This window comes from Camellia sinensis, chromosome 10, assembly GCF_055761805.1.
Source record: "Camellia sinensis isolate YWXY chromosome 10, ASM5576180v1, whole genome shotgun sequence".
NCBI lineage: Eukaryota > Viridiplantae > Streptophyta > Magnoliopsida > Ericales > Theaceae > Camellia > Camellia sinensis.
The window spans coordinates 63,767,117-63,839,205 of record NC_138970.1 but is presented as its reverse complement, the minus strand read 5'-3'; the positions used below and the strand labels follow the sequence as shown (position 1 = coordinate 63,839,205).

The 72,089-nt window shown below is 37.7% G+C and overlaps 2 protein-coding genes across 11 annotated transcripts in view; both read left to right on the top strand.

The window, feature by feature from the left end:
* The window catches only part of LOC114309847 (uncharacterized), a 7,017-nt gene extending 5,636 nt beyond the window's left edge, over window positions 1–1,381 (top strand). For 4 of the 9 annotated variants that reach the window (XM_082891538.1, XM_082891542.1, XM_082891541.1 and 1 more), the window contains one exon: window positions 37–365. The gene's annotated coding sequence lies outside the window, so the exon portion shown is untranslated. Of the gene's footprint in view, window positions 366–751 lie in introns of those variants that run through there. The other 5 variants (XM_028255690.2, XM_028255688.2, XM_028255689.2 and 2 more) reach the window with 3 other exon arrangements.
* Window positions 1,382–12,516: 11,135 nt separating this feature from the next.
* On the top strand, window positions 12,517–70,504 carry LOC114309850 (uncharacterized). Of its 2 annotated transcripts, XM_082891537.1 has the most exons (5): window positions 12,517–12,977; window positions 14,507–14,544; window positions 42,630–42,654; window positions 65,683–65,902; window positions 69,977–70,504. In XM_082891537.1, the coding sequence occupies exons 1-4, from the start codon at window positions 12,517–12,519 to the stop codon at window positions 65,693–65,695; spliced, it is 537 nt and encodes a 178-aa protein (XP_082747663.1). In that variant the 3' UTR covers window positions 65,696–65,902; window positions 69,977–70,504. The 2 variants fall into 2 exon arrangements, with proteins under 2 accessions (XP_082747663.1, XP_082747662.1); XM_082891536.1 differs by lacking the exons at window positions 12,517–12,977; window positions 14,507–14,544; window positions 42,630–42,654 and adding an exon at window positions 39,277–41,112.
* Window positions 70,505–72,089: the final 1,585 nt, after the last annotated feature.

Sequence of the window (72,089 nt, the reverse complement as noted above, 5' to 3'; positions counted from 1 at the left end):
GAAACTATAGAAAGATACTGATCTCTTGTCACGCAGGAACAGAAAAGGAGAGCAAGCTCTCAGAATGTAGGTATTGATGTCTTGGAACAGCTGCACCAGTGGTATATCCAAAGTGTAACCCATCAACTAAGCTGTTGCATGGTTGATTTCAATGAAGTGGGAAACCATCTGTCTGCTAAAATGCTGATTGGTGCCTGTGAGTTTTTTATACATCCGCATCCTTGTAATTTACACCAATTCTTCTTACTGGATGTGTAAAATTTTATCCATTTATCTTCTTATCTAACCAATAATAAAACTCAAAATACATATATATATATTTCATCTATTTGTTTAAAATTTTAAATCTAGTTTTTTTGAGACTATATTAAGAGGTCTTATTTTTTAGTAATTTATAGTGCATTCATCCGGAACAATAGAACTTCTGTATGCTAGTTGATTGATAGTATCTGGTTGCCCCTTGTGCTCATAAACATTTATACTGTCCATACATCTTAGTGGTTGGTAGTTTCTAAGTTCTAGCTGTGAAAATCTTCTCAAGATCTGATCAGAATATTGGAGCTTGGACAACACTTTGAATTTCCCCAAGTAGATTATCTATAGCCATTTATGGTGATGTTGTCTGGACTTGCGAGGCTATATAACTGCATATTTGTATATGAATACATGCTCTGAATTTCTGTTTACGACTCCCAGAATAAAATCCATGTATCTAGAAAATTGATCTCTGTGTGTGTGCGCGCGCGCGCAGGCAAGAGCACAGAGAAGAAATTTCAAGAAAAGCAAAGGTGGTTGTCTTTATTTGAAGGATTCTCCCATCTCAACAAATCACTGGTTTTTTTAAGAGATTGTCAATTCTGTTTTATATTGTTTAGCCCTTTAACCTCTGATGCACATGGTGAGAAAACAAATTTCTGGGGCATATCTACCAAGAAAGCTAGAAGCATTTTCAGGAACAAAGTTGGACAAGAATTGATGCTTAATGCAGATGAAGTTCAGGAGTTGCTTTAATTTGAAAGACCAGTTTAACTTGCAGTTGAGAAACAGTACTTAACAGAGTTCCACACCGTGGAAGCTTGTCTTGTCTTGCTGCCTACCCTCAATACACAACCTCCACCCTGCCCTGTGTGATGCTTCCTGAACACTACAAACAGAATATCGTAAAGCTGCACATAATTTTTCAAGTAAATTTTAAATTCAACATGGCTCGTTGACGTGGCTGTTTAGGTTTCCAGTGCTTGTTAATATAGTGCCTAGTTGTCTACACTATAATGTGATTGAACCTATATTTGAAACTTTAGGTTCGAGTCTATACTAGAAACTGTCTGTCGGGCCAGTCTTTTTCCAATTAATTTTCAGTCCACTATACGTTGTTCATCAATTCTTCATTGCTCTTAAACAAGGCCTTGTTGTGATCAAAATTAGTGTTGGTTATAAATTATTACGGTGTTAGTTTTTGGTTATGGGCCACTGTGGTGATGGAGCTAGCAAATCGTCAAATCAAATTGGTTAGAACTTGTGTAGTATTTGGTATATGTTAAACTGATATTAGTTATGATTCATTTGTAGGAGCTTTAGATATGACCAAGTGAAACTTGGATAAATCCAAAGTAATATTGGTCATGACCCAATATGATTATAATCATAATTCATATTATTGTTATTTTTTAAAATTTAAATGGCTGAATGTACATTTTTTTTTTTTTAATCAGCAAAAAAGGAATTTTTATTGATGATGTCAAAGACAAATACATCAACAAAGGAAAGAAGCAAGCTGCTACAATGCATGACAACAGCATGCCTAAGAAACACCCCTAAAGCACCACAAGTGCACCAGCAATAAAAGAAAACAGAGGAATAGCAAGGCACCATCCTGATAACAAAAATCAATCTCTGACAGATGAGCCAAATCACCCATCAAACAAGCCCTCAAGCAAACCCATAAGCAATCCCAATCGTGATTGTCACATGCTACCCCTTATGGAATCAAGTATATAGACAATATCATCAATTGAAAATACCACCCCTTTAGCATTATACTTCACAAAAAAGGCCAATCTTACTTATTATTAGATTACACAACACAACCCAATTAAACTTGGCCCCGTTAAACTTATATTCATTTCTAGCTTTCCAAATCGACCACAACACTGCAAAAAGGAGAGCCTCCCAAGTCCTGTTCTCTAGCTTTTTAAATTTGAAGTCAGCCCACCATTGAAGTAGATCACAAATAGAGGCTGGGCCAACCCACTGCACACCCCATCAATATAATAGACTGGACCAAATTTTCCAAACAGAGGAACAATGAAGAAGAAGATGATCCATAGACTCATCACAAGAATGACGAAATTGGCAAACCATACTTGCGTTAGGGCCAATCACACCGATAGTTTGAAGAAACATAGCTGATTTGACTCTACCCTTCCAAGTAAGCCATCCAAAGAATTGGACCATAAGCGGAGAGACATTATTCCGTAGCAGTTTTGGCACATTAATTTTTACCCCCAAACGAGATTCACACCATTTATACACATAATTAATCATCCAAGTGTGATGATCATGATAATAGAATCTAACTGCTGGTGCAACCTGCAAATAATTGCCAAGACTTCTAACTTCATCAACTTCCTATGAAAATAAATTTCTTTTGAAGTTGAAGTTCCATTTCCCCATCAAAATTTCTATTCTCATAAAAATCTAGCACTGAACCTTCTTTTTGAGCAGACAAATAGAACAACCTAGGGAATTCCTCCTTCAAACTAATGTTGCAGTGCCACTTATCAATCCAGAAGCACACTCTTCTCCTATTTCCAAGCTGAATTTGAGCATTGGAAATAAAGAAATTAAATAGACTTGGATTAATAGGGGCTTCTTGAATGATGTCCGACCATAATCTTGAGGTTCTCATCTCATTGTTGAAATTAGGCAACCGTTTCCCCCCTTGCAATGGTACTTACTGCACAAGATCAATTTCCTAAAGGCCTTTTTCGTCCATCCCAAATTGCCACCACCGTTTTGCTAATGCACATGAATTAATATCTGTCAACCTTCTCACTCTCAGACCACCCAATTTGATGCCTTTAGACATTTCATCCCACCTAACCATATGGATTTTTTTTTAAAAAATAAAAAACCCCCCATATACAGGAAGCTTGAATTCTATTAAGCACTCCCATTGGCATTTTAAAAATGGACAAAAAGTACACGGGTAAGCTTGACAACACAGATTTAATGAGAGTAAGTCTTCTACCAAATGATAGCAACTTCATTTTCCAATTTGCAAGCCTTCCTTTAAATTTCTTCACAACCGAGCTCTACGCAAAAATCAATCTAGGGCTGGCACTTAATGGTGACCCAAGGAATTTCAATGGAAACTTTTGACTAACAGTTCAATGCAGTAGCAAATTCATCAATAATGCCATCCTCCTCTCCCACACCAGTCACCATACTTTTAACATAATTAATCTTGAATCTTGAAATGATCTCGAAAACACCTAAGAAATCTTTTGATACAAAGAATTTCTTCCCAATTAGCTTAACAAAATATAATGGTGTCATCGGCAAATTGAAAGTGAGACATCCTCATTTCTTTTTTACCGACAATCGTACCCTTTAACAGCTCTAATCCCCTTGCTCACATGATGAGAATATTTAAACCCTTAACAATTATGTTGAAAAGAAAGGGAGATAATGGATCACCTTGCCTCAATCTCTTCTCTGAATCAAATTATGACTTTGGGCTCCCACTTACTAAGAAAGAAATCCTTGCAATAGACACACAAGTCCAAACCGGAATTTCCTCATTAGATACCATCAAGAATGTTACGCCCACCCAAAAATGCTGATTATGCTTCGCTTATAATAGATGGACAAATCTTGAGGATAAGACCTAAGCTAGAATTTTGTAGATAGACCTAATCAGACCAATTGGTTTATACCAAGATTGTCATTTTTAGGAATAAGAGCAATAAATGAAAATTTTAAACCTCCAACAAAGTTGGCATTGTTGTAAAACTCCTTAAAATTTCTAAAATCTCATCTTTCATGAATTACAGCGCTTCTTTTTTGCTTTTTTTTTTTGGGGGGTGGGGGGGTGGGGGGTTGGGGGTGAAAATGTGCATACATTATTGTATCTCTCTCTCTCTCTCTCTCACACACACACACACACACACACAAATAAATAAATAATAATTTGCATACCATATGTACTTGCTTTTAGCTATAGAGTCTAAATAAATAAATTGTTTTCATTATTCATAGCCACATCGGGTTATAAATAATAGGGTAAATTACACTTTAACCCCCTGTGGTTTGCCCCAAAAACACGAAGCCTTCCTGTAGTTTCATTTGTAACACTTAAACCCCTAAACTTAATACCAAATTATAATTTTTAACAGATCCGTTTATTTAACTAGAGCGTGAGATTCACAAGCATAAAATTGTAAGCGGCACTCTCTCCTGCCAAAAACATTACACTTTTGGACCAAAACACCATTTCTCTCTCCCCTCATTATATATGCAACAAACACATTAAGGCCTCTGAAATTGCCCAGATTATCTCAGGATTTCTATCTCACCGTACAGCAAAACTAGCCTGCAATTCCACACCACCATCCATCCTCCATCTCTTCCTTATTTCCCTTTCCTTATCACTCGCTTCATCCAACAAACCAAGGTGATACCCACTGCACTGCCACACCATTCCCATTCAGCAGCACTACAGCTAATATATATACACACATCTTCAAAAGCAAATCTCCAAATAAATTTGTCAAATGGATCGGACCCAGTTAGAATTAAAGGAAATTATTTTTTTGAACTATTCAATAAAAGTTGCAAATTATAATGCAAAGAATAGTTGGAACTTGAAATAGTTTTTACCTCACAACTTCATATTTTTTTGGTTTAAGGTGTTGTATGTAGGTGGTTGCTTCAACTAGGATAACCATGGCTACTTCCATAAAAAGGGGGGGGGGGGGGGGAAAGTGAGGAAGAGGGAAAAAAAAAAAACCCAGTCGTGAGTACTGAAAAAAAAAATTGATGGGATTCATACCAACAAAACCCACTTTATCTTCTCCAAACCGCATGCACAAACAGACCTAAAAATGTCAAATTTTCAAATTCAAACACACCACTTCAAGCCCTTACATCTTTTTCATTATAATTTCGGTTTGCCTCATTTTTTCATCTTTGAATTCACCTCACGGCCTAGTTTTCGTATCACTTCTCACACGCCTCATTCCACTTCTTTTTGCATGCTTTCGGAGCTCTGAAAATTGACCAAAAATAAGTTTTTTCTCCTCGTTTCCGACATTTCTTCGGCCCATCTTTCGAACTCCATAATTTTCTCGATTCTTAACTGTTTTGCCCCTTTTTTCACTAATCTCTTCACCTTGCTTTATACTTCATCCTACGTTACCTTATTTTCTCACTTCTTCTTGAAATGGGTTGTTTCGGTATGCCGAATGTTGTTCAAAAACCAACTTCACACATTTCAAAGAAACATCTCCAAATCTATTTCTTTCATTTTTGTCATCCTCGCTCTTTTGCTGCTTCATCTATAGTACTTTGTGAAGGGTGGTTCTTGGTTTTGACGGAGCTGGGCAATGGTGGTCGTGACGGTCCAGCGGTGACGACGGATCTCGCGGTGATGGTGGTCGTGGAGCTTGATGGTAGTGTGATGAAACTTGGTTGTGAAAATGGGTGAAGAGGTGGGCTTGGTGTTAAAAGGTGGTGGTGACATGGAGCTCACGGTGAGAGAGAAGATTGAGAAAGAAAGAGAAGATGGAAATAGAGATACGAAGAAATACAAATAAAATGACTGAGTGGAAAATATCCAAGGGCATTTATGACTTTTTATTACTTCTGTTACGTCCGTCTAAAATTACAGTTTAGTATTAAGTTTAGGGTTTTAGTGTTACAAATGAAACTACAAGGAGGCTTCGTGTTTGTGGGGCAAACCACAGTGGGTTAAAGTGTAATTAAATAATATTATTTTGCAACTATTTGATTTTCCTAAAAATACTGCTCCATAAAAAGAAAATTAGGAATATTACAAAATTATTAAAAGACAATTTTACTTTTCATACTTTGAAAAATTCTACCATGTCTATTTAGTTATGTTAATAGGGTTTTCATAACATTATTACGATTATATAGTAATTTTTCACTAAAAGTAAAAGTTTCAAAACATTCCCAAAACTCTCTCTAAATTAAAAAAATAAAAAAAAAAACCAAGAAAATTAGTGATAAATCCAATCTGAGGAGGGTATAAGGTATTAGGTGGATATTTTTTGTTGGTGAGAGGTTTACTCTTGTGAAATAATTTGGTGAGAAGTCTTTTTGTTGATTTTGGAGGACATTTTATTTTCAATTTTACTTCTTAATTTATATGTTGATTTTTTTTTACTATTTGTTCAAATTTATATCTATTTGTTCAAATTATTTTCTATTTGTTCAAATTTATATTTATCTGTTCAAATTTTTTGGCTATCTATTCAATTTTTTTGACTATTTGTTTAAATATTTTTTTATCTATTTAATTTTTTTAACTATGTGTTTAATTCTTACCCCTTATCGATTCAAATATCTGTCCAAATTTTATTATCTATTCAATTTTTCCCCTAAATTCTATATGTTAAAATCCTATATGTTTAATTTTATTTTTATTTTTTCTCTCTATTGAAATATAGAACCAAACTAACCCATATCTGTTGCAATAGCAAGCCATACCAAACCCTAACTGTTATAATTTTTTTTTTCTGTTTGCTCTCTATCATCTTTATCTGTTCAATACAAAACAAAAACAAAAATTTATCTATTTGATCATCGTTATCAACAAACAACAACAAGATACATTTTCTTTTCTCTTTTTATCTAACAATCAATTCACTATTCGTTCTAGGCTTCGAGGGAGAGGCATCGAGGATGATCATGAGCATTGAGATTTGGATCGATGTTGGAAGATCAACAGATAGAAATCCTTGGGAAGCAGATATTCAAATCAAAGATGATCTTGGCTCTCTGTCGTCGATCTTGGCTCTTTGTCGCCAATCTTGGTTGGGGAAGGGGCTATAATAAATGTTATCATCAATGAAAAAGATAATAAAACAAAAAACAACACAGAGACCAAAGTATTATATAACATAAGATCGAAAATTTTCTTTCAATAAATTCCTACATTTTTTGAGCGTCAAATAAGGAAATCAAATAGAGACATGCCTGCAAACCATTGAGAGGTAGTCGTGCTTTATAGAGAGGTCCATGGCTCACTTGAGACGTTGGTTCCTTACGTCCACGATCTTTCGAGGAAGGCGATTCAAAGCTTTCTTCACGTCTAGATCGTAATAGGGATCGTATAGATTTACAGCATTTGAGGCGAAAAAGCTCAGATCTGCAGATTTGGCAATCTATAGTGTTGAGGTATTAAATAGCAACACAAGATCAATGGCGACTCCGACGACTACAAGAGAGAGAAAGGGTTTGGAGAGAGAAAGGGTTTGAAGAGAGAAAGGGTCTGGTTTTGAGAGAGAGAGAGAGGTCGATGGTGAGATCGAGGTCAGCGATAGGGACCAAAGTGGTGGTGTCAGTGACAATGGAGAAAGAGAGAGAGAGAGAGAGGTAGTTTGGGCTACGGTTTAGACGGTTTGGTTGTCGCTGACGACGTAGAAGAGGCCGTGGAAAGAGATGGCAGATGCGACGATGGTAGTGGTGGAGTAGAGGAGGGTAAGGGGAAGTAGTGGTGAGAGATGGAGAGGAAGATGAGTTACAGAGAGGGAGAAGGAGAGGGAGGGGGAGAGGAAGATGGAGAGAAAGATGTTAGAGAGAGAATGGTTTGGTTCGGAAAATTATATATATAAATAAATAGTTTGGTCATTTTAAAGGAGTTTGCCCTTATGGATAAAATATTTCAATGCCTAAACCTTTGGGCAAAAAAAATTTAAAATTGGATTTATCGCCTAAGTGCCCAATAAAACAAAAGAAAACAATCATTAAATGTATCAATTGTTTTTAATTATTAAAAAAAGGTTAAATTACACTCACTTCCCTTAAGGTTTCGACAATTACACCGACCTTCTTATTCTTTTTTTGAAATTACACTGACCTCCTTAAGTTTTACTTTTGATTTGCACTTTTTGTCCCTCTTCATTAGTTGACCATTAGTTTGACTAAAAGTTCTGTTTTTTTATTTTTATTTTTATTTTTATTTTTTTTGGGTGGGAAAAGTTAGTAATTAATTGTTAAATCTGCACATAGGGGATTTTAATTTGATTTGCATAAAATTTGAAGTGATTATCTGTAAATTAAGAATAAAAAGAATTAATTAATCATTTTTTAGGTAAACAAGTTAGTATGAATTACTGAACCAAATGAGAAATATAAGAATTTGTATGTGTTTAATGCAATAAATTATATATAGTCAAACTATGTGAGTATTTAGAAATATTATTTAATACTACTCTAATAAATATATGTAGTATCCCAATTTGATTTTTATTAATTCAGATACTGAGATTCATCAATTTGTTCTTTGTTTTTAGGATAACTGAACTGATGTCAAGTATAGATTAAAAACTACAAAATAACTTCGTTTATTATGTAATTAATTTTTAATTTGTTTCATCATCATTTTTGTCATAACAATAGGTTATTTTAGAATACACACCATTTTATGTGTACCACATATAAGTTATAACATTTGTGGTCTTAAATATCAGAAATGTCAACTAAACCACAAATGTTATAGCTAAATTTTTTTAGCTACAATTAAAAAAATTAGAGTCATAACTAAATACCACATAAGCTGTAAAAATAATCACATACTTAATGGTTTACAACAAAAATATCTTTAATATTAAAAATACTAAACTAACCCTTCTATTAATGACGTTAGTCACAAGAAGATTAGAACAATTTTTTTTAAAAAAAATCAATGTAATTATCAAAAATCTTCAGACAGTGAATGTAATTTATCCTAAAAAAATAAGCATTATTACCAAAATCACTATAATTAAACACACACAATTTTAAGATATAAGGTTATCTCCAACCCATCATCAAACGTTTTATCAAATATAAATTTGATGAAAAATTTGTTAAAACGGTACTCCAGCCATTTCATCAAATTGATATAAAATGAAATGAGAATTACAATTTTCATTAAATTAAGAGGACTTTAGTCCTTTCATCAGATTTTGTAGGTGGATGTTAGGCCAGACGTCCTCCTAGGCATCGTTCGGACAATTGGGTTTTTTTTATCTGAACGTCAAATTTTACTCATGGCTGGAAGTCCGCTTGAACGTCTTACCAGACAATCGACCTTATAACAAGATTTGATGAAAATTTTAAATTTACTATTAACGTACATCATATTAAATTAAGGTTGCGTTTGGTTTAGTTTTGGAATTGTGATTCTCTTTTTGGAATTGTGATTTGAATGTAGAATTGCGAGTTAAGTTTTGAAAAGAAAAAATTTGTTTGGTTATGAGTTTTGAAAGGAATTTTTGAATTTTAAATTTTGAAAAGAACGGATTGGGTCTACCCGATCGTCCACCCGAACATCCTCCCGGTCGTCCTCCTGGACATCCGGTCGATTGACTGAAACAGCGCAATTTTTTTTTTTTTTTTTTTTTTTTTTTTTTTGTGGCAATTGCTGGTATTTGAAATATGTACATATATATATATATATTTTAGATATTTTTTTAAGGATGAATTACACTAACAGTCCCTATCGTTTGGGGCTTGTGTCACTTTGGTCCATGACTTTTTAATTGTGACACATTTGATCCTGAATTTTGAATCTTGTTTCAAATAAGGACGAATGAAGATGCCATTGCTCAATTTTAAGGGTAAAGTTATCAATTTGATAAAATATAAATTAATTTGACAAAAATAAATGTCAAAAAAATATTTTAAAATTTAAAAAAATTATTTCTACTCACCAAAGATAAAATTATGTAAATTGATAAATCTCTTACGCATTTATTTATTTTATCAAATTAATTTTTATTATGTGTTTGAATAATGATCATGTAATAAGTAGTTACTAGGCTTTTAGGGCATGTTTAATTGCAGGATTAGAGCATGAGATTGGAATTACTAATCCGTGACCCCAATAATCATGTGTTTGTTTTGAAATTTTATTTCATGATTATTAATCTAATGGATAATTAATCCAACAAATTTGTAGGATTATTAGTAATCCTACGTTCATATATTTTCTTATCCAATGCAAATAAAAAAATAGATAAGGGGATAATTTATCTTTTTAATCTAATTGGATAGTAAATACCACACTAATTCGATGAGATTTTTTGATTTAATAGATTAGCTTAATAATGATATCAAATTTGTTGTCATATTTGACTTTTGAAAAAATAAAAACTAATTTAATGAAAATAGAAATAACCATCCATCACATGATCATCATCTAAACACGTAAGAAAAATTAATTTGGTAAAATAAATAAATAAATAAATAAAAGATTTATTAATTTTACATAATTTTATCTTTGGTGGGTAGAAATAATTTTTAAAAATTCAAAAATATTTTTGACATTTATTTTTTTCAAATTAGTTTATATTTTATTAAATTGACGACTTTACTCTTGAAATTAGGCAATGGTATCTTCAATTATACTTATTTGGAACAATATTTAAAATTCAGAGTCAAATGTATTACAATTGAAAAGTCAAGGACCAAAGTGATGCAAGCCCCAAACTATGAGGACTATTAGTGTAATTTGCCCTTTTTTAATATATGAATTATTTTTGTAATATTTTTTTATAAAAATAATTTAACAATCACATCCCTAACTATTTTCAATACTACATCATCAAAAGAGTTTTGAATTAAATTTTGAATTGTGTGTTTGATTATGAGTTTTGAAATGAATTTTGAATTATGTGTTTGATTATTAATTTTGAAAAGTAATTTGAAAATTTTGCTTTTGAAATCATGATTGCCATGGCAAACCAAACACAATCGAAATTTTTTATTAAATTTTTATTCAAATTTAATTAAAAAAAAATTAATAAAAAAATTGATGGAAGGATTGGAGAGGTTTAAGATGACAAAAAAATTACTACTAATCGTAAAGCTATTTTAAAATTGATCATCAATGGATACCCAATCTACTTTCAGAGAAGTCTTCTTCAGTGAATCCCAAATCCAGTCTGTACTTCAATCTCTTTCTCTCTCCACTCACACACACAGCTTGCTGATCATAATTGTCAAAAAGGTACAATATTTCCCTCTCTAATTAATCATCCCTCTTCATTCTTATTTCTTCTATTTTGTTTTCTCTCTACCACCCGAAGCCCTAGTTCTCCTCCTGTTTGATGCAGTGATCTCCAAGACGCTGTAAATTCGTCCAATTGCATGATCCAAATGCGACCTTTCCCTCCCATTTCTCATTTCAACAAAGCTTTAGGTCCTCTTTTGAAAATGGGTCATTACGACATCGCTCTTCCTCTTATTGGGAAAATGCATTTTCTAGGCATTCAGAACAATTTCTACACCTTCAACATTGCTATTAACTGTTACTGCCGTGTTAATTGAGTCGATTTTGGGTTGTCTCTTTTGGGTACCCTCTTCAAACGCGGTTATACACCCAATGTAACTACCTTCACAACTCTGATTAATGGACTTATTTTGCAAGATAAAACTCCTCAAGTTGTGGAGTTATTTAAGAAATTAATGAGAACTAGAGAAATTGAACCTGACGTGGTTATGTATGGAACCATTGTCAATGGGCTCTGCAGAATGGTGAACACTATCAGGGCTGTTAGTTTGCTTAGGATAATGGAAGAGGGAAGTCGTAAACCTAACACCGTAGTGTATAACACGGTCATTGACAGTCTTTGCAAGGATAGAATGGTGGATGATGCCATGAAACTCTTTTCTAAGATGAATGAACCAGGCATTCACCGAGATGATGTCACTTATACCTCTTTGATTCATGGCCTATGTAATTTTGGCTGGTGGAAGGAGGCTACTGGAATGCTTATAGAAATGTTGGATAGTGGTATTGCTTTGGGTGTTCATAGGTATAGTGTGTTGCTAGATGCATGTACCAAGGAAGGGAAGATGAAAGAGGCAGAGGGGGTACTTGAAGTCATGATACAAAGAGGTGTGGATCCTAATGTAGTCACATACAATACTCTAATGGATGGATATTGTCTGCAAGGCCACATGGATGAAGCAATCAGAGTGAGGGATCTTCATTCTGATGTTTTTAGCTATACCATTCTAATCAATGGATATTGCAAGAACATGAAAATAGATGAGGACATGCATCTCTTTTGAGCATTGCCTCAAAGGGGGTTGAAACCCAACAATGGAACTTTCAACACTATGTTATGGGGTTAGTTTCAAATAGGTAGATGTGGAGCCGCTCAAAAACTTTTCAATGATATGTAAGCTGCAAGCATAAATCCAGATTCTCAAACTTATGGTATCTTATTGGATGGGTTGTGCAAAAATGGGCATATTTCTGAAGCATTGTCATTATTCCACATGATGGAAAGCAACGATTTACATCTTGATATTGTTAAGTATAGTATCCTCATTGATGCATTCTGCGAGGATAAAAAGCTTGACACTGCAAGGGCCATTTTCAGTAACCTTTCTTCCAAAGGTTTACAACCAAATGTTAAGACATACACTATGATGATCCGAGGTCTCTGTGAAGAAGGCCTACTGCATGAAGCTAAAGAGTTGTTTGTTAAAATGGAACAGAGTGGTTGTTTGCCAAATGATGTCACTTACAACACTATTATCCGAGGATTTATTGGACAACACAAGTGCTATGAGGCATTAACACTCGTTGAGGAAATGGTTCAAAGGGGTTTTTCAGTAGATGCATCCAATTCTTCCGTGATCATAGATATACTCTCGACTAAAGGACAAGATCCTTCTCTCCGAGAATTGATAAAGAAGTTCATGCCAAAAGATAGTCATGGAATGCATGATATTGAGTAAATTTCTTAAGCTATGAATGTAAAGCTTCACACATATTAAATTATATATTATTAAGTGAAGCTCTGTTTTTTTCTTGTTTTTCTTTTTATGGATTGACATGGGCTTATGCATCTCCATCAACTATTTTGGACTTGTTGTACTTGACTTTGCAACATGTTTTCATAATTTCTATTTATGTATATCTTGTGTATAATGCCTTCTAATTCTCTCTCTCTCTCTCTCTCTCTCTCACAAAATTTTTGATTCCCTTCCTTTGAAAGTCCATATCAACACAGTACCAAGCAACCCCATTCACAAGACGCGGTGCTAACATAATTCAGTGGCAAGAGCAAATACTTGTTGAATTGACAATTGTTCCTTTTATTCTAAGCTATTCAAAAATTATATATTTTTTTATGTTACTCTTTTGTTATTTATTAGTACGCTATATATTCTTGTGTTGACTAAAATGACTATCAGAAATACATGCATGGTTTGCTCCAATTGAAGATCGTGTACTGGTAGTTGACTTGATCAACTTTTGAAATATTTCTTATGCTAGAAAGAAAACATGCACCATTTGGTATATCTATGATTTCACTGTTGGGATTAAGTATGGCTCTCCTCTTACACTAGGATGAACATGTGGAACGATTTGACTTTTGAAAACATTGGTTAAAATTAAGTGGATAGAGAATGATCATGTAGACTTTGATTCATTTGAAGTAGTTTATATCTTTTGGCTCTTAAGTCTAGCACAATTATCTATATAATAAAGCACCTAGCCTTTTGAAAATGTACTACAATTTTGTCCTAGATGTCACTTTGAATGGTTAGGATAAACACAATCTAATGGTCTAAAAATGTCCAATGAACAAATTGTCTTTTAATGGTTGAGATTGTTTGTTTGACATGCATCCTATGGTGGAGGATACATTTTATCCTTTTGTTTGTTCTTCCAGCCCATCCCTTTCTGTTGAGCTCTCTCTCTCATTTGAATTTCAAATTTCAAATGCAGATTCTCTCAGTCTCACTTTGTTTCTCTCACACACTTCCTCCATTCTCTTTTATGGTTCAATAATCAGAAGGTTTTGGATTAGACCCAGTTGGTTCATCGCTTTCAAACCCTCCAATCTCTTACCCATTTCACTCTCTTCGATTGCTGTCAACAACTAACCACATGTCAACGACCACTCGAATCCATTGATTCGAACCCACAAATTTTCAATCTGCCATTGCTAGTCAACCTCCACCAATCTCATCACACCTAAAACCCACCATTTTTCTTACCAAAGCACCACCTTGCTCCGCCACCACAGGCCAAAACACACCACCATAGATTTCTTACAATTTTGTAGAATCCCTTGGTTCTTCGGTTCGTATAATGGTGAAGTTGGGTCAAGACAGAGGTCGCAAATGGAAGTCGAAGTTTGAATTTAGGGTCATAGTTATGGATTTCTTCTAAATTCGTTTCTCATATTTAATTTTTTTCTTGCTGCAAGTCAATAATTTTTGGGTTTTTGATATCATTGTTTGTACTTTGCAGGTATAAAAACCCATCATTGTTTGATTCTTTTAGCTTAGGTCATAGAGAGCAACATCCATAGAGTAAGCACACCTGTTTTTCATACTATTTATTGATTCTTTTGCTCATTCTCCCTGTTTTTGCTTCCATTCACCTGGCTATGTTTATTGGGTCCATGAGAATATCTTTGGCACATTTTTTTTAGATAGTGGATAATGACATTGACATATGTAGGGTTATTATTTTGGTTACTAATTCTTTGTTATTTGGTTATTGTTCAGTTAAGGGATTTTACTCTTTCCTCCCTCCCTCTCTCTCTCTCTCTCTCTCTCTCAAGGTTATTGTTCAAGGTACTTTAGGTCTACAACTAGATGGTGTTGATGGTACTTGAAGTTTTTTTCTAGAGCTATTGTGTCCGTTGATGGCATTGATTGCTTTTTAGGTGTTATAAGTGCTTACAGTTTTAATTATATTTTTTTTGAGTTTTGGGTTAATTCTATTAGATTGAGAATTTTGGGTATACTATCAGATTGCAAAGTATCTCTCTCCATGTTTGATCAACATAAATCCTATTTCAGTGTGTTTTTGGGGTTTGCCATGATGCTATTAGATTGCAAGTTTTGGATTTGCAAATTATCTTCTTGCTTTTTCTATTAGATTGCTATCGATTGTAATCAATGTTTTTGCTAATTACCAATGGCCTGCACTAATGGCAAATTTTTTTAGGTTGAAGTCGGATAAATACTTTGTGATTAAGCTTTTTCCTTTTTATTATTTTGCATGTACGCTTATGCATGCAATTTTTCTTTTGCCTATGTGTATATGTGCCATAAAGGTTTAAGGTTTATAATTTTTTAATAGTTCTTTAAAGAAAACCGATTATTTGTAATTTTTTGTATACTATTTCTAACAATTGAAGTGAGTTAATATGCCTTCATTGTTGTGAATAGAGATTCCATAATTTTTGATAAATTGCAGCGAAAATGATGCTTCGGTTTGATGCTTTTCTATAGGATCCATTACCATTCAATAGCTAGGATTTAACTCAAGGGGTTCAATCATGATGGGAAAAGGTCCTAATGATCAACAACGCTCAATTGAATAGGTCATAATTAATGAAAACAGTAACTTCCTAAGTCCATCTCCAACGCTTAATCAAATTTATCATCAGATTTGAATTTGGTGAAAAAATATCACTTTTATGGCTCTAACGGTTTCACCAAACGGATATCAAATTGAGAATATACCAAAAGTTTCACCAAAATGAGAAGCAAAGCAGATTTCACCAAAACACTGTGCGTTTACGTTGGAAGTGGGTCCCACCGGACGACCGGCCGGATGTCCTCCCGGATGACCACCTTAAGTAAAATTTTGTGAAAATTTTACACTAGGTGGTCGACCGGGTTGACCACCTCTTTGTTTTCTCGGTTTTTCATTTTTGCATTGGCCGGTCGACCGGTAGTTTGATGAAAAGCTAAATTTCTCTATTAGAGCAGGTGATACCAAATAGAGGAAATCGTTTTTTTTTTAACGCAGATTTGATGAAAAATCTGATAAACCATTGGAGATGCTCTAAAGTACTCTCAAATAAAAATCGTTTCTATAGTATTTCATTAGTTTCAAATTAGGGGGATGCTATGTGAAAAGGTGCATATGGTATATCTTTCTTAACACTACTTCAAAATTTTGTAACATAAATCATAAAATGACACAACTTTTCTCACCACAAAATTATAACTTTCATTTTAGAGTGCACACCATAAATTCACTATGCGTAACTTTTACCACAAATTAACATAGCATAACTTTAAAAAAAAATCCTAACTTTCTTACGATATGCCTTTTTTAGTAGTACACTTTATAGGATTTCCCTTCAGGTTATTATTATTAATTTTTTTGAAAATGATTGTTTAAAAGATTGGTGGTTGATTACAATGAAAAAGTGCTTTCAAAGGAAGAGAGTGGTAAGACTTCGAAAGGGTTTTTTCATTGGTTGCTTTGTCTGTTTGATGATTAATTTGTTTTAGGTAGAACATTGCAAGGTATCTTGCCTTTCCATCTTGCTGGAGTGGCAAGCGTGTTGGTTGATTTGCTATGAAGACTTTCCTTTTATATTTTTTAGTGAATCTGGTTGTATTGATTGTATTTTTCATAATTTTTTTAGTTTGAAATTTGAAAAAAAAGAAAAAAAATTGGATTTTAGATTTTTGTTTTTATCTTTATATTTCGAGTTGTGATTTGCTTATTTTGAAGATGCTTCAATCCACAGAGTATGAACATCTACGTTGATGATGATGATGATGAATTGTGAGTCTGTTAAGGTCATCTATATTAGAATGATTAGCTCTGTGTGTCCATGAAAGCACCATGTTTTTTATTCATGTTGCAGTGATTTAGTACCAAAACTAGCCTCGATTGTATTCTCTCTTTTTTTTTTCTTTTTTTTTTTAATTTGGATTTTGTTAAGTGAAAGCTCTTAAGGATCTGATTCTGACTTATTATTGATCTTGTTTTAATTTGCACTCTCATTCTGATAATGGTGCAGGGATTTTGTTAAAGGACCCAGGTGCTAATTTTTGAGATTAGTCAGATCCTTGATGGAGTTTTAAAGACTGTATAATCTTGGACCAGGAAGAATTTCTTGTTGAATCCCAAATTTTTTGAAGTATTTGCAGTTGCAGGAGCTTGGTCTTTGTTGTTTGTTTTTCATACAAGGCAAGAGTCAAAGTTTAATTCACCATCATTACATCCCAAAAGGTTCTTCTATTCTCTTCTCCTTGAACAACTTAGTTTTGTTTCATCCTCATTGATGTATTGGTATTACTAGTTGTACTACTAATACTACTAGAAGAGAAAGACACTTACTAATCCTAGATCATTGTTAGTGAAACCTAAATCTAGGTTTAGTAATGTTAAGGACCTCGATGATGCTCTGAGTTTCTTTAGTCAAACGGTCTGTGTCAAACCTCCACCTCTTGTTATTCGAACTTAATCAACTATTAGTTGCTATTGCCCGGATGAAACACTATCACTATGAGCATAGCCTTAACTATCTACTGCCACTTGAATTGCCTCCTTAAATATGTTTATGTACTTGGTGATTTTTATATTTGATTGGCTAACATCAGCTTGTGGAGAACACACAAATTAGATTTGAAGTCTGCTTTGATGAAATGAATTTTTCATAGACTGTAATGTCTAAAGCCTTGCTTTGATAATGTTGATGAAAGAGAATGAAAAACATTGGTGGTATTGTCCTTAGACTAGGTATCACACAAGAGAATGCGAGAGAAGAAAGATGCGGTTGGGTGTAGAATCAACGCTTTGAAATGCACAAAACCTCCTGCATTGGTAAAGTATGAATAGGTGTTGTTCATATCCTTTTGTAAATAATCACAACCATTCAAAATAGGTGCAACCCATTGAAGGGTTATGCTTTTTCCACTGACAAGACAGCCGTTTGGATTGATCACTTCCCAAACATACCCTATCTCTCTTATGTGAAATAATTTCCAATAAACCATTTTAAGAGTCCTGTTTTATTATAGTTTAATGGATGTCTTGTAAATTCATTTTATGTCCATTTTGCCTTTCCCTTTGTCCTTAACAGTACATTCATCTGGAACAATAAAACACCTGTATGCTAGTCAATTTCTATTATTTGGATGGCCCTTGTGCTCATAAACATGTAAGTTGTCCATACATCTGAATGATTGTTAGTTTCTAAGTTCTATCCCTGGGAGTCTCTTCATGATCAAATCAGAATATTAGAGCTTTGACAGTGCTTTGAATTGACGCAAGTTGATTTTCTACAACCATTATGGTGTTCTGGAGTTGCAACGCTATAGAAACTAGCAGCTTTGAACAACTCCAAACATACAAGGAAAATTATTAGAATTAAAGAAAAAAAGGAAAAAGGAAACAAACAATGTGACAAGAATAAAGTCAGTATATCTGGAAAATTGATTTTGTTCTCTTTATGTGCAGGTTAAGAAGAGAGAGAATATAATTTAAGAAAAGTAAAGGTTGCTGTTCTGATACACAGTGAAAAGAAACTAATTGCCCTAACATATTGTTAAAATTGATGTAATATTGATTGATTGTTTGTTATTAATTACAAATGGTGAGGGGCTCCTTATATAGGAGATGTAGTGGAGTAGGTGGTAGTAGGTGGTAGTGGTAGGTGTGTAGTAGGTGGTAGTAGGTGGTGGTAGGTGTAGTAGGTGGAGTAGGTGATGGTAGGTTTTAACAGCCCCCCGCAAACTCAAGGGGGATAGGAACTAACCAACTTGAGTTTGGAGAGAGTAACAAAACAAGAAAATAATCTAAAAAATAAAAAATGGATAGGAGACACTGTATGGTCGTGTCAGACCGTTGTAGAAGACTGTATGGTTATGGCAGACCGATGTAGAAGACACTGGCTCGTGTCAGACCGATGTAGAAGACAGTTTATGGGGTCATGTCGGACCGTTGTAGCAGACAATGTTGTGACAGTTGTTGTGACAGTTTACGGAGTCTTGCTGGACCCTTGTAGAAACTAACCGGAATCAATGTCGGGACAGTTTACAGAGTCTTGCCGGACCCATGTAAAAGCTAACCGGAATCAATGTCGGGACAGTTTACAGAGTCTTGTCGGACCCATGAAGGAGCTAACCGGAATCAATGTCGGGACAGTTTACAGAGTCTTGTCAGACCCATGAAGGAGCTAACCGGAATCAATGTCGGGACAGTTTACAGAGTCTTGTTGGACCCCTAAAAAGTCGCACCCTCAAAAGGTGTGCCCAATCTGTCAAAAGGCGTGCCATCAAAAAGCGTGCCCAATCCATAAAAAGGCGTGCCATCAAAAGACGTGCCATCAAAAGGCGCGCCCAAGTTGTCGGCGAGCACCGAGAGGCGTATGATGCGCGTGTCTGCCTCTTCATCATGGTCTTTATAAACCGAAGCGGAGGCTGAGGCTTGGAAGCATAACAAACCAGTTGAAACCTCTTCGTTCTCTAAGAGCTTGTCTCTAAGAGCTGCAAATCTTGAAACACTCTGTAACCAACCCTTCTCTGAAACACTCAGCAACCCATAACATGGCCTCGTCTTCCCGTTCAGCTACCCAGAATATGGCCTCTTCGTCCCGTGGTCTGCTCACTCTCTTTCCCGACCTCAACGAGTCGACAAGAGAGATAACTGGTGCGGTGGCCAGTGAACCTCAACCAAGCGCCTCTGGTTGTGCTCCGTTGAACTTTCCGATGCGGTCAGTGGAGCAAAAAATGGCGGTGCAAACGGATGTTGAGGCCAATCAGTATACTTTGAAGTCATGTGTGGAGACCATGACGGCGGTCACAAACCTATCGCACCGGCTGCAGAGTAGGACAAATGAGGTGCAGCAGTTAAACGCCCAACTGGCTCTGCTCCAGCGCATGTATAAGGATGCGCGAGCAGAGATAAGTGTGCTAAAGGCAGAAAATAAGGAGCTGAAGCGGAAGGCCACCGTGATGTTCCGATTTGGAGGTCCGCCATATGCTGCAGTGGAGGAGCAGGGAGTAGTGATCGTGCCCAGTGGAGTGGGAAACACGGAGGCAACACCGTCAAGGGCCGCTCAGGACGGAGGCAAGAAGAAGAGACCGGCGGCAGAGTAGAGAAGAAAAATCCCGCCTGTGGATGTGGTTGTTTTTTTTGTTTGTTTTGTTTTTTGTTTTTTTTTTGTTTGTGTGTTTTGTGGAAAATGGTGATCGCCCCTGACATGAATAAAATGAGTTTGGTGTGCAGTTTTGCATCTGTTTTTTTTTTTTTTTGATTGTTTTTATTTTTATTTGTATTTTTATTTTGAATTTTATTTATTTATGTTTTTTTTTATATATATATTTTTGTTTTTGGGGAAAGGAAATAAAAGAAAGAGTTGAAATATCAGAAGGCGTGTGAATCGGTGAGCTAATAAATGGTAGGGGGATATAATATAGTATAAAAAAATAAAAAAAATATGTGAGGGTGGAAAGTTGGAACAAGCGATGATGGAAAGGAGAAACAGAAAATAAAATAAAAATTAAAGGTAGGGGTTTGATAAAAATAAAGATGTGAAAAGTGGACTGTTGGTGTGGGGTTGTTTTGTTTTGTATAATAATAATAATAATAAGAATAGAAAGTTGGCAAAATGGTGGGTGTGCTTGAGTGGAGAGAGAGTTTAAAGTGCATTGGTTAGTGGGATCACGTGGGAAGTTGATGAGAAAAAGCAAAGCAAGTGGGTTTTGCAGATACAGTGATCATGAAACCCTTGACTGAGTACCTTCCAGCTGTGTGAGGCACATAAGTTGCGTGCTTTACAGGATTCACAGCAATGTAATCCGTTACAGACATGTCACTGATCTGAATGTCGTCAAAGACCCATCTGTTGAAGAGATTGACATCGGAATGAGATTGGTCCTTGTCCTGATTAGCAGCAGCACCAACATTCGTTAGAGTTACAACAGCCGCCTCCATTACGATGCAGGGCCGACAGAGAGAGAGAGGCCGCCGATTGGAAGCAACAAGTGAAACGATGAAGAGAAGAAGAAACAGAGAGCTGGTAGAGACCTCTGCTGGTGCGTTGACCATGACATTCTCGAGGCGTTCGAGCCGCTGGGCCACGTGTCGGAGCTCCGATGACCGGACCCTGTACCCGGATCCGGCAAGCAGTCCGTCAATCTGATCCGGTGCTTCGCCGGCAGATGATGATGATGAGTTGCTTCCACTGCTGCTCATGGATGCATCGTAGGGACCCATGATTGATTTATTCTGTGACGTCTGATCAGAGACGGAGCTTCGTTTCTTGCTGGGTTCCTGCGATCATTCCTGATTTTAGAGAGAATTGTATGTGTCTATGTGTGCTGTCTGTGTTTTGTGCACTCAGCAGGTTGAAGAAAGGAAATTTCAAGGTATGTGTAGAAAATTTTAGCAGACTAGGTTGAGGTCCGGCAAGCAGCTAAGGTGAGGTTGCCGCCTGCCGGGGAAGCGAAAATATTAGGTTCTAAACCTTGCTCTGATACCATGTTAAAATTGATGTAATATTGATTGATTGTTTGTTATTAATTACAAATGGTGAGGGGCTCCTTATATAGGAGATGTAGTGGAGTAGGTGGTAGTGGTAGGTGTGTAGTAGGTGGTAGTAGGTGGTGGTAGGTGTAGTAGGTGGAGTAGGTGATGGTAGGTTTTAACACATATCTACAAGAAAGCTTAGAAGCATTTTCGGGAACAAAGTTGTACAAGCAACTAAAGTCCAATGCTGATGAAGCTTGGATCAGTTTTACTTCCAGCAACTGAGAAACAACATTTAACAACATAATTCCATACCTGGAAGTTTTACTTGTCTTGCTGTGGAATACCATAAAGTTGCACACAAATTTTCATGTAAAGCTAAATTCCGAGTTGGCTCGTTTATATGGCTGTTTAGGTTTCCAGAGCTTGTTAATACAATGGCTATTTGATGTCTACACTGTAATGTAGTGGTTGAGCAAGCCTATATTTGAAACCGTCTTTTGAGAGTGTTTTTTTTTTTTTGTTAATTTCAGGAGCACTATATATTATTCATCTTGTTCTTCATTGCTCTTAAACGAGATGTCATATGTATCATATGCAAGTTACAAGCAAAATTCGTCCTGTGACCAAAATTCATGTTAGTTAGGAATTGTTGTGGCATTAGACAATGGATAATTGTGGTGGTGTCGAGCCATCAAATTGTCAAATTAAAGTTGTTTAGAACTCATGTTTTGTTATGTTCTCATTGTGGTAAATAAAGTTACAATCACCGTGGTTCTTGATTACATCTCAAAATAATATTAGTTGAAATTCATTGACTATGATCAAAATTCATTGTTTTTATTTATTCAATTTCAATGGCTAGAAGTAGAGGGACATATGGTGTGCATTTTTTTTTTTTTTGAAAATATGTATAGAAAAATTTATTGTACACTGTTGTAAAAAAAATGTATATCATATATACTTTCACTTTCAGCAACTGAACTAAAAATAAATGTGCCATTAATTACAATCATTTGGGTCATAAACAAATTTTTTAAGTTACAAGCGATATGCTATTTTTAGTCGTTACTAAAACCATCATAGTTGTAACTTAACCAAAACTAACCATTATAAAAATAAAAATAAAACATAATTCATAATTAATACAGATATAATGTGTGTGGTTAACTTCCATTTTTAAGTTTTAGAAACACCTCTTTACTTAAAAAGATAAATTACAAATATACGCTTTAAGGTATGCTTAAAATACAAATTGTCCCTTGTAATTTAAAAAATTACAAATATCCTCTTGTCAGAATTTTTTTTTAAACAAAATTAACTAAAAAAATAAAATTACAAACTGTTCTCCTATATATTGATAAAATTATCTGAATTATTAATTGAAATAAATTTCTGACATCATTAAAAAGTGTTAGTTTACTTGATGATTTATTAATAAAAGGGTAATTTGTTATAAAATTAGAAATTTCAAGAGACATGATGTAATTTCCAAAATTATAGTGGGTAAATCATAATTTAAACAAATCTCAAAGTTTATGTCTATAATTTACTCTTTAAATTTTAAAGGGTAACGACAAACCAAAAAAATAAAAATAAATGACAAGTTTTATATAGTGGTTAAATATTGTTTGGTTTAATTTTTAGAATATATTTTATTGAAATACTTTTATTAAAATTTAAAAACATTCATAAATTTCATTTGAATGTACAAATAATTTTTAAAATTTAAAAAATATATATTTATTTTTATCAAATTAATTTATAATTTAAAAAAAAATCTCAAAAAACCAATTCCAAATCAAACCAAAAAAATCTCTCAAATCCTAAAACTCTTTTTCTTTTCTCTCTAGATTTTCTTCAAATGAGAGAGGAAGACGGTGGTGGTTCCCCCACTTCTCCAATCTTCTTATCCTCTCCTTCTTTCCGATCCTCCTTCAAATTTGATATTTGCTTCATCAATCCGACCATCACTGCCTTACTTTTCTCCACACTTTAAGATCTGGTTTCAGATCTTCTCACAATCTAAAAACCAACGCTTGATAACGCGTTTGTTTCACGCTAGGCGACCATCTCAACCTCAATGTTCTATCTTAACTAGCGGTGGTGGAGTTTTCAGATTCCAAGTTGAAGATTGCGAAGTATTGGAGTTTTGGATGAGTTTGGTAAGGACTTGGATCTGGTTTTTTTCTATTTGATTTTTTTTTTTAATTTTTAGTTTGTTGATATAATAATTTTTCTTGTGTAGAGATTTGTTTCCCTACCTTGTGAGGGCCTTTTCTCCTCCTCTATGGAGGTTTGGATCCTTCCTTTTGTATTAAATTGATTTTATCTTTTATCGGTTTTGCAATGAAGTTTTTTTTTCCCGTTCTTAAAAAAAAAATAAAAAAAAATGAAAGATCTCTTTCACTTGCTAAAATAAAATAGACCTTAGGTTGAGCTTATTTTAAAGAGCAGACTTTGGGATATTTCAAATTGGGTTGATCGAAGGTAGTCAACATTAAGAAAGGATGGTTGGTTTAGATTGGAACAAACGACTGATCCATATTAGAAACGTTGCGTTATGTTGCTTTTCTCTATGTGTGTCGTTGGTTGGCACTCATTCTAAACTAGGTAATTAGAAAAAAAGAAATTGGTTAGCTAGGATGATTACTCTTTTGTACCAAAATATTCATTTACCTTTTCTTGAAGGTATTGAAGTCTGATAAAACGAAAGGGTTACCAACTATGATACTAATTTTTTTTTTTTGAACAAAAGTTATGATACTAACTCAGTAACATTCTTTTTATAGAAGATTTGCTATACATGTGTGTAACATGCCCAGGAGGTACCCGCGCCCGTTAAACAGTTCGGACTCCCGAGATCTCTTTGATCTAGTCTTACGAGTGCAATGTGAAACATAGATGAGAGTCCAGATTTGGAAACTTTTATTGAAAATCCATTTTATTGCAATTTTGTCAAAAATGGACTGCGTCATCAGATCTTAAAGTCGCCACCTAATATTATTTTGGGAAATTAGGAAACCCATGACTCGTGCCAAGGCCACTGTTTGTCGTAACCAAGGATGTTTGGCTCGGAACCTTAGATATGAGAGGGGAAGGTCAATAATAAGTGTATTGATCCCAGTTTTGCCACTTCCCTGAGTATGTCCGGGATTGAGCTACCTGGTCAGCTCGCGGGGGTCCAGGGGGGCAGCACTCTTTGGCGGGTCCTAGGGCAGCGCCCTGGCGGGGTTGAGGGGCAGCGCCCCGGAAACAAAAATGCAAAATACATTAGAAGTTGCTTGTCCGCTCGAGCGGTCATTTATGCGCTCAAGTAGAGAATGTTTGGTTTCAAAAGTTTGACCTGTCTGCAAAAGTACTGGGAAAGTGTATTTGACGCTTGAGCGAGGCTTTCCACACTCGAGCAGACCATGTTATATCAGTTCATGAATTTGATATGTTAGATCACTTTTGTATATATCTCTCTCTAAAAACCCTTCCTCTCCCTTCTCTCTACATTTCCCTATGCCAAATTGGATCAAAACCTTGATTTCTCAAGATCCATCAGAGTTCTGCCATAAGTTCTTCATCGAAGTTGGTTAACTTCTCGAGGGTTTCGTTGTGTACAATAAAGATCGAGTTTCGACACCGTTGATTTTGGGGGTTTCATCTCATTTCTTCTTCAAAACTTGAGGTAGGGATTTTCTTAGAGTTATATATATATATATATATATATATTTTTGCAAGATCTATATAATTTTTGAAATCATCTTTCGATAGCTTTGAAAATTGATTGTTGATTCAAGAAGTTGAGCGATTTTGAAAGTGGGTTTGTCTCTTGTTCTTTTAAAATGATCTCATGGGTTTTGATCTTCGTTGATTGAAGAAAAGATGATTTTGGAAAGTTTTCTTTCAAAGGATTTGAGTTGTATAGTTTTGGTGAGAAAACCTAGAATTTGGGGATTTTTTTAAAAGAGACTGAAAATCCATGAATGATATTGTTGTATTTATTTTGTATGTCAAAATAAATGGATGTTTGGGAAATTTCTTATTTATATTTATATAAATGATGAATTTCAGGGAATATGAGAATTGTTGTTCATTTTGAAAATTATTGTTCAAAACGTTGAAATAGTCTTGAAATGACTAATTGTTGAGGATACTTGAGAAAAGGGAATTGTGTTATTCCTTGGATGATGAATTGGAATAAAAGTTTTTATATTCATCTTGTGTTATTGGCATAACAATTCATTTGATTACATTAAACTTTGAAAGTTGGTTTGAAAACTTGCATTGAGAAAAAATATTGAGAAACAAGTTTTCATGAAATGGTTTTGGGGTAAGTACGTTGGTAAGTCTTGATAGGTGGTGTAGATGATATTGAACAAGTTGGCCTGAGAGTCCAGGGTGAAAGACCGAGAACCCGCGCGGATAGGTGTTAAGCTTTCCAGTTAATACCGGTAAAAATGACAATTTTGTAGTACTTGTATAGTCTACTTGCAGACACTGACTTAGGGATTACCAGAGTCGTATTTACCACCCTTGAAATAAATTGTTAAGTTTTGAACAATTGAAATTACATGACATCATTAAGCATGATGGTTTTCAAAAGATGAAAATGTGATTTATCTTCAAAAAGGGGCATAGCATGGCATGTGCATTTTATCTCTTGATACTTGTATAAAATGTATATACTTTGTTAAGGATTTCCTACTGGGCTTTATGCTCACCCTACGGGATTTTTGTGCAGGAAAAGATGTGGTGATGCTGCCTAACCAAAGACAAGAAAATGTGTGTTGAGAGTACGAGACTCTCATTTTGCTGTGACTCTGTGTGTAAACCAAGGGCTGTATGTGTGTGGGTTTGAATAACCATTTTGTGTAACCAAGCTCAAGCCTTGGAAACTTGTAAACCCTTGGGGATATTTATTTGTTTATTTACTTGTTGTTGGATTAATGTATTGTTGCATGAAGAACTATTGTATCATGTAATGTAAGTTTGGAGATTTATATTTGGTTTTTCTTGAAATAGCCATGCTTGTTGTATTATTATTTGGGCTAGAAATTTGGGACGTTATAACTTGGTATCAGAGCTACCGGGTTTAAATACTTGGAACTTGTGGGAAGTGATTGTTTAACGGTTCATTAAGCATGTTTAGGAAGTGTTATGTATTTTGTGACTATGTGATAACATGCTTATGTGACTAAATGGGTATGGGATTGGACTTTTGGGATGTTGTTTGCGCCTATTAAATTCCTTGAGGTCTCATTAGAAGGGTACTTGATCAATACTCGTTCTACTTAGAATTCTTGGTTTTTCATGGGACGGATTTCATCGTAAAAGAATAGTCCGTATGTGTTTACATGACTAAGTGCTTATGTGGAGTGATATTAAATTGTGTATATGGTAGAGAAATATATAGAATTGTTGTAGTCGAACGCGTGAGTCAAGTTATGAGCACATATGAGTTAATATGCTAAATTATTTCTCTTGTGTCCTTTATTAGGATGTCAGGAAGGGGTTAAGTTCGTGGTGGTAGAGGCGGGAGGCGTGGTGGGGCTAGCCAAGGTGTGCATGAGGTACCGGTCCAAAGGGTTCCGGTGTAAGAAGAAGGGTTCAGCCAAGCTAATATGGCCGAGCAAGTAAGCCAAGCTAATGTAGCTGAGAAGGTGGGACAAGCGGGTCAAACCACAATGGGGGCCCTAGCTCGAGAAATGGCAGGGGCTTTAAGAGAGTTTATGAACTTGTTGAGGGTGGAGAATCAAGCCCGAGAGAACATCGCGGAGTCAAGGGCGAGTTTCCCTACTAGAGAGTTCTTGCGGGCCAAATCGGATGAGTTCCATGGTGGCCCCAAGCCCAAGAAAGCGGATGAATGGCTCGAACAAACTGTGAAGACATTTGAAATGCTTCACATCGAAGATAGTGAACTCAGAGTGACTCTAGCGAGTTAGTACCTTAAGGGAGACGCGGGTCAATGGTGGAAATATGCCAAGGGTAGAGTGGAGTTGACATGGGAAGCCTTTGCAGTTGCTTTCCAAGATAAGTACATACCTCCCACTGCTAGGGAGAGATTGAGGCAAGAGTTTAAAGACCTCAAACAACTCGACATGCCTGTGGCCGAGTTTAAGGCAGTCTTCTCTAGTTTGTCCAGATTTGCACCAGAGTTGGTCGCAACGGAAGAGTGCCGTTGCATTAAATTTGAAAAGAAATTGAAAACAAAAATTATGTTCAAGCTTGTCGGAAATATTATTTAGGAATATGACCGTCTTGTGGAAACGGCGACACACATAGAAATTTTCATACAAGCCGAAGAGGAGAGGCTTTGGAGTTTGAAGTCTAGGGGCCAAGAGTCTCAAGGAGACTATTGGCATAACAAGAAGAGTATGAACACCTATCTATCCCAGTCCTAACCACAGTAGTCTAGATCCACTTTTCCTTTGCCTAGTGCGGGTCCAGGAAAAAGTGCATCGAGTAGTTTCTTATGTTTTGAAGTGTGGTCAACCGGGTCACAAAGCCTTCTCATGCCCACAGAAGGGAGGAGGGCAGTTAATAATACCACCACCTAACCGATCTCAAAGTCAGTCTCAGTCTCAGAATAAAGGTCAAGGGTTTAATTGTTATCAGTGTGGTCAACCGGGACATATGAAGAGAACTTGCCCACACTTGGGAGGCGCATCTGGCGCATTAGGGTTGAGGCAGACTCAAAGCCACCAGCAGGCTCAATCAGTTCAAGCTTCGCGAGTTAATCAGGGAGCTGCTTTGGCTCAGTCAGTACAACAGGCCTATGCTCCGAGAGGGGAGCAAGTCAATCAGGGGCCACAGGGGCACGTGTATGCTGTTACCGTGCCAAAGTAGTTGCCAAAATTCTCAATTGTGAGAGGTATTTTTGTTGTGTGTAATTCTTTGGCTAATGTATTGATAGACACAGGTGCGTCTCATTCATTTATATCTACTGCATTTGCTTCTACATTGGGGTTAGAGGTAGCACGGTTAGTGCCTCCACTCAGAGTAGAGTCACCTTTTGGGGGTACAGTTAATTTAGACCGGGGTTGTTGTGATTGTGAAATAGAAGTTGTCAGGCGTCAACTTCCGTTTGCTTTTGTGTTGCTAGATATGTCGAGTTTTGATGTCATTTTAGGCAGGGATTGGTTGTGTTCTTATCAAGCTGTGATTGATTGTTACCATCAGGGAGTTACAGTGTGCACTTCGGGTGGTGATCGTTTCTATTTTCTGGGGAACCGAGTTGATAGAGCCTTGTCGCCAATTGTTGACCCTCGTAGTAAGAGCAAGCTTAGTGGCCTTCTTGCAACTCTCTTGGATAGTGAGAGTGATGAGGCTCGTGCTGAGTTACCAAGGGTAGTTTGTGAATATCCGGATGTCTTTCCAGAAGATCTTACTAGTTTACCACTTCATCGGGAGATCGAGTTCTCCATTGAATTAGTGCTTGGCACGGCACCGATTTCTATGTCATCATATAGATTTGCACCAGCCGAATTGCATGAGTTGAAGATTCAACTCCAAGAACTTTTCGACAAGGGCTTTATTCGTCCTAGTACATCGCCTTGGAGAGCGCTGGCTCTCTTTGTGAAGAAGAAGGATGGGTCATTACGGTTGTGTATTGATTACTGCAAGTTGAATAGAGTTACAGTTAAGAACAAGTATCCTCTACCCAGAATAGATGATTTGTTTGACCAACTTAGAGGGTCTCGTTGCTTCTTAAAAATAGATTTGAGGTTGGGGTACCATCAATTGAGAGTCTGGGAGGAGGACATTCAGAAGACGGCCTTTTGTATTTGTTATGGCCACTATGAATTCCTTGTAATGCCTTTTGGGTTAACCAATGCACCAGCTTCCTTTATGGATTTGATGAACAGAATTTTTTGGGAATACTTGGACCATTGTGGTCGTCTTTGTGGACGACATCTTGATTTATTCAACCTCTGAAGAGAAACACGAGACTCACTTGCGGGTAGTGCTGGGTTTACTTACTGAGCACCAATTGTATGCCAAATTTGAAAAATGCGAGTTTTGGTTAACAGATGTGAAGTTTTTGGGGCATGTAGTGTCTAGAGAGGGAGTGACTGTGGACTCCTCAAAGATAGATGTCATACAGGATTGGGAACAACCCAAGAATGTTTTTGAAATCCGGAGTTTCTTGGGATTAGTGGGGTATTATCGACGTTTTGTAAGGGATTTCTCTAGACTAGCTGCACCTTTGACTAGGTTGACTAGAAAATGGTATCAAATTTGTGTAGAGTGAGGCTTGTGAAAAGTCATTTCAAGAGCTTAAGATTAGATTGACTACCTCACTGGTTTTGATAATTCCAGAAAGGGGTTTGAATTACACTGTCTATTATGATGCATCCGGGGATGGACTTGGTTGTGTCTTGATGCAAAAGGGGAAAGTTGTGGCCTACGGTTCACGATAATTGAAAACTCATGAGAAAAATTACCCCACCCATGATCTAGAATTAGCAACGGTGACTTTTGCTTTGAAAATTTGGAGGCATTATTTGTATGGTGAGAAGTTTGAAGTCTTCTCCGATCATAAGAGTCTAAAGTATTTGTTTTCTCAAAAAGACTTGAATTTACAACAATGGAGGTGGATGAAATTTATGGAGGATTATGACTTTGAGTTATACTATCATCCAGGGAAGGCTAATGTGGTGGCCGATGCTTTGAGTCGAAAATCTATGAGTAGTTGGCAAGTGTGGCCATTTGGGAATGGGATATACTAGATGTTATTGGCAAGTTTGATTTGCACTTGGGTGAGTCTGGAGAGAGTGCTACCTTGCTTACTTTGAATGCTCAACCTACCTTGGTTTAAGGTCATAGAGGCACAACGAGGAAACCGTAATGTGGAATCAATCCGTGTTAAGATTTCCAATGGAAAGGAAGAGAAAGGTTTGAACGTTCACTCGGATCTGAGTGTACATTACCTAGACCGTTTGTTTGTACCGGAATCTTGTAGAGAGAAAGTACTTTAGGAGTTCCATCACTCACGCCTTACGGTACACCCGAGAGGCACTAAAATGTATCATGATCTTAGTCGTCAGTTTTGGTGGAAGGGTATGAAATGGAATGTCACTTTATTTGTATCGAAGTGCCTTACTTGTCAATAAGTGAAGGCCGAACACCAAAGACCAGTGGGTTTGTTACAACCCTTACCGATAGCCGAGTGGAAATAGGAGTGTGTTACCATGGATTTTGTAGTTGGGCTTCCTAGAACACAATGAGGCAACGATGCTGTTTGGGTGATTGTTGATAGGTTGACTAAGTCTACCCATTTCATTCCGATGTGCACCTGCGACTTAGTTGAACGCTTGGCAGAGTTGTACATTAGAGAGATAGTTCGACTTCATGGAGTCCTTGTGACTATTGTGTCAGATAGGGATCCTCATTTTACTGCCCGGTTATGACAAAGCCTTCAAGAAGTTGACTCTTAGCACCGCTTATCATCCTCAAACCGATGGACAGTCGACACGTACCATTCAGATTTTGGAGGACATGCTTAGAGCTTGTATCGTTGCTTTTAAGGGGCCTTGGAAAAGGCACTTACCATTAATTGAGTTTGCTTACAACAATAGTTACCAAGCTAGTATTGGGATGGCACCATTTGAGGCCTTGTATGGCCGACCTTGTAGATCACCGGTTTGTTGGGCCGAAGTGGGTGATGTACCGTTACTGGGTCCGAAAATTGTTACAGAGACAACCGAGAAAGTTGTTCTCATTCGGAAGAGATTAGCTATGACCCAGAGCCGACAAAAGATTTATGCCGATAAGAGGAGACAACCTTTATCTTTTGAAGTTGGTGACCATGTGTTTCTAAAAATCTCACCAAGGCGGGGTTTGATGAGATTTGGTAAGAGTGGTAAATTATCTCCAAGGTTCATTGGGCCTTTTGAGATCTTAGAGCGAATTGGGGAAGTGGCATACGGGTTAGCTTTACCGCCACAACTTTCAGGAGTTCACAACGTATTTCATGTAGCTATGCTTAGGAAGTATGAACCCGACGCTTCTCATGTGCTTGATTGGGCTGACTTGGTGGTAGATGAGGATGCCTCTTACGAAGAACGACCAGTTCAAATATTAGATACCCGGGAGCAAGTGCTACGGGGCAAAACTATACCATTGGTAAAGGTGTTGTGGAGACACCATGGGGTTGAAGAAGCGACGTGGGAACGGGAGATGGAAGTCCACTCTAAATATCTGGATTTATTTAAAAATGCTTAAGTTGCTTTTCTTTGTAATATTCCCTAGTGTTAAGAGAAACGTATTTAAATTTGTTAACCACATGTTGATATGTGCATTGTTATTTTAAGCATAAGGTTGTTTAGAGTTGCCATTACTTTTTGGGAAATTTCATGTTTATGCATATTTGGAAGGTTGTTGTTAATGAGATAACCACGGTGGAAATGGTGAAATTTGGTTGAGAGTTAGTATTATGGTTTGAAAATGAAATAGCGTGGTTTTGATCGCTAGAAACCTTTTGTTTGGGTAGTTTGATTTGAAATTTCGAGGATGAAATTCTTTAAGAGGGAAGGTTGTAGCGATCCCAGTCTTGCCACTTCGCTGAGTATGTCGTGGATCGAGCTGCCCAGTCAGCTCACGGGGGTCCAGAAGGCAGCGTCCCTTGGCAGGTCCTAGGGTAGTGCCCTGGCGGGGTTGAGGGGCAGCACCCCCGAAGCAAAAATGCAAAATACATTAGAAGTTGCTTGTCCATTCGAGCGGCCATTTATGCGCTGAGTGGAGAATGTTTGGTTTCAGAAGTTTGACCTGTTTGCAAAAGTACTGAGAAAGTGTATTTGACGCTCAAGCGGGGCTTTCCACGCTCGAACGGACCATGTTTAATCAGTTCATGAATTTGATATTTCAGATCACTTTTGTATATCTCTCTTTCTCTAAAAACCCTTTCCTCTCCCTTCTCTCTACATTTCCTTACGCCAAATTGGATCAAAACCTTGATTTCTCAAGATCCATTAGAGTTTTGCCATAAGTTCTTCATCAAAGTTGGTAAACTTCTCGAGGGTTTCGTTGTGTGCGATGAAGATCAAGTTTCGACATCGTTAATTTTGGGGGTTTCATTTCATTTCTTCTTCAAAACTTGAGGTAGGGATCTATATGATTTTCGAAATCATCTTTCGATAGTTTTGAAAATTGATTGTTGATTCAAGAAGTTGAGCAATTTTGAAAGTGAGTTTGTCTTTTGTTCTTTTAAAATGATCTTATGGGTTTTGATCTTTTTTGATTGAAAAAAATATGATTTTTGGAAAGTTTTCTTTCAAAGGATTTGAGTTGTATAGTTTTGGTGAGAAAACCCAGAATTTGGGAATTTTTTTAAAAGAGACTGAAAATCCATGAATGATATTGTTGTATTTATTTTGTGTGTCAAAATAAATGGATGTTTGGGAAATTTCTTATTTATATTTATATAAATGATGAATTTCAGGGAATATGAGAATTGTTGTTCATTTTGGAAATTATTGTTCAAAACGTTGAAATAGTCTTGAAATGACTAATTGTTGAGGATACTTGAGAAGAGGGAATTGTGTTATTCTTTGGATGATGAATTGGAATAAAAGTTTTTATATTTATCTTGTGTTATTGGCATAACAATTCATTTGATTACATTAAACTTTGAAAATTGATTTGAAAACTTGCATTGAGAAAAGAATGTTGAGAAACAAGTTTTCATGAAATGATTTTGGGGTAAATACGTTGGTAAGTCTTGATAGGTGGTGTAGATGATATTAAATAAGTTGGCCTGAGAGTCCAGGGTGAAAGACCGAAAACCTGCGCAGATAGGTGTCGAGCCTTCAGGTTAATACCGGTAAAAATGACAATTTGGTAGTACTTGTATAGTCTATTTGCAGACACCGACCTAGGGATTACCAAAGTCGTATTTACCGCTCTTGAAATAAATTGTTAAGTTTTGAACAATTGAAATTGCATGATATCATTGAACATGATGGTTTTCAAAAGATGAAAATGTGATTTTTCTTCAAAAAGGGACATAGCATGGCATGTGCATTTCATCTCTTAATATTTGTATAAAATGAATATACTTTGTTAAGGATTTCCTGCTAGGCTTTATGCTCACCCAATGGGATTTTTGTGCAGGAAAAAAATATGATGATGCTGCCTAACTAAAGGCAAGGAAATGTGTGTTGAGAGTACGAGACTCTCATTTTGCTATGGCTCTGTATGTAAGTCAAGGGCTGTATGTGTGTGGGTTTGAATAACCGTTTTGAGTAATCAGGCTCAAGCCTTGGAAACTTGTAAACCCTTGGGGGTATTTATTTGTTTATTTACTTGTTGTTAGATTAATGTATTGTTGCATGAAGAACTATTGTATCATATAATGTAAGTTTGGAGATTTATATTCGGTTTTTCTTGAAAGAGCCATGATTGTTGTATTATCATTTGGGTTAGAAATTTGGGGCGTTACAATGAACACCCCTGCTCACCTGATCAAAGATCGGTCTCTACTAAACCATGATATGAATTTTATTTATTTTATATGTTCATATTTTGATTATTTAATAAATTCTAAAAATTACTATGTGAAGCATACAAGTATAGACTAGTTTACTCAAATTGGAACAATTCAATTTCATGTTTGTTTGTTGAAAAGAGTTTGAATTTGACACTTGACAAAGTGGGCTTAAAGCTTGTGAATTTGCCACTACAAAGTGGGCTTAAAACGTATATTCGTTGAATCATTCCAATTCAAGCAACAAGCCTTCATCCATAAGCATTCAAACAGTTTATCATTTAAGCAATTAGCTTCATGGTAGGATGCTAAACATAATAAGAAAATTATGTACAAGTGGGATGCTAAAATATAAAAACTCACATATATACTGACGTCCCGCGAACAGCTACAAAATAAAGTTAGTAAAATATGCATGATCCTATATACAAAATCCTAATGCAATTCACTCACGAGATGCAACTAAAGATTCGGCTTCTAAGATATGACATGTGAATCATCTCAAGAACATGAGGTAGCGCATAGAATCACATAAGAATTGATTAAATCCACAAATGCAAACTTAGCCGAATCTTAATGCATGGAATATGGATGCGAAGCATAGATATGCATAGCATGCCAAATATATACATATGTACAGTTAGGGAAAGCGATTAAAGAATGGGATAGAAAGAAGCGGGATGAGGGATTATTACAACACTTTAAATATTACAAATCCAAATGAGAGAGAGAGGAGGGAATAATAAAATAAAATAAAATCTCACAAAACACTCAAAATAAAAAATAAATGCCCAAAATTAATAACCTAACTCAGTAGCCCACTGACACATTTCACACCTTTTTTCTAATGAAAATTGAGCCCAGTGAAAATCTCCCTGGACTCAACCACTCCCATGAATGATGAGAACACCTTCATAGAGAACGAAAACAGAGGACCACGGGGGAAGAGACCACAGCCATGAACAACAATACCACCTCCACTAGCACACCCCGCCACCATCGTTCTCTCTCTAGAACTAGAGAAAGATGAACTAGCCGAAGCAAAGTAGCAGCACTTCAGCAACCAGAACACGCCGATGATCTCTGAACACCCACCAAACATACAACAGACCACCACGGTGATGGAGGTGCAAAGGAAGAAAGATGAAGATCATTGAAGTATCCTGAGGTAAAAGAGAACATAGAACATATGACCAATAACCCCACTGTTCGAGAGAAAAGAAGAATGAAGAGACAGAGAATTTGTGTTAAGTTCCTTCTCTATGCAAACCTGTTGAGAGTTGGGCAGCTTCGGATATTTCAGGGGACGTCACAGACGAGGTAGCAACACCAGCCACAGACATAGCTACGTGAAGTTGGGCATTGTGGGTTCTAAGCTCCTGCTTCTTCCTCTCATTCTGATCTTTCAGTCTACTGTAATGGCATCTGCAGCGGCTCTGGTAGCTTCACATTGTATTGAGATTGCAGAGGAAATGGGAGCTGAGCATGACCAGATCTTGGCAGTTGTCGGTTTGATAACTAATGCAGCCTTGAGAGGGGCTGCCACACTGAAGGCAAGGCTGGAAAAAGGGGTATGGAGCTGCAAGTCTATCCCTGACTGACGAACAGGTTGAAGAAGCAAATGTCTGAATACCATTCAGCAGCTCTTTGCTGAGAGAGAGAGAGAGAGATTTTGCATGTACCTCTCTGTTTGTCTATGTAATTTTCTGAAGAAAACACAGAGATATACCAAACTTCTTCTTTAGGCCACCATTTCAAACTTCACTTTACACAACTCTTCTCTTTTTTTTTTTTTTTTTTGGTATTAAGAAGCATCTCTGGTTCATATCCGAAAATAGTTCAGAGAGAGAGAGGTCTTTTTTTTTTTTAATCATCAACCAGATAGCCCTCTATGTGCATTGTGTGTCTTCTTTTGAAATTCTATCTCACCCACCCCAATCAAAACAATAAAAATCTCCTTGGCCCTCTCTTTCAAGTCCGGATCCTCGGTCGCATATTCTTACGGCCATTCCTGCGGCGCCCCAAAACGGTGTCGTTTTGGGGCCAAATTTCAATTAAAAAAAAAAATATAGAACAAAAGCAAGGAAAGAAGAATAAGCAAGGAAGGAAAAATGGAGAAGAAATCTCTTCTCCAACTGCAAGACCCACCTCCCCCAAAACTGAATACAGAGAGAGAGAGAGAGAGAGAGAGAGAGAGGTTGAGAGAAAAGCCCAAAACTACCTTTTTTGATTAAATGGGTTGTCTTCTTTGTCTTCTTTCTTGGCCTTTTCTGGTTCTGAATCGACTCTGATCGTTGAAACTAGAAGAACGAGTTTAGAGGCGAAATGGGTGATGTCGGAAGGAAGTTTTGGCTGAAGGTGTTGGGCAGAGTGAGAAGTGAGTTTCAGTCTGAAACTTTGAGCCGAGAACAGAGCTCTATTTCAGGGGATTTGGGAGAGAAGAGTTCGATCAATTGGTGGTGTCGATAGGGTACGAAAATGGGTCGCTTGACATCGTCTGAGATGTTTCGAGACTTGAAAGACCTAAACGATGATCGGAGCATGCGAGAGATTCGCAGTTTCAACCGGTGTTGATTCTCCATTGTAGAGAGAGAGAGAGAGAGAAAGAGAGAGAGAGAGAGATTGAAGAGGAAGGTGGCGGACTAGAGAATAGGGCTTTTGGGAGAGGTGGGTCTTGCAGTTGGAGAAGGAGATTTCTTCTCCCTTCTTCCTTCCTTACTTCTTCTTCCTTGCTTGCTTTTGTTACGTATTTTTTTTTTATTGAAATTTGGCCCCAAAATGACGCCGTTTTGGGGCGCCTCAGGAATGGCCATAGGAATACGCGGCCGAGGATCCGGACTCCTCTCTTCCACCATCACCGAAAGTCATAATAATAGTCTCTCTATCTTTTCTTTCTCTTCTCCCCAAAAATATCCCTGACCACACTCTAACTTTTCTTTTTTTTTTTTGTTTTTCATTATTTTCTCTTTTTATATATATATATATATATATTTTATTTATCAAATAGCTAAAATGTATCAATTTATATAACACCATCTCAAAACATGTACAAGAACATAACATTATATAAATTTATAAAATGCTACAAATTAAAAATATTTAGTGATATAAAATAATTTGGCCAAAACGGATGAGGTTTGGGAATAAAGTTTCAATCTGATTTTTTCTGCTGAGAAATTCATAAAATAGCATATTCTAATTTTCATCAGCGGGTGGTCAAAAGAAAGTGTCCAAGTCTTAGGGCCGGTCAAAATAAAGTGTGTACAATGTGTCATTTTTATGTGGATTAAATTTTAAAATTTGCTATTTGGACTTAAAATCAAGCAAATATTTTTAGATTCTTTGATTATGCTACACTGAAATATAAAATTTATTATTTGGGCTTTAATTTTGAAGTTTGCTATTTGAAATTTATGAATGCTTTTGCCAGTTCAATATGTGGAAACAATTTCAGCTTCTTATCTATGAAGTCATAAATTGGAGTGGTATTATCATTTTGAATATAATTGAGATTTGTAGTACTTGTGGTACCAAAAAAACTGTTGGCCGTGTCTATTCCTAGTTTATTATACATAGTTGTAAAAAAATCTATATCGTATATACTTTCACTTTCGACAATTAAAACTAAAAAAATAAAAGCAAGCGTGCCATTAATTATAGTCATTTGGGTCATAAACTAAAATTTTAAACTATAATTGAATGCTATTTTTAGTCGTCACTGAAGCCATCATAGTTGTAACTTAACCAAAACACTGTAATTGATCATAACGGACATTAATTTGATAATTTGTTATTTTCACCCTCATAACCATTATTTTCACCCGCTAGTTTTGTCCAAGATTTGCATGAGTCCCATAATTAGTCGTGGTGCACGTAAACTAACCCGAATACCTAGTCATAAAAAAAAAAAATATCTGTGCATAATTCATAATTAATACCAATATAATGCATGTGGTTAATTTCTATTTCTAAATTTTAGAAACACCTGTTTACTGAAAAGGAAAATTCTAATATGCACACCCTTAAAAGGGGTATATCATATGCATTCCTAATTATGTCATTTTCTTTTTTAGTTATGACAAATCTTTTTCTTTAGTTATGACATTATTTTAGTTATGTCTCACAAGATCTTTAGTTATGTCTCATGTTGTGTTTAGTTATGACATTTTTTTTTTTAAGTTATGACTTAAAAAGTATGAAATTATGTCATTTTCTTCTTTAGTTATAGGGTGCATTTGGTACACCCATTTGAAGATTGTGTACCATATTATTTCCCTGCTTAAAAGGATAAATTACAAATACACCTTATGCTTAAAACATGAATTGCCCCTTATAGTATAAAAAATTACAAATACCTAATTGTCAGAATTTTTTTATTTAATAGAATTAACTGAAAAAATAAAATTACTAATTGTTCTCCTATACAATGATAAAATTACCTGAATTATTAATTAAAATAATTTTTTGACATCATTAAAAATTAATAATTAACTTGATTTATCAATAAAAATAGTCATTTGCTATGAAATTAAAAATTTCAAAGAGCGAGATGTAATTTTTAAAATCACAAAGGACAAATTATAATTTAAGCAAACTTCAAGAAATGTATTTATAATTTACTATTTAAATTTTAAAAGGTAACAACAAACCAAAAAAAATAAAAATAAATAACAAGTTTTATTTGTTTGGTTTAATTTTTAAATTATGTTTTCTTGAAATACTTTTATTGAAATTTGAAATTTAAAAATATTCATAAACTTCAAATGATATTATATTTTTTGAAGGTAGAAATAGTTTTTTAAATTTTTTTAAAAAATAATATTTATTTTTGTTCAAATTAATTAATACTTTTTTTAAAAAAAATCTCAGAAAATAAATTATAAAAACAATGGTGATACAGACACTAAAAGAAAATTGTTTGAGACCACTAAAACAATGAGTTCTAATAGCTCTAAAAATACTGTGCTCCTAATTGATTTGATGTTTTGTTCTTTGCTTTTTTTTTATTTTTTTATTTTCTGGACTGCCAACTCATTAGAACTGGCTTAGTGATCTATTTTTAGTGGGATCTATCACCACTGGACACTAAAATAATGAGCTGACAGTACAAAGAGAAAAAAAAAAAAAAAAACAAAAGCAAAGGCCAAAACCAAACCAAAACCAAAACCAAACGAAGCAAGTATTCAGTTGCTACACATCAGTATCTACTACTCCCTCTCTCTCTCCTCGCACACGCACAGAGCTGAGCCTGGAGAAGATGTCAAGCAGAAGAAGAAGAATTTCTATTTCTTCCATTATTGGACCAAGAATAGCTTACTACAATCATTGGCTATTAAAAGGTACTTCCACATCTCCATCTCTATTTGTTCTGTTTCGTTCTCTCTCGAACACCACCAAAAACCCTACTTCTCCTCCTCAAGGACGCGAACCTAAACCTAAAGCCTTACCCAAACAACCATGCAATTTGGGTCCCAATCATCTTCATTCCGCTTTAATTTCCTTCAATCGCATGCTCCGAATGCGACCTTTGCCCACAATTTCTCAATTCAATAAAGCTTTAGGCTCTATTTTGAAAATGGGTCATTACGCCACTGCTCTTTCTCTTATTCAGAACAAGTTGCAACGGTTCCAAGGCATTCAGGTCAATTTCTACACCTTTAACATTGCTATTAACTGTTACTGCCACCTTAATCGAGTCGATTTTGGGTTGTCTCTTTTGGGTACCCTCTTCAAACGCGGTTATACAGCTGATGTAACTACCTTCACAACTCTGATTAATGGGCTTATTTTGCAAGATAAAACTCCTCAAGCTGTGGAGTTATTTAAGAAATTAATGAGAACTAGAGAAATTGAACCCGACGTGGTTATGTATGGAACCATTGTCAATGCGCTCTGCAGGACGGGGAACACTATCAGGGCTGTTAGTTTGCTTAGGATAATGGAAGAGGGAAGTTGTAAACCTAACACCGTAGTGTATACCACGATCATTGACAGTCTTTGCAAGGATAGAATGGTGGATGATGCTCTCAAACTCTTTTCTACAATGGATGAAAAGGGTATTTTCCCAAATGTTGTCACTTATACTTCTTTGATTCATGGCCTATGTAATTTTGTCCGGTGGAAGGAGGCTACTGGAATGTTCAGAGAAATGTTGGATGGTGGTATTGCTCCGGATGTTCGTACGTATAATGTGTTGCTGGATGCATGTACCAAGGAAGGCAAGATGAAAGAGGCAGTGGGGGTACTTGAAGGCATGATACAAAGCGGTGTGGATCTTGATGTAGTCACATACAGTACTCTAATGGATGGATATTGTTTGCAAGGCCAAATGGAAGAAGCAAGCAGAGTGTTGAATACCATGGTGGAGAGGGGCCTTCACCCTGATGTTTTTAGCTATGACATTCTAATCAATGGATATTGCAAGAAAATGAAAATACATGAGGCCATGCTTCTCTTTCGAGCATTGCCTCGAAGCGGGTTGAAACCCAACAATTTAACTTTCAACGCTATGTTATGGGGTTTGTTTCAAACAGGTAGATGTGGAGCTGCTCAAAAACTTTTCAATGATATGCAAGCTGCAGGCATATATCCAGATTCTCAAACTTATGGTATCGTATTGGATGGGTTGTGTAAAAATGGGCATATTTATGAAGCATTGTCATTATTCCACATGATGGAAAGCAACAGTTTACATCTTGATATTGTTAAGTATAATATCCTCATTGATGCATTTTGCAAGGATAAAAAGCTTGACACTGCAAGGGCCATTTTCAGTAACCTTTCTTCCAAGAGATTACAACCAAATGTTAAGACATACACTATGATGATCTGAGGTCTTTGTGAAGAAGGCCTACTGCATGAAGCTAAAGAGTTGTTTGTTAAAATGGAACAGAGTGGTTGTTTGCCAAATGATGTCACTTACAACACTATTATCCGAGGATTTATTGGACAACACAAGTGCTATGAGGCATTAATACTCGTTGAGGAAATGGTTCAAAGGGGTTTTTCGCCAGATGCATTCAATTTTCCCTTGATCGTAGATATACTCTCAACTAAAGGACAAGATCCTGCTCTCCGAGAAGTGATAAAGAAGTTCATGCCAAAAGATAGTCATGGAATGCATGATATTGAGTAAATTTCTTAAGCTATGAAGGTAACGGTACACACATCTTAAATTATATATTATTAAGTGACGCTCCTTTTTTTTTTTTTTTGGTTATGGATTTACATGGGCTTATGCATCTCCATCAACTATTTTGGACTTGTTGTAATTTCTATTATGTGTATCTTGTGTATAATGCCTCCTAATTCTCTCTCTCTCTCTCTCTCCCTGTGACAAATTTTTTGATTCCCCTCCTTTGAATCTCCATATCGACACAGTACCAAGCAACCCCATTCACAAGAAGCGGTGCTGACATAATTCATTAGCAAGAACAAATACTTGTTGAATTGACAATTGTTCCTTTTATTCTAAGCTATTCAAAAATTATGTTTTTTTTTTTATATTATTCTTTTGTTATTTATTAGTACACTATATATTTGTTTGTTGACTAAAATGCCTACCAGAAGTTCATCCATGGTTTGCTCCAATTTAAGGTCATGTATGGGTAGTTGACTTGATCAACTATTGAAATATTTCTTATGCTTTTAAGAAAACATGCACCATTTGGTTTATTTATGATTTCACTGTTGGGATTAAGTATGGGCTCTTCTCTTACACTAGGTATAACATGTGGAAGGATTTGACTTTTGAAAACATTGGTTAAAAATGGATAGAGAATGATCATGTAGACTTGGTTTCATTTGACGTAGTTAATATCTTTTGGCTCTTAAGTCTAACACAATTATCTATATAATAAAGCACCTAGCTTTTTGAAAATGTAATACAATTTTGTCCTAGATGTCACTTTGAATGGTTAGGATTGACACAATCTAATGGTCTAAAAATGTCTGAAAAACAAATTGTCTTTTAATGGTTGAGATTGTTTGTTTGGCATACATCCTATGGTGGAGGATACATTTTCTCCTTTTGTTTGTTCTTCCAACCCATCCCTTTCTGTTCAACTCTCTCTCTCATTTGAATTTCAAATTTCGAACACACCTTCTCTCAGTCTCACTCTCTGTTTCTCTGACACACTTCCTCCTTCATTCTCTTTTATGGTTCAATAATCAGAAGGTTTTGGATTAGACGCAGTTGGTTCATCGCTTTCGAACCCTCCAATCTCTTACCTATTTCACTCTCTCTGATTGCTTTCAACAACCAATCACATGTCAACAACCACTTGAATCCACTGATTCGAAGACCAAATTTTCAATCTACCATTGCTACTCAACCACCACCAATCTTATCACACCCAAAACCCATCATTTTTCTTGCTGTTGCACCACCTTCCTCCGCCACCACAAGCCAAAACACACCACCATAGGTTTTTTTCAATTTTATAGAATCCCTTGGTTCTTCAGCTCATATAATGGTGAAGCTGGGTCAAGACAGGTCGCAAATCGAAGTTGAAGTTTGAATTCAAGGGCATAGTTATGGATTTCTTTTGAATTAGTTTATGATATTTAATTTTTTTGTTTGTTGTAGGTCAATGATTTTTGGGTTTTTGATATCATTGTTTGTACTTTGCTGGTATAAAAACCCGTCATTGTTTGATTCTTTTAGCTTAGGTCATAGAGGAGCAACATCCATAGAGTAAGCACACCTGTTTTTCATGCTATTTTATTGATTCTTTTCCTTATTCTCCCCTATTTTTGCTTCCATTCACCTAGCTATGTTTACTGGGTCCATGAGAATATCTCTGGTAGATTTTTGTTAGATAGTGGATAATGACATATTTAGGGTTATTATTTTGGTTACTAATGCTTTGTTTTTTGGTTATTGTTTAGTTAAGGGATTTTACTCTTTCCTCTCTCTCTCTCTCTCTCTCTCTCTCTCTGTCTTTTTCGTTTTTTTTTTCAAGGTTATTGTTCATGGTACTTGAGGTCTACAACTAAATGGTGTTGATGGTGCTTGAAGTTTTTTCTAGAACTATTGTGTCCATTGATGACATTGATTGCTTTTTAGGTATTATAAGTGCTTTCAGTTTTAATTATGTATATATTTTTCGAGTTTTGGGTTAATTCTATTAAATTGAGAGTTTTGTGTATACTATTAGATTGCAAAGTATGTCTCCATGTTTGATCAACATAAATTCTATTTCAGTGTGTTTTTTGAGGTTTGCCATGATGCTCTTAGATTGCAAGTTTTGCGTTTGCAAATTATCTTCTTGCTTTTTCTATTAGATTGCTATAGTGGCAATTCTTTTTTGGGTTGAAGTCGGATAAATATTTTGTGATTAAGATTTTTTTCTTTTCATTGTTATGAACGTTGTACAGATCTCTTTGTTTTTAGTATGATTTTGCCTGTACATTTATGCATTTAATTTTTCTCTTGTCTATATGTATATGTGCCATAAAGGTTTAAGGTTTATATTTTTTAGTTCTTTAAAGAAAACCAATTATTTGTAATTTTTTGTATACTATTTCTAACAATTGAAGTGAATTAATATGCCTTCATTGTTGTGAATAGGGATTCCTTAATTTTTGGTAAATTGCTGTGGAAACAATGCTTCAATTTGATGCTTTACTAAAGCTTACTATAGGAACCATTACCATTCAATAGCTAGGATTTAACCCAATGGGTTCAATCATGATTGAAAAAGGTCGTAATGATCAACAACACTCAATGGAATAGGTCATAATTTATGAAAACAATAAGAAGCTTCCTAAAGTACTCTCAAATTTTAATTCTTTCTATAGTATTTCATTAGTTTCAAATTAGGGAGATGCTATGTAAAAAGGTGCATATGGTATGTCTTTCATAACACTATTACAAAATTTTGTAACATGACAGTTCTTTTCTCACCACAAAAGTATCACTTTCACTTTATGTAACGCCCTCAAAATAATAACATTAAACTAACCACATTCCTTTATTTCATTGAGTTTCATTACATAAGTATTACATGTTAACATCAAAACAAAATGCCCTACGGGCTTACAGCTTTCCAAGTTAACACTTGGTTTCAACAAAAGAGTACTAACTCGTTTACACATTAAGCCCTTGGCTTGAAATTACATGTAATACATCAAAAGTTAAACAACTACACTATGTCCGCCTCTAGCCTCCCAAGCTATGTCCTTGGAGGTGGCATGCTTCCTGTACCTGAAAATGATATTCCCATATAGGGTGAGCCACAGCCCAGTAGAAATACACTAAACCAACCATGGACAATGACTAAAACATTAGCAATTGATAGTTGGTCAACACTGATACAATCACATAAATTACATATTTATGTCAACGACTTACAAGTCCCAATTACTTTTCATTTTCCCTTTTTCAACAGATAAGCATGCTAGCTCTATCATCATTTCCACAGATATGTATAAAAACTATATCTCACATTCAGATAAGCATAAAAGCTATATCCACATTTTCAACAGATATGTATAACTACAATATCCACAGATAAGCATACAAGCTATATCCACATTCTACAACAGATATGTATATCAACAATATCCACAGATAAGCATACAAGCTATATCCACATTCTACAACAGATATGTATATCAACAATATCCACAGATAAGCATACAAGCTGTATCCACACTTCACAAAGATAAGCATATGAGCTCTATCTTCACTTCTCTAGACAAGCATATGAGCTCTGTCTACGGAGTTCATCCCCTATCTCCTCCCAATACCTATCCGGTTTAGAGGTACATCCCCTATCTTCCCCTAAACCGCGGAGTACATCCCCTATCTCCTCCTCTACACATAACGTATATAAACACATTGGTTCTATATACAATCACACAATACACACAATTAATGTATTCTATCAACCGTCAAGTTCCATGACACATTCCATTGATTAGTTTCCGTTTACCTAATCATCATGCATTGTCTACAACAATCTCGACTATCCTCTACCGATAGCCCCAAGCAGTTATTTCTAATACAGAAAATAAATGCACAAATGGATATTCAATCAACATTTCATTTCCTCATTTCTCACCAATTAATTATCCCAATTAATTAAACAATGTAATTAGGCCATTTTCCATAATTACCATTTCAACCCTTAGGTTCCATTTTCATCAATGATTCAACAATCATTCCATTTTTCTATGCCAAACATGCATCTAGGTTTATTATGAATAAAACCCCAACTTTTGTAAAATTACACAAAAGCCCCCAAACTTTCACAAAATTACCAAACCAAGCCCAACATCTCAAAATACCAAAATTTAAAGACAAAACCCATAGAGAGGAGTAGGTTATCCCTACCTCAAATTCGGAGTCCCAAAGGAGAAGACGACAAAACCCAACGTGCTCCAAAACCCGAGATTTTCAGATTAAAATGAAGCCCTCGACGATCAACAACTTTTTTGTAAAGGCCAAAGGTGAGTAAATCACTCCTACTAGATCAAAACCTAGAGAGAAGGTAGAGTCTAGAGTGAGAGGCTCAACAATGGTGATTTTGGAAAAGTAAGAGAGAGAAGAGAAAGTGAAAAAGTGATTTAAAGAGTCACAAATTCGGGACTTTAACCCAGGTCTCCGCTCGAGCGTAAAACACCCCGCTCGAGCGGCCACTCACAGACTTCCGCTCGAGCGGCCAACCTCCCGCTCGAGCGCAGAATGCACTCGCCCAGCACTTTTGCAGAACCAGGCCTCCGCTCGAGCTCCCAACCCTACGCTCGAGCGTACAATGCTGCACAGGAAAATACTGAAAGGGTGTAATCTACGCTCGAGCGCCAACACCTCCGCTCGAGCGTACAGGCCAAAAATCTGGGCAACTAGTTTTGGTTTCTAAACTCAACCAATCTGTAACAAACCCGCTCAACACATCCTATAACTCAAATACAAAGTAAGAAAGGATGTAAACAAGATAATAAACAACTACCAACATCCACGGACACATGTCCGGATCACTATACAACAAGGGTAAACCCGGGATCGCTATAACCTCCCCCCCTTAAAGAATTTCGTCCCCGAAATTACGCACAAGTTTTCAAAAATAAGTTTTCCTCCATTTTAAACAATGTTACATTTTAACATTCAACAATTCGACCCATTACCGGTCATCCCATCCCTTTAACAAGAGACATATCACAATATGTAAACAACATATGTATTATTAACATGCACCAACATTATGCACTAACTTTCCAATGTCAACAATATATTCAACGTATATAGTGTTACATCCAACTACCATAAGAGGCAAGTTCCAAAACATGCTTCCAATAATCAAAACATTCTCAATGTTTTACAACTTAAGACATATATAAAAGCTCTTAAGTTCAACATAATGTAAAATTTAAATACATGATCACCCATCAACAAACAAGTCCGGATATTTCTCACGGACTTCCAACTCACGTTCCCAAGTGGCTTCCTCCACTCCGTGATGTTTCCACAAGACTTTCACCAAAGGAATGGTCTTGCCACGCAGGACCTGATCCCGCCTATCCAAGACCCGAACCGGTCTCTCCTCATACGAGGCATCCTCATCTACCTCTAAATCGCTCCAATCCAGCACATGTGATGGATCTGGCTCATACTTCCGAAGCATACTCACATGAAACACGTCATGCACTCCGGACAACTGCGGCGGTAAGGCTAACCGATAAGCAACCTCACCTATCTTCTCAAGGATCTCAAAGGGACCAATAAACCGAGGGGATAACTTCCCACTCTTCCCAAACCTCATCAGGCCTCGTCTAGGTGATATCTTCAGAAAGACATGATCACCTACCTCAAACGCCAAAGGCCTCCTCCTACGGTCGGCATAACTCTTTTGTCGACTCTGGGCTGTAACAAGCCTCCTACGGATAAGCTCAACTTTCTCCGTCGTCTCCCTAACCAACTCCGGACCCAACAAAGGTGCATCACCCACCTCGGCCCAACAAACTGGAGACCTACACGGTCGGCCATACAAGGCCTCAAACGGTGCCATACCGATGCTAGACTGAAAACTATTGTTGTAGGAAAACTCTACCAATGGCAAGTGCCTCTCCTACTTCCCACTGAAGTCCAGGACACAACCCCGAAGCATATCCTCGAGGATCTGAATAGTACGCTCGGACTGGCCGTCAGTCTGAGGATGATAAGCCGTACTAAAGGTCAACTTAGTGCCCAAGGCACTCTGCAAACTCTGCCACAACCTAGCAGTAAAACGAGGATCTCTATCTGAGACGATCGTCACTGGGACCCCGTGCAATCTCACTACATCCCGAATATACAAATCGGCAAGATGATCTACCGAATCTCTCACGCGCATAGGAATAAAGTGCGCCGACTTAGTCAACCGGTCTACAACCACCCAAATAGCATCACTACCCCGCTGAGTCCTCGGAAGACCTACAACGAAGTCCATAGTGACATGCTCCCACTTCCACTCGGCAATAGGCAAGGGTTGCAACAAACCCACTGGCCTCTGATGCTCGGCCTTCACTTGCTGGCAAGTAAGGCACTTCGATACGAAAACAGCCACATCTCTTTTCATACCCCGCCACCAAAACTGGCGACCCAAATCTTGATACATCTTAGTACCTCCCGGATGCACCGCAAGGCGCGAATGATGAAACTCTCGGAGTACTTCCTCTCGGCAAGACTCCGGTACAAACAAACGGTCTCGGTATCTCACACTCAGGTCGGGATATACCGTCAAACCCTTCTCAACTTTCCCACTAGAGACCTTTTCTCGGAGGGGTTCTACCTCAAGGTCACCTCTCTGTGCCTCTAACACTCTAATCACAAGTGTAGGCTGCACAACGACAGAAAACAAGGCCGCAGCCTCAACAGATTCGCCCAGTAGCAAATCAAACTCGCCAAGTGCTCCCAACATCACCCATTCCCGGATGGCTATACTAGCAACATCACTAATGGTCTTCCTACTAAGGGCATCGGCCACAACATTGGCCTTTCCCGGATGATAATGCAACTCAAAATCATAATCCTCGATGAACTCTATCCATCTCCTCTGCCTCAGATTCAAGTCTCTCTGTGTAAACAGATACTTCAAACTCTTGTGATCCGAGAATACCTCGAACCTCTCACCATAAAGGTAGTGCCTCCAGATTTTCATGGCAAAGATCACAGCTGCTAACTCTAGGTCATGTGTGGGGTAATTCTTCTCGTGTATTTTCAACTGACGTGAGCCATAAGCTACCACTTTCCCCTCTTGCATTAACACACAACCCAAACCCTCTCGTGAGGCATCACAATAAACCGCATATCCCAACCCTCTCTCCGGAATAATCAATACCGGAGCGGTGGTCAATCTAACTTTCAGCTCTTGGAACGACTTTTCACAAGTCTCACTCCACACAAACTTGACTCCCTTCCGAGTCAGTCTAGTCAATGGTGACGCTAACCTGGAGAAATCTTTCACAAACCGACGGTAATACCCAGCCAATCCCAGAAAACTGCGGATCTCAAACACACTCTTAGGCTGTGCCCAATCTTGCACTGCCTCAACCTTGGATGTATCAACAGACACCCCTTCCCCGGATACCACGTGGCCTAAGAATTTGACTTCCCCCAGCCAGAACTCACACTTCCCAAACTTGGCATACAGCCTATGGGCTCTAAGTAACTCAAGCACCACTCTCAAGTGTGCCTCGTGCTCCTCCTCAGAAGACGAATAGATAAGGATATCGTCCACGAAAACAACCACAAATCGGTCTAAGAACTCCCGGAAAATCCGGTTCATCAAGTCCATAAAGACTGCCGGTGCATTGGTAAGTCCGAATGGCATCACCAAAAACTCGTAATGGCCATACCGCGTACGGAATGCCGTCTTAGGAATATCTTCCTCCCTGACCCTCAACTGATGGTAACCCGATCTCAAGTCTATCTTAGAGAAACAACGGGAACCCTTCAACTGGTCAAACAAATCATCTATACGGGGCATAGGGTACTTATTCTTAACCGTAGCCCGATTCAACTTCCGGTAGTCTATACACAATCTCAAGGCACCATCTTTCTTTTTAACAAAGAGGGCCGGCGCTCCCCACGGTGAAACACTAGGGCGAACAAAGCCCTTATCGAGCAACTCCTGGAGCTGAACTTTCAACTCAACCAACTCTGCTGGAGCAAAACGGTAAGGTGCCATAGAAATCGGCGCCGTACCAGGCACTAAATCAATAGAGAACTCTATCTCTCGGTGAGGTGGCAAACTAACAAGATCTTCGGGAAAGACATCCGAATACTCACAAACCACCCTCGGTAACACAACCTGGGTCTCACCACTCTCACCACTCTCAAAGCTAGCAAGTAGACTACTAAGCTCACTTCGCCCTCGCGAATCATACCCCGGTGGCAAAACACTACCAACCCGGCCTCCCAAGAAATGGAACCACTCCCCGCTCAAGGTACACAATGTAACCCTCTGGCGGTAGCAATCAATAACAGCCCGGTATGACGATAACCAGTCCATACCCAAAATAACATCAAAACCCTTCATGGGCATGACAACAAACGGAAAAGGAAGCCTATAATCGGCGACCTCTATATCACATCCTCTAACACCCTGTTTCAGAATCAACTCACCACCCAAAGGCGATACCACACAAATAGGAGATGCTAACTGTGCTAACTCCAATTCCAAAACAGATGCAAATGCAGCAGATACAAAAGAATGAGATGCACCCGTGTCTATCAACACATTAGCAACTGAGTTGCAAAACAGAAAAGTACCTCTCACTACTGATGGAGCCGGTACTAAATCCTGCGCGGTAACAGCATACACGCGCCCCGTAGGCCCCTGGTCTACCTGCTCACCTCTCGGAGCAAAAGACTGCTGCACAGACTGGGATGACGAAACTCCCGGATTGGCCCTCGAGGCCTGCACAGACTGAGCTGGCTGAAAACCCTGCGTCTGCCTAGAACCAGACGCTCCCGAAGTGGCACTCAACTGTGGGCAAAACCTCTTCATGTGCCCAGGTTGTCCACACTGATAACAAGTCAAGAGCTGCCCCCTGCCCAAACTCTGACTCTGCGGTCTAGCTGAAGAAGAAGCAGCTTTCTGACCCCCACCCTTCTGCGGGCAAACAGATACCTTGTGACCCAGCTAGCCACACTTGTAACAGGTGAAATCCCCCTGACCACCTCTCCCAGAGCCTGCACTCGGCACTGGGAAGGTCGATCTAGCAACACCACCCTGCGACTGCTGAGGGTTATAACCCTTCTGTCTCCTGCCATCACTCTGACTATCCTGGCTCCTCTTGGAGCCTCTCTGACCCTCATCCTCCTCCTGCATCATAAGCTCCATATGAGCTGCAGCGTCCACTAGGTGTCTATACTCTCGAATATAAGACCCACCAATTCTCAACTTGAGGCCCCGCCTCAACTTCCGCTCAAACTCATAGCAACGGCGTTCCTCAGACGCCACCAGTTCAGGTGCAAACCTAGACAGACTGGTAAAAGTAGCCTCAAACTCGGCCACTGACAAGCCCTGCTGATTAAGCCGGCTAAACTGATCCCTCAGCTTCTCCCTAGCTGCTGCTGATAAAAACCTCTCCTGAAAAGCATTCACAAACGCCTCCCAAGTACCACCAACACGAGCTTTCTCGTATTTCCACCATTGACCCGCATCTCCCTTCAGTTGGAAGGATGCCAAGGTCACTTTCAGTGCTCCGTCCTCGATGCCAAGCATCTCAAACGTCTTCATTGTCTGTTCGAGCCATTCATCTGCCTTAAGCGGCTCTTTAGGATCCCCGATAAACTCGTCCGGATTACACCGAAAGAACTCCCTCTTCAAGAAGGAAGGCTCTGCCTCAGCTGCCTGATTCCCAGCTCTAAGAATACCCAAAGCTCCTGCTATCTCTCTGGCCAAGGCACCCATAGCCTGCTGACCCACTGGCTCGGCCACATTGGCCTGCCCAACTCCCTCCTGCACTGCCGGAATCTCACCCGGTAACGGTACTTCCTGCCTCGCAGGTCTACCACGCCTAGCTCCTCTTCCTCGTCCTGACATCCTAATAAAGGCAACACAAAACGTTAGCACATTCATAAATGTGCCGAAACTAAACACTCACGTCCTAATGCATGGACAAGTGTAATTCACTCCACATAAGCACATAAACACATAAGCACTTACGAATTTCATTTTCGGATAATAATAGTCCCGAGGCTTTACTAGAGTTCCGGTTAGAAATAGCATTGATCAAGTGCTTTTCCAACAAGACTCCCAGAAACTCAAGGATCCAATCAATATCCTAGAAATTAAATCCCATACCCACATAGTCACATAAGCATGTTATCACTTAAGCACATAGCCTATGATACCACATCTAAGTCTCTATCAAGCGAGACAAACCCATTGTGATCCTAATCACTTCCCACGTACCCAAAGTATTCGAACCCGGTACGCTCTGATACCAAGTTGTAACGCCCTCAAAATAATAACATTAAACTAACCACATTCCTTTATTTCATTGAGTTTCATTACATAAGTATTACATGTTAACATCAAAACAAAATGCCCTACGGGCTTACAGCTTTCCAAGTTAACACTTGGTTTCAACAAAAGAGTACTAACTCGTTTACACATTAAGCCCTTGGCTTGAAATTACATGTAATACATCAAAAGTTAAACAACTACACTATGTCCGCCTCTAGCCTCCCAAGCTATGTCCTTGGAGGTGGCATGCTTCCTGTACCTGAAAATGATATTCCCATATAGGGTGAGCCACAGCCCAGTAGAAATACACTAAACCAACCATGGACAATGACTAAAACATTAGCAATTGATAGTTGGTCAACACTGATACAATCACATAAATTACATATTTATGTCAACGACTTACAAGTCCCAATTACTTTTCATTTTCCCTTTTTCAACAGATAAGCATGCTAGCTCTATCATCATTTCCACAGATATGTATAAAAACTATATCTCACATTCAGATAAGCATAAAAGCTATATCCACATTTTCAACAGATATGTATAACTACAATATCCACAGATAAGCATACAAGCTATATCCACATTCTACAACAGATATGTATATCAACAATATCCACAGATAAGCATACAAGCTATATCCACATTCTACAACAGATATGTATATCAACAATATCCACAGATAAGCATACAAGCTGTATCCACACTTCACAAAGATAAGCATATGAGCTCTATCTTCACTTCTCTAGACAAGCATATGAGCTCTGTCTACGGAGTTCATCCCCTATCTCCTCCCAATACCTATCCGGTTTAGAGGTACATCCCCTATCTTCCCCTAAACCGCGGAGTACATCCCCTATCTCCTCCTCTACACATAACGTATATAAACACATTGGTTCTATATACAATCACACAATACACACAATTAATGTATTCTATCAACCGTCAAGTTCCATGACACATTCCATTGATTAGTTTCCGTTTACCTAATCATCATGCATTGTCTACAACAATCTCGACTATCCTCTACCGATAGCCCCAAGCAGTTATTTCTAATACAGAAAATAAATGCACAAATGGATATTCAATCAACATTTCATTTCCTCATTTCTCACCAATTAATTATCCCAATTAATTAAACAATGTAATTAGGCCATTTTCCATAATTACCATTTCAACCCTTAGGTTCCATTTTCATCAATGATTCAACAATCATTCCATTTTTCTATGCCAAACATGCATCTAGGTTTATTATGAATAAAACCCCAACTTTTGTAAAATTACACAAAAGCCCCCAAACTTTCACAAAATTACCAAACCAAGCCCAACATCTCAAAATACCAAAATTTAAAGACAAAACCCATAGAGAGGAGTAGGTTATCCCTACCTCAAATTCGGAGTCCCAAAGGAGAAGACGACAAAACCCAACGTGCTCCAAAACCCGAGATTTTCAGATTAAAATGAAGCCCTCGACGATCAACAACTTTTTTGTAAAGGCCAAAGGTGAGTAAATCACTCCTACTAGATCAAAACCTAGAGAGAAGGTAGAGTCTAGAGTGAGAGGCTCAACAATGGTGATTTTGGAAAAGTAAGAGAGAGAAGAGAAAGTGAAAAAGTGATTTAAAGAGTCACAAATTCGGGACTTTAACCCAGGTCTCCGCTCGAGCGTAAAACACCCCGCTCGAGCGGCCACTCACAGACTTCCGCTCGAGCGGCCAACCTCCCGCTCGAGCGCAGAATGCACTCGCCCAGCACTTTTGCAGAACCAGGCCTCCGCTCGAGCTCCCAACCCTACGCTCGAGCGTACAATGCTGCACAGGAAAATACTGAAAGGGTGTAATCTACGCTCGAGCGCCAACACCTCCGCTCGAGCGTACAGGCCAAAAATCTGGGCAACTAGTTTTGGTTTCTAAACTCAACCAATCTGTAACAAACCCGCTCAACACATCCTATAACTCAAATACAAAGTAAGAAAGGATGTAAACAAGATAATAAACAACTACCAACATCCACGGACACATGTCCGGATCACTATACAACAAGGGTAAACCCGGGATCGCTATACTTTAGGGTACACATCATAAATTCACTGTTCGTAACTTTTACCACAAATTAACATAGCATAACTTAAAAAAATAAATGAATAAATAAATTGTAACTTTCTTACAATGTACCTTCTTTAGTAGTACACTTTATAGAATTTCCCTTAAAGTCACTATTATTAATTTTTTTGAAAATGATTGTTTAAAAGATTGGTGGTTGATTAAGATGAAAAAGTACTTCGAAAGGAAGAGAGTGGTAAGACTTCCGAAGGGTTTTTTTCATTGGTTGCTATTGTTTGTTTGATGATTAGTTTGTTTTAGGTAGAACATTGTAAGCTATCTTGCCTTTCCATCTTGCTGGAGTGGCAAGTCTGTTGGTTGATTTACTATGAAGGCTTTCCTTTCATATTTTTTTTGTGAATCTGGTTGTATTAATTATATTTTTCATAATTTTTTTGGTTTGAAATTTGAAAAAAAAATAAAAATAAAAATTGGATTTTAGATTCTTATTTTTGTCTTTATATTTCGAGGTGTGATTCGCTTTTTTTGAAGATGCTTCAATCTGCAAAATATAAACATCTACGTTGATGATGATGATGATGATGATGATGATGATGATGAATTGTGAGTCTGTTAAGGTCATGTATATTAGGATGATTAGCTCTGTGTGTCAATGAAATCACCGTGTCTTTTATTCTTGTTGCAGTGATTTAGTACCAAAGCTAGCCTCAATTGTTTTTTTTTTTTTAAATTTTTTATTTTATAATTTGGATTCCGTTAATAATTGTTCTTCAAAAACTATTTTGCTTTTGGAATTCCCTTGCTTTTACTTTCATGCCTTATAACCTGTAATTTTTTATCCTATTCCGAGGTTGATTCAAGAATGTTCTTTGTTTTTTATTTGTGTTTTGGATTATATTGGTTTGGTTCACTTTATTGGTTTGATTCATTTTATCAAGTTCATATCTTGTTGTTATGTGGACAAAAAATAATTACAAATTAGTGATAAACTTTATAAATATTAAAAATTAAAATCATATATATATTTTTTTAATATAAAAAATAATAAATTTTTTCACCTGTGTAATTATTATTATTTTTTTTAAATTACACTAGAGTGTAATTGCCCCTTTTTTAAAAGAGGTTCAACAACCTTCAAAATGTTTACATCGCAGCTTTTTTTAGTCCCAAGATGGTTGTTGAATAAAATTTTCATTAATTGGTATGCTTTTGGAAGTATTTTTATTTATTTTAATCTTTTAACAATTAAAATATTAGTATTATTTTAACAATTAAAATATTAGTATGATTCAGGACTGCAAATGCGAATTGCTGATACAAATGTGACAAACCACCCCTATAGCGACCTCGGTCTTTTCCCATTTGACTATTGTGTCCGGACATAGGTTCCGTAGATTCTGTCATTGTATGATGGTTGTTGTTGTCCCTTATTTTTCTCATTTGGAATTATAGGATGTGTTGGGCAGGTTTGTTTCAGGTTGGTTGGGTTTAGGAATCAAGTGTTGCTGTCCAGAATTTTAGATCTTCGCTCGAGCGAGGAGTTTGTCGCTCGAGCGATCTGTTGTTTTTGGTTCTTCGCTCGAGCCAGGGTTTGGTAGCTCGAGCAAGAGTTTGCGTCTGGCTTGGACCTGTAGCTTTGCATTCTTGGCTCGAGCGAGCTTTTCTTCGCTCGAGCGAGTTAGTTCGTTCTTCGCTCGAGCAATAGTTCCTTCGCTCGAGCATGTGTCTTGTTGCAGACCTGAGGGTTTGAGTTCTTCGCTCGATCGAGCTTTCTTTCGCTCGAGCGAGCTTTTGAGTTGTTGGCTCGAGCAAGGCTTCCTTGGCTCGAGCGTTGTTTCTCTGTGTCTGGTCGCTCGAGCGACCAAGTCTTCGCTCGAGCGAGCCTGTCCAGTATATATTCGCAGCAGCGGGTTTTGATCAGTCTTTTTCTTATTCTTTTTGGTTCTAAACCCTAGGTTCGACTTCTCTCTCTCCCTACTCACCTTCTCTCTTAAATTTGATCCACTTAGGGTGTGTTTCTACCCTAGATCCTTCATTAAAAAGATAGAGTGGGTCGAGGGCTTCCATTTAATCCGAATTGTTGGTAGTTTGGAGCACTTTGGAGTTTGGGCATTCATCTCCATCTTCTCTTTTGGGGTTATTTCTTCGAGGTAGGGATTTCCTACTCCATTTTATAGGTTTTGTTCTAAGTTTTGGTATTTTGATATGTTGGGGATACTTTGGTAAATTTTTGGGAAAGACCCTAGTTGTACTATTAAGTTAATTTGTATAATTAAATTCATGGAATTGGGGAATTCATTGATTAAATGGCGTAGTTGGATAATTTGAATCATTTGTTTATTGAATTGTTGACATGGTTATTTTCAGTTTAGAAATAACTGTTGTGGGCTATCGGTGGAGGATAGTCGTGATTGTTGTAGACATTGCATGTGGATTAGGAATAACTGAAACTAATCACATTGATTAAGTCATTAATTTTGACTATTGCATTGATACAGAAAATACGTGTATTGATTGAGCATTGCATTTGCATACATTGTTTTGTGTGGGAGGAGATAGGGGATGTACTCCACGGTTTAGGGGAAGATAGGGGATGGACCTCTAAACCGGATTTTGTTTGGGAGGAGATAGGGGATGGACTCCATTAGCATCACTTTTATGTGTGCTTATTTATATAGAAGTGTTTTATTGATACAGCACTAAAATGTGTATCAATCTGGAAGTATGAAGTGTTTTGATTTGAGCTTGAGTCTCATTTGTTTATTGATATTGGAAGGATGTGAATATGATATATGTAATTCACTGTTGTAAGTTTGGCCAGGTTCTGAGCCATGTTGATAAAATTGGAAAGTAAAACGTATCTTAGACCATAGTGTCAGGAGACTGTAAAATGAAGTAATAGATTATCTTGGTTAACCATCTGTTGAATGCTATTGCTTTATTCATTGCTTATATGTGGTTTAGTATATTTCTACTGGGCTGTGGCTCACCCTTTATGGGAATATCATTTTCAGGTTCAGGTGATAAGCTACCTCCAAGGACTTAGCTTGGGAGGGTTTGGCTTCTGGATTTTGAAGAAGACTATCTTTAGTTAATTGTCTTTATTTATTAATACATGTAAACATTCAAGCCTAGGGCTTTTCTTGTATTAAGTTAGAACTCGTATTTTTGTATCCAAGTGTTGGCTTGGAAAGATGTAAGTCTGTAGGGCATTTTATTCGATGTTACATGTGATGCTTTTATTTAGTAATACTCTGATGAACGATTTAATAAAATGTTTTCATTAAATAATGCATGTCAATGATATATATTTAATGGGTTTATTTTGAGGGCGTTACAACTTGGTATCAGAGCGTACCGGGTTTGAATACTTTGGGTACGTGGGAAGTGATTAGTATCACAATGGGTTCGTCTTGTTTGATAGAGACTTAGTGTAAAGTTATATGTTTATGTGATAACATGTTTATGTGATTATATGGGTATGGAATGTAGTTTCTAGGATGTTGATTGGACCCTTGAGTTTCTAGTAGTCTTGTTGGAAAGGCACTTGATCACTGCTGCTTCCAACCGGAACTATAGTAACGCATTGGGACTATCATTATCCGGGAATGAAATTCGTAGGTGCTTATGTGATTATGTGCTTACGTGGAATGAATTATTGTTATCCATTGCATTAGGACGCGAGTGTTTAGCTTCGGCACATTTATTAATGTGCTAATGTCTTTGTTTCCTTTGTTAGGATGTCAGGACGAGGACGAGGACGCAGTAGGCGTGGTAGGCCGGGTAGGCAGGAGGTGCCTGTGCCGGAGGAGATTCCGGTAGTCCAGGAGGGAGTTGGCCAGGCCAATGTGGCCGAGCCAGCAGGCCAGCAGGCCAGCAGGCTATGGGCGCTCTAGCCCGAGAGATAGCAGGGGCATTCAGGGAGTCAGTAGGCATTCTCAGAGCTGAGAATCAAGCTCGGGATGTTGCTACAGATGCAGGACCTTCCTTTCTGAAGAGGGAGTTCTTCCGATCTAATCCGGATGAATATGTGGGTGATCCTAAAGAGCCGCTTAAGGCAGATGAATGGCTCGAACAGACAACGAAGACGTTTGAGATGCTTGGCATCGAAGACGAAGGGTTGAAAGTGACCTTGGCATCTTTCCAGTTGAAGGGGGATGCGGGTCAGTGGTGGAAGTTTACTAAGGGGCGTATAGGAGGTACGTGGGAGGCTTTTGTGAATGCTTTCCAGGAGAAGTTCTTATCTCCAGCAGTCAGGGAGAAGCTGCGAGACCAGTTTTGTCAGCTTAAGCAGGCAAGTTCTTTAGTGGCCGAGTTTGAGGCTGCATTTACTAGTTTGTCCAGGTTTGCACCTGAGTTGGTGGCGTCTGAGGAACGCCGTTGTATTGAGTTTGAGAAGAAGTTGAGGCGTGGCCTCAAGCTGAGAGTTGGGGGTACTATGATTCGAGATTATGGGCGTATGGTTGATGCTGCAGCCCATATGGAGATCATGATGCAGGAGGAGGAGGAAGGACAGAAGGGCTCCAAGAGGAGTCAGGATGGTCAGAGTGATGGTAGGAGATAGAAGGGTTTTAATTCCCAGCAGTCTCAGGGTAGCTTTTCTTGATCGACTTTTCCTGTACCGAGTGCTAGTTCGGGGAAAGGCAGTCAGGGAGACATTACCTGCTTTAAGTGTGGCCAGCTGGGCCACAAGTCTCCAGTTTGTCCTCAGAGGGGAGGAGTTCAGAGAGCAGCATCATCTTCGGCTCGATCTCAGAGCCAGAGTCAGGGTAGAGGCCAGCCACTCTCGTGTTATCAGTGTGGTCAGCCAGGGCATATGAAGAGGTATTGCCCGCAGTTGGGTGGCACACCTGGTGCATCCGGTTTGAGGCCGATTCAGGGGCAGCAGCCAGCTTAGTCGGGTCAGGCCTCGAGGGCCAATCAGGGGGCTTCATCGTCCCAGTCAGTGCAGTAATCTTATGCACCTAGAGTTGAGCAGGTTGATCAGAGGTCATCTGGGCGCGTGTATGTTGTTACCGCGCAGGATCCTGTGCCGGCACCATCAGTTGTGAGAGGTACCTTTTTGTTTTGCAACTCGGTTGCTAATGTTTTGATTGATACGGGTGCATCTCATTCCTTTGTGTCTGCTGCATTTGCATCTGTTTTGGAGTTGGAGTTAGCACAGTTAGCATCTCCTATATGTGTAGTGTCACCTCTTGGAGGTGAATTGATTTTGAAACAAGGTGTTAGGGGTTGTGATATTGAGGTTGATTATCATAGAATCCCATTTTCCTTTGTAGTTATGCCTATGAAGGGTTTCGATGTCATTTTGGGTATGGACTGGTTATCATCATACCGGGCAGTTATTGATTGCTACCGCCAGAGGGTCACTTGTTGTACCGTGAGCGGAGAGTATTTTCATTTTCTGGGGGATCGGGTTGGTAATGTGTTGCCACCGGGGTATGTTCCGCGAGGACGGAGTGAACTTAGTGGTCTACTTGCTAACCTTTCGATTAGTGAGGATGATGAGACACAGATTGTGTTGCCAAGGGTGGTTTGTGAGTACTCGGACGTTTTTCCCGGGGATCTTGTTGGTTTGCCACCGCATCGGGAGATTGAGTTCTCTATAGACTTAGTGCCCGGCACGGCGCCGATTTCCATGGCACCTTATCGTTTTGCCCCAGCCGAGTTAGTTGAGTTGAAGATTCAGCTCCGGGAGTTGCTAGATAAGGGCTTTATACGTCCTAGTGTTTCGCCGTGGGGAGCACCGGCCCTCTTTGTTAAAAAGAAAGGTGGTGCTTTGAGACTTTGTATAGATTACCGGAAGTTGAATCGGGCCACGGTCAAGAATAAGTACCCTATGCCCCGTATAGATGACCTGTTTGACCAGTTGAAGGGTTCCCGTTGTTTCTCTAAGATAGACTTGAGATCGGGTTACCACCAGTTGAGGGTCAGGGAAGCGGATATTCCGAAGACGGCATTCCGTACGCGGTATGGCCATTATGAGTTTTTGGTAATGCCATTCGGGCTCACCAATGCACCGGCAGTCTTTATGGACTTGATGAACCGGATCTTCTGGGAATTCTTGGATCGGTTTGTAGTTGTTTTTGTGGACGACATCCTTATCTATTCACCTTCTGAGGAGGAGCACGAGGCACACTTGAGGGCGGTGCTTGAGTTACTTAGAGCCCATAGGTTGTATGCCAAGTTTGGGAAGTGTGAGTTCTGGCTGAGGGAAGTCAAATTCTTAGGCCACGTGGTATCCGGGGAAGGAGTGTCTGTTGATACATCCAAGGTAGAGGCAGTGCAGGATTGGGCACAGCCTAAGAGTATATTTGAGATTCGCAGTTTTCTGGGATTAGCTGGGTATTACCGTCGGTTTGTGAAAGATTTCTCCAGATTAGCGTCACCGTTGACTAGGCTGACTCGGAAGGGAGTCAAGTTTGTGTGAAGTGAGACTTGTGAAAAATCGTTCCAAGAGCTGAAAGTTAGATTGACCACCGCTCCGGTGTTGATTATTCCGGAGAGAGAGTTGGGTTATGCGGTTTATTGTGATGCCTCACGAGAGGGTTTGGGTTGTGTGTTGATGCAAGAAGGGAAAGTAGTTGCCTATGGCTCACGTCAGTTGAAAATTCACGAGCAGAATTACCCTACGCATGATCTAGAGTTAGCAGCTGTGATTTTTGCCTTGAAGATTTGGAGGCATTATCTTTATGGTGAGAGATTCGAGGTATTCTCGGATCATAAGAGTCTGAAATATTTGTTTACACAGAAAGACTTGAACTTGAGGCAGAGGAGGTGGATGGAGTTTATAGAGGATTATGACTTTGAGTTGCATTATCATCCGGGAAAAGCCAATGTAGTGGCCGATGCCCTTAGCAGGAAACCTGTTGGAGACATAGCTAGTATAGCCATCCGAGAATGGGAAATGTTGGGTGCACTTGGGGAGTTTGACTTACTTCTGGGCGAATCCGTTGAGGCTGCGGCCTTATTTTCAGTTGTTGCACAGCCTACACTTGTGACTCGAGTGTTAGAGGCTCAGAGAGGTGACCTTGAGGTAGAATCTCTCCGTGAGAAGATTTCCGGTGGGAAGGTAGAGAAGGGTTTGACGGTGTATTCCGACCAGAGTGTGAGATACCGAGACCGTCTGTTTGTGCCGGAGCCTTGCCGAGAGGAGGTACTCCGAGAGTTCCATCATTCACGCCTTGCGGTGCATCCGGGAGGCACTAAGATGTATCAGGATTTGGGTCGCCAGTTTTGGTGGCGAGGTATGAAGAGAGATGTGGCAGCTTTCGTATCTAAGTGCCTTACTTGCCAGCAAGTGAAGGCCGAACATCAGAGGCCAGCGGGTTTGTTGCAACCCTTGCCTATTGCCTAGTGGAAGTGGGAGCACGTCACTATGGACTTCGTTGTGGGTCTTCCGAGGACTCAGCGGGGTAGTGATGCTATTTGGGTGGTTGTAGACCGGTTGACTAAGTCGGCGCACTTCATTCCTATGCGCGTGAGAGATTCGGTAGATCATCTTGCCGACTTGTACATTCGGGACATAGTGAGGTTGCACGGGGTCCCAGTGACGATCGTCTCAAATAGAGATCCTCGTTTTACCGCCAGGTTGTGGCAGAGTTTGCAGAGTGCCTTGGGCACTAAGTTGACCTTTAGCACGGCTTATCATCCTCAGACTGATGGGCAGTCCGAGCGTACTATTCAGATCCTTGAGGATATGCATCGGGGTTGTGTTCTAGACTTTAGTGGATCGTGGGAGAGGCACTTGCCGTTGGTGGAGTTTGCCTACAACAACAGTTTCCAGGCTAGTATCGGTATGGCACCATTTGAGGCCTTGTATGGCCGACCGTGTAGATCTCCTGTTTGTTGGGCTGAGGTGGGTGATACAGCTCTGTTGGGTCCGGAGTTGGTGAGGGAAACGACGGAGAAGGTTGAGCTTATCTGTAAGAGGCTGGTTACAGCACAGAGTCGTCAGAAATCTTATGCTGACCGTAGGAGGAGACCTTTGGTATTTGAGGTGGGTGATCATGTCTTTCTGAAGATATCACCTAGACGGGGTTTGATGAGATTTGGGAAGAGCGGGAAGTTGTCCCCTCGGTTCATTGGTCCGTTTGAGATCCTTGAGAGGATTGGCGAGGCTGCCTATCGTTTAGCTTTGCCACCACAGTTGTCCGGAGTACATGATGTGTTCCATGTGAGTATGCTTCGGAAGTATGAGCCGGATCCATCACATGTGTTGGATTGGACTGATTTAGTGGTTGATGAGGATGTATCGTATGAGGAGAGACCGGTTTGAGTCTTGGATAGGCGGGACCAAGTTTTGCGAGGCAAAACCATCCCTTTGGTCAAAGTTTTGTGGAAACATCGCGGAGTGGAGGAAGCCACTTGGGAACGTGAGTTGGAAGTTCGCGAAAAATACCCGGACATGTTTATTTATTTGTAATCTTGTATTTAAATTTTGTAATATTGATGAACTTAAGAGCCTTACATATGTCTTAAGTTGTAAAACATTGAGTATGTTTTGGTAAATGGGTGTATCTTGAAACTTGCTTCATTATAGAAGTTTAGTGTAATATTGCATATGTTGATTACATTGTTGAATGGGTTATATATATCATGCGATTGAATATGATATGAGAATTGTCAACATTGAAAGAAATAAAGCATAATAATGATACAGGCTGAAATACATGTTATTTTGTATATTGTGAGATGCCTCTTGATAAAGAGATGAAATGACCAGTTTTGGGTCAAGATGTTTACTAATGAACTGTCTAATAAAAAAAAAACTGTTTTAAAAAATTTATGCTTAATTTCGGGGACGAAATTCTTTGAAGGGGGGGAGGTTATAGCGACCCCGGTCTTTTCCCATTTGACTATTGTGTCCGGACATAGGTTCCGTAGATTCTGTCATTGTATGATGGTTGTTGTTGTCCCTTATTTTTCTCATTTGGAATTATAGGATGTGTTGGGCAGGTTTGTTTCAGGTTGGTTGGGTTTAGGAATCAAGTGTTGCTGTCCAGAATTTTAGATCTTCGCTCGAGCGAGGAGTTTGTCGCTCGAGCGATCTGTTGTTTTTGGTTCTTCGCTCGAGCCAAGGTTTGGTAGCTCGAGCAAGAGTTTGCGTCTGGCTTGGACCTGTAGCTTTGCATTCTTGGCTCGAGCGAGCTTTTCTTCGCTCGAGCGAGTTAGTTCGTTCTTCGCTCGAGCAATAGTTCCTTCGCTCGAGCATGTGTCTTGTTGCAGACCTGAGGGTTTGAGTTCTTCGCTCGATCGAGCTTTCTTTCGCTCGAGCGAGCTTTTGAGTTGTTGGCTCGAGCAAGGCTTCCTTGGCTCGAGCGTTGTTTCTCTGTGTCTGGTCGCTCGAGCGACCAAGTCTTCGCTCGAGCGAGCCTGTCCAGTATATATTCGCAGCAGCGGGTTTTGATCAGTCTTTTTCTTATTCTTTTTGGTTCTAAACCCTAGGTTCGACTTCTCTCTCTCCCTACTCACCTTCTCTCTTAAATTTGATCCACTTAGGGTGTGTTTCTACCCTAGATCCTTCATTAAAAAGATAGAGTGGGTCGAGGGCTTCCATTTAATCCGAATTGTTGGTAGTTTGGAGCACTTTGGAGTTTGGGCATTCATCTCCATCTTCTCTTTTGGGGTTATTTCTTCGAGGTAGGGATTTCCTACTCCATTTTATAGGTTTTGTTCTAAGTTTTGGTATTTTGATATGTTGGGGATACTTTGGTAAATTTTTGGGAAAAACCCTAGTTGTACTATTAAGTTAATTTGTATAATTAAATTCATGGAATTGGGGAATTCATTGATTAAATGGCGTAGTTGGATAATTTGAATCATTTGTTTATTGAATTGTTGACATGGTTATTTTCAGTTTAGAAATAACTGTTGTGGGCTATCGGTGGAGGATAGTCGTGATTGTTGTAGACATTGCATGTGGATTAGGAATAACTGAAACTAATCACATTGATTAAGTCATTAATTTTGACTATTGCATTGATACAGAAAATACGTGTATTGATTGAGCATTGCATTTGCATACATTGTTTTGTGTGGGAGGAGATAGGGGATGTACTCCACGGTTTAGGGGAAGATAGGGGATGGACCTCTAAACCGGATTTTGTTTGGGAGGAGATAGGGGATGGACTCCATTAGCATCACTTTTATGTGTGCTTATTTATATAGAAGTGTTTTATTGATACAGCACTAAAATGTGTATCAATCTGGAAGTATGAAGTGTTTTGATTTGAGCTTGAGTCTCATTTGTTTATTGATATTGGAAGGATGTGAATATGATATATGTAATTCACTGTTGTAAGTTTGGCCAGGTTCTGAGCCATGTTGATAAAATTGGAAAGTAAAACGTATCTTAGACCATAGTGTTAGGAGACTGTAAAATGAAGTAATAGATTATCTTGGTTAACCATCTGTTGAATGCTATTGCTTTATTCATTGCTTATATGTGGTTTAGTATATTTCTACTGGGCTGTGGCTCACCCTTTATGGGAATATCATTTTCAGGTTCAGGTGATAAGCTACCTCTAAGGACTTAGCTTGGGAGGGTTTGGCTTCTGGATTTTGAAGAAGACTATCTTTAGTTAATTGTCTTTATTTATTAATACATGTAAACATTCAAGCCTAGGGCTTTTCTTGTATTAAGTTAGAACTCGTATTTTTGTATCCAAGTGTTGGCTTGGAAAGATGTAAGCCTGTAGGGCATTTTATTCGATGTTACATGTGATGCTTTTATTTAGTAATACTCTGATGAACGATTTAATAAAATGTTTTCATTAAATAATGCATGTCAATGATATATATTTAATGGGTTTATTTTGAGGGCGTTACAACCCCCCCCTCCAAAAAAAAAAAAAAAAAATTTAACAAAGCTTTACACCCTATTTTGAAAATGTTTCTTTACGACCTCGCTTTCCCTCTTATTGGTAAATTGCATTTTCTAGGCATTCTAGTCAATTTCTACACCTTCAACATTCCTGTTTTGTTGATAATTGCAGGTAATTTGAGATGCTTTTTATCAATAAGAGTTATGTTGGAATTTTATTATGTTAATTCATAGTTATTGGTTTTCTTGTTTCTCATAAGTATTTTGATGTTATTTTTCTTGTTTTGATTTCTTTTAGCTGATTTTTTAAACCGAATTCAAGCGTGATTTTGTCGCAGGTTATTGATCCGCATTAGAAACATTGGGGTTGTGTTGCTTTTCTGTGTGTGTGTTGATGGTGGTTGGTTGTTTCATTCCAAATTAGATGATTAGTCTTCTTCTTCTTCTTCTTCTTCTTCTTCTTTTTTAATAAGCTAGGATGATTATTATTTTTTACCAAAATATTCAGTTACCATTTCTCGAAGGGATTGAAATTTGCTAAAGTGAAAGGCTTTCCCCGTTATGATACTAATTTAAAAACGTCACTACATGTGTTGTTTTGATGTGGACATCTTTGCTTATGTTGAACACAATAACATTTTTATTTCTAAATTTTGCTATTTAAATTTTAATTCTGACGTTTGCTAATTTTAATTCTGAAGTTTGCGAAACTTTAATTTGCTATTTCAACTTCTTATGTGTGAAGTTTTAAATTGGAGTGAAATTGTTGTCATTTTGAATTGATTTATTACAATTGAATTCTATAGCGCAATGAAAATTGTTGCCATTTTGAATTGGTCTATTTTAATTGAGTTCTCTAGAGCGTGTGGTACCAAAAAAATTTGTTGAAAGTGCCTTTAGGCACTGGTTACCCCTAGTATCATTATAAAACAAAATTTAGTTTCTCTTGTTTTTTATTTTTTAATTTTTAATTTTTAAAATTCGAGCTAGAGTATTATAGCAGTGTTTGGCAACAGTTTTTTTTGGGTTTTTTTTTTATTTTTTCCACTAAAAGACAAAGTTTTTGCAAAACCAAAAAAAAAACAAATCCACACAAAATATCACATCAAACTCCATAATCATTTCACTTTTTCTCTCACAAACATCACATCTAACTACAAAAAAACCCAACTATCTTCCCAAACACAAAAAAAATTTTCTCCAATAATATCCAATAACTAAAAAAACCTACATAAAAACCCACTTCCCAAACACCCACTATGTAGCATGCTCCACAAAACTAAAGCTAAAGCTTTAAGTGAAAGCTCTTAAGGGTCTGGTTCTGACTTATCGATCTTGTTTTAATTTGCACTCTTAATGTGTTAATGGTGCAGGGATTTTGTTTGAAGGAGCCAGGTGCTAATTTGGGAGATTAATCAGATTCTTGATGGAGTTTTAAAGGATGTATAATCTTGGACCAGGAAGAATTTCTTGTTGAATCCAGAAATTTGTGAAGTATTTGCAGTTGCGGGAGCTTGGTCTTTGTTGTTTGTTTTTCATACAAGGCAAGAGTCAAAGTTTAATTCATCATCATTACAATTTACATCCCAAAAGGTTCTTCTATTCTCTTCTCCTTGAACAAATTAGTTTGGTTTCACCCTCATTGATGTATTACTAGTACTACTAATACTACCTGAAGAGAGAGACACTTCTAATCCTAGATCATTGTTAGTGAAACCGAAATCTAGGTTTAGTAATGTTAATGAGCTTGATGATGCTCTGAGTTTCTTTAGTCAAATGGTCTGTGTCAAACCTCCGCCTCTAGTTATTCAAACTTAATCAACTGTTAGTTGATTGCCCAGAAGAAACACTATCACTATGAACATAGCCTTAACTATCTATTGTCACTTGAATTGCCTCCATAAATATGTTTATGTACTAGGTGATTTTTATATTTGATTAGCTCACGCCGGCTTGTGGAGAACACACAAACTAGATTTGAAGTCTGCTTTGATGAAATGAATTTTTTCATAGACTGTAATGTCTAAAACCTTGATGAAAGAGAATGAAAAACCTTGGTTGTATTGTCCTTAGACTAGGTATCACTCAAGAGAATGTGAGAGAGAAAATATGCTGTTGGGTGTAGAATCAATGCTTTGAAATGCACAAAACCTCCTGCATTGGTAAAGTATGAATAGGTGTTGTTCATATCCTTTTGTAAATAATCGCATCCATTCAAAGTAGGTGCAACCCATTGAAGGATTATGCTTTTTCCACTGACAAGACAACCGTTTGGATTGATCACTTCCCAAACCTACCCTATCTTTCTCATGTGAAATGATTTCAAATAAACCATTTTAAGAGTCCTCCTGTTTTATTATAGTTTAATGGATATTTTGTGAATTCATTCTGTGTCCATTTTGGCTTTCCCCTTGTCCTTAACAGGGCATTCATCTGGAACAATAGAACACCTGTATGCTAGTCAATTTTTATTATTTGGATGCCCCTTGTGCTCATAAACATGTAAGCTGTCCATACATCTTAATGATTGTTAGTTTCTAAGTTCTATCCCTGGGAGTCTCTTCAAGAACAGATCAGATCATATCAGAATATTAGAGCTTTGACAGTGCTTTGAATTGACCCAAGTAGATTTTCTACAACCATTATGGTGTTCCGGAGTTGCAAGGCTATAGAAACTTGCAGCTTTGAACAACTCCAAACATACGAGGAAAAAGATTAGAACCAAGGTTCTGAAAAGCGGTTGCGGTCACCGTAACGGTGGCGGTGGCGCGGTTGCGGTTGCGGTTGCAGGGTGTAAAGGCCATAGCGTAACGGTTGCGGTAACCGGAACCGTAAATTTTTTTATTTTTACACAATTTGAAAAAAATTTACCGATACGCATATTTTTTTTCCAAGATCATATTTATTAGGTTTAAAATAAATATTGATCAATTTTTTAAAATTTTTAAGTATGATCCAATATGTTTTATATTTTTAAATCACTATAAATTGAGTTTTTTACATTTGATTTTAATAATTAATGACTTTATATTGTACAAAATATCAATCACTAACTATAATATATAAGATAAACAATGACAAAAGTAAAAGAATAAATAAGAGCCTAAATATATATATATATATATATATTTTAACCAAGCCAAATGTAACGCCCTCGAAAATATACCCATTATATATATCATTGACATGCATTATTTAAAGAAAACACTTTAATAATTCATTATAATATCCATCAGAGTCTTACTAAACAAAAGCATTACATGTAACATCAAAATAAATGCCCTACCGGCTTACATCTTTCCAAGCCAACACTTGGACACAAAGTATGAGTTCTAACTCAAATATAAATAAAGCCCTAGGCTTGAGTGTTTACATGTACTAACAATAAAAAAATAAATAATTAAAAATAGTCTTCAAAATCCAAGTCCTTCCAAGCTAAGTCCTTGGAGGTAGCTTATCACCTAAACCTGAAAATGATGTTCCCATAAAGGGTGAGCCACAGCCCAGTAGAAATATACTAAACCACATATAAGCAATGAATAAAGCAATAGCATTCAACAGATGGTTAACCAAGATAATTAATCACTTCATTTTACAGTCTCATGTCACTATTGTCTAAGACACGTTTTACTTCCCAATTTTATCAACATGGCTCAGAAACTGGCCAAACTTACAACAGTAAATTACATATATCATATTCACATCCTTCTGATATCAACAAACAAATGAGACTCAAGCTCAAATCAAAACACTTCATACTTCCAGATTGATACACATTTTAGTGCTGTATCAATAAAACACTTCTATATAAATAAGCACACATAAAAGTGATGCTAATGGAGTCCATCCCCTATCTCCTCCCAAACAAAATCCGGTTTAGAGGTCCATCCCCTATCTTCCCCTAAACAGTGGAGTACATCCCCTATCTCCTCCCACACAAAACAATGTATGCAAAATGCAATGCTCAATCAATACACGTATTTTCTGTATCAATGCAATAGTCAAAATTAATGACTTAACCAATGTGATTAGTTTTAGTTATTCCTAATCCACATGCAATGTCTACAACAATCACGACTATCCTCCACCGATAGCTCAAAACAGTTATTTCTAAACTGAAAATAACTATGTCAACAATTCAATAGACAACTGATTCAAATTATCCAATTACGCCATTTAATCAATGAATTCCCCAATTCCATGAATTTAACCATCTTTTCCCAATTTCATGAATTAATTATACAAATTAATTTAATAATACAACTAGGGTTTTTCCCAAAATTTACCAAAGTATCCCCAACATATCAAAATACCAAAGCTTAGAACAAAACCTATAAAATGGAGTAGGAAATCCCTACCTCGAAGAAAACAACCCAAATGGTAAAGACAGAGATGAGTGCCCAAATACCAATATGCTCCAAATCGCCAAATGTTCAGATTAAATGAAAGCCCTCGACTCCCTCTATATTTTTAATAAAGCAACTAGGGTAGAAACACCCTCTAAATAGATCAAATCTAAGAAAGAAAGTGAGTAGGGAGAGAGAGAAGTCGGACCTAGGGTTTGGAATCAAAAGAAGATGAAAATGACTGATCAAAACCCGCTGCTGTGTATATAAACTGGACAGGCTCGCTCGAGCGAAGACTTGGTCGCTCGAGCTACCAGACACAGAGAAGCTACGCTCGAGCCAAGGAAGCCTTGCTCGAGCCAACAACCCAAAAGCTCGCTCGAGCGAAAGAAAACTCGATCGAGCGAAGAACTCAAACCCTCAGGTCTGTAACCAGACACACGCTCGAGCGAAGGAACTATTGCTCGAGCCAAGAATGCACAGCTACAGGTCCAAATCAGACGCAACCTCTTGCTCGAGCTACCAAACCCCAGCTCGAGCGAATAACCAAAAATAACAGCTCGCTCGAGCGACAAACTCCTCGCTCGAGCGAAGATCCAAAATTCTGGACAGCAACACTTGGTTTCTAAACCCAACCAACCTGAAATAAACCTGCCCAACACATCCTATAGGTCCAAATGAGAAAATAAGGGACAACAACAATTATACAATGACAGAATCTACGGAACCTAAGTCCGGATACAATAATCAAATGGGAGAAGACCAGGGTCGCTATACCAAATAGATAATGACCACACTTATTATTATTATTATTATTATTATTATTATTTTTGAGTAATAGCAGCTGAATAGAATAGCATAGGTCTTACAGCTTCAACAAATCAATAACATGTTCTTCATCTTTTCTCTTCTCTCTCTATCTCTTGCTCCTCCATCTTCTCTCTTTATCTTCCCTCTTCCCTCTTCCCCCATCTTAAGCCTTTTTTTTTGTGTTTTTTGAAAGAAGCAGTTCGGAACCGTTACGTAACGGTGCGTAACCGGCCGTTACGACTGTTATGGCATCGTTACGACCGCTACGACAGTCGCTACGGCCGGCACACCTGTGAATCTCAATTACACTGCAAAAGCTACCATAACAGGTGGTGGTAACTACCGCAACCGTTACGTAAAACAACCGTTACGTAACGGCGTCATGTAACGGTTGCGGCCGCTTTTTAAAACCTTGATTAGAACTAAAGAAAAAAGGAAAAAGGAAACAGACAATGTAACAAGAATTAAGTCTGTATATCTGAAAAATTGATTTTGTTCCCTTTATGTGCAGGTTAAGAAGGGAGAGAATAAATTTTAAGAAAAGCAAAGGTTGCCATCCTGATACACAGTGAAAAGAAGCTAATTTCCCAGACATATCTACAAGAAAGCTTAGAAGCATTTTCGAGAACAAAGCTGTACAAGCAACTAAAGTCCAATGCTCACGAAGCTCAGATCAGTTTTACTTCCAGCAGCTGAGAAACAACATTTAACAACAGAATTCCGTACCTTGGAAGCTTTACTTGTCTTGCTGTGGATTACCATAAAGTTGCACACAAATTTTCGTAGAAATCTGAATTCCGAGTTGGCTCATTTACATGGCTGTTTAGGTTTCCAGAGCTTATTAATACAATGGCTATTTGATGTCTACACTGTAATGTGGTGGTTGAGTGAACCTATATTTGAAACCATCTTTTGAGCCAGTCTTTTTTTATTAATTTCATGAGCACTATATATTGCTCTTAAACGAGGTGTCATACATGCCATATGTAACTCATTGACTGTGATCAATAATTCATTTCTTTTATTTATTCAAATTCAATGGCTAGAAGTGCAGGACATATGGTGTGCAATTTTTTTTTTTTTTTTTTTTTGAAAATGTGTATAGAAAAATTTATTATGCACAGTTGTTAAAATATATATATATATATATATATTATATCATGTGTACTTTCCATTTCAGCAATTGAAACTAAAAGAATAAAAATAGACGTGCCATTAATTATAGTCATTGGGGTCATAACCAAATTTTTAAAGCTATATGCGAATGCTACTTTTAGTTGTCACTAAAACAATCATAGTTGTAATTTAACCAAAATTAGCAATTACAAAAAAAAAAAAAGAAAAGAAAAATGTTTGTAGATAATTCATAATTAATACAAACATAATGTGTGCGGCTAACTTCCATTTTTAAGTTTTAGAAACACCTCTTTACTATAAAAGATAAATTATAAATATACCTTTTGAGGTATGTTTAAAACACGATTTGTCCTTTATAATTTGAAAAATTACAAATACTCTCTTTTTGTAATTTTTTAATAATGGTGTTTGATCAGGGTAAAGCTAGCACGTCTGTCAACGACTTATGAGAATGACCTAACCGCAATCACTGCTACTGGTCTAATCTCTACGCGACTTGGGTGACGTCCCACTAACCCTAACACTGTTCTATCCATTACTAAGCACTTAACCAGGAATAGTATTAATCATAGTTTTATTTTATTTTATTTTAATTATGACATCTATGGTCTCATGATCTACTGTGCTGGAGGGGGAGGCCTAACGGCCGCATCCAAGAGGCAGATTTGTTCCTGTATTTGTAATTTGGTCTGTTTTAATCTGTTGATTATAGATTTCTAATTGCTGGAGACCCCAAGGATCATTAGGCCAGATAGATAAATAATTATTTAGAAAATTATTTTTTCTTTCAATATAAAAAGTTAATATATCATTCAGAATAGCAAGAGTATATACAGACATACATTAAAAGGAAAAATACAGCAAGAGATACTTACAATCAGTACTGCAATATTATACTTCAAACTTTGAATATTACAATCTGAAGAGAGAGAGAGGGAGAGAGTACACACTTATAAAACTGAAAAACAAAGAAAGAAAAGCGTGCCTTCAACAAGGGTGAGGCATCCCTTGAATAGAAATAAAAAGTAAATGGATAAGGATGAGCGAGACAAGTGGTGTGTCCTGGTTGGTTTGGAGTCGAGCATCTTATCTCCTCGTGATTACCTTATCTTGAATTGTCGGCAGGTGGACAGCTGGAGGGTTAGGCAGATAAAAGAATCTGCTTTTGGCCGAAAGCAGACTTGGCGTCTTTTGGAGCTGGAAAGGGATGCTGGATGAATGGAAGACAAAGAGGTGTATTATTCCTCTTTTCCTTTTCTTTTTCTGTCTTTTTCATGTGCCATCTTTTCTGCAATAATGCCCGTGAGAGAATCCCAAAAATCACCAAGATTTGGGTTTGTGTCTTCGTCGTCTAGGTTTTGTGATTCTCCTGCCAATGTATTGAATGTATTGTCATCATCATAGGGGTCGGTATGACCTTCTTCTTCTGGATCGCCATGACTGGTACCAGACTTCATACTAATATCATCTCTTGAAAAAGACTGGAG

What these genes read in the sequence shown, in the direction of transcription:
- LOC114309850 (XM_082891536.1), top strand. Translation starts at nt 39,469, where the DNA reads ATGCTCCGAATGCGACCTTTGCCCACAATTTCTCAATTCAATAAAGCT.